Source organism: Dermacentor andersoni, chromosome 8 (assembly GCF_023375885.2).
Source record: "Dermacentor andersoni chromosome 8, qqDerAnde1_hic_scaffold, whole genome shotgun sequence".
Classification (NCBI taxonomy): domain Eukaryota; kingdom Metazoa; phylum Arthropoda; class Arachnida; order Ixodida; family Ixodidae; genus Dermacentor; species Dermacentor andersoni.
Window position 1 is genome coordinate 20,607,114 of NC_092821.1, and position 72,089 is coordinate 20,679,202.

At 46.6% G+C, this 72,089-nt stretch overlaps 1 protein-coding gene and 1 long non-coding RNA gene across 3 annotated transcripts; both read left to right on the plus strand.

Moving 5' to 3' along the window:
- The first annotated feature begins 2,062 nt into the window (after positions 1-2,062).
- LOC129383605 (uncharacterized) lies at positions 2,063-55,048 on the plus strand. Of its 2 annotated transcripts, none has more exons than XR_008611472.2 (4): positions 2,063-2,125; positions 3,060-3,187; positions 32,840-33,049; positions 54,588-55,048. It is a non-coding gene; the product is annotated as an uncharacterized lncRNA (long non-coding RNA). The 2 variants fall into 2 exon arrangements; XR_008611473.2 differs by having other exon boundaries at positions 2,080-2,143.
- LOC140219993 (uncharacterized) lies at positions 16,485-18,813 on the plus strand. Its single transcript, XM_072290147.1, has 2 exons — positions 16,485-17,299; positions 17,364-18,813. Exons 1-2 carry the CDS (start codon positions 17,007-17,009, stop codon positions 18,058-18,060), a joined length of 990 nt encoding a protein of 329 aa, XP_072146248.1. The 5' UTR covers positions 16,485-17,006; the 3' UTR covers positions 18,061-18,813.
- Positions 55,049-72,089: the final 17,041 nt, after the last annotated feature.

A 72,089-nucleotide genomic window follows, 5' to 3' on the forward strand; every position in this document is an offset into this window, starting at 1 on the left:
ATTGACGACCTAACGAGCAAAGGATTCAACATAAGGTTTCAGTGGATTCCATCACACGTAGGAATTGATGGAAACGAGGAAGCTGACGCCCTTGCACGCCTAGCGCTGACATGTGTCCCAAAAGTGAAAGCTCCAAAAGCTTTTCAAAACCCTAAGGATGCAATCCGCCTTCACTTTAGACAGATGCACAAGAATCCACACGAATCCTGTGTGACTCATGGATTTACACGCAAACAAGCGACGCTTTTATATCGCATCAGGACCGACTCCGCATACACCCCAGCTTGGTTATTCAAGACTGGGCTTCGCGCTTCCCCACTCTGTGTTTTCTGTGGTGACATTGGTGACATCGAACATTTCATTTGGCTATGCCCACAGTTTGACACAGAAAGAAAAGCGTTGGTCGACAACCTGCAAAAAAGCGGTCTCACGCACAGGACCTTTGAAGACGTTGTTTTCCCCGGAGGGCCCGCGGCATTCAGGAAGAGAGCGCAACGACTGCTGATAGCCTTCCTGCGAGACACGGGGCTCATCGACACCTGGTGACACACCCCTGATCTCAACTCGATGGAGGATCAGGCGGAACAATTGCCGGCTATGTATGCCAGGCTAACCCCGCCTGCTTCAACATCACCACCACCACCACCACCTAAATGTGGTAACGTCATTCTAAGGGAGTGTGTAATTTGGAAGGCTTGCTCAAGCAAAGGATATGACCATGTAAGATCCAGAAATCTTTTTAAGCTTCCTTGCCGTTCAACGCTGCAAATATATATATGTTGGCCATTCAACTGGTGGAATTGGCGTCACTTTGATGATAAAGGAGCGGCGGTGTATAGAATTTTTTCTTCAGCACCTTTTGCAATGCCGTGAGCTGACTTGCGGAGCGGGTGATGATGATGATGAAAAACGTTTATTTGCTCTATTTTGCAGTGATTTTTGCGGCTTCAGATGGAGTCTTCCATCTTCTCTCCAGGGTCGGTTCCCCTAGTCCAGGGCTCCGCTGAGGGTAGCTGCCCTGCGTGCACGCCTTACTAGTCCTTGTTGGACTTTCAGGATGTCGCTGGATAGCATCCTCTCCCACTGTTCCGCACTCGGGTTTTTTATTATGGCTAGCCCATCTATTTTCTGGCAAGCCCATGTGGTATGGTATAGGGTTGGTTTGTCTCCACACCATGGGCACTTGCTCTCGTACTGCGTGGGGTAGATCTTGCTTAGCATGTTTAGGCACGGGAAGGTTCCCGTTTCTAGCTGTCGCCATGCTACGGCGTCTTCTCTATTTAGTTGTTTGTGAGGACGGAGCGCCGTACCATGGAAGTGTGCAAAGTTTTCCTGAGAAAGCTCTTGCAACCGGTCCCATGCAAACTGGGCAGGAGATATTAACCTGTCAGTTGAGCGACTTGTACGCCTGGCGCAAAAGCCTCTCGCCAGGAAAGTACTGCACCTGTGACTACAACAAAGAGTATTATTTTTCCTACATGGACAATAAAGCAGTTATAACTTCTCCGTTGCTCTAGCTCGTCTTCTTTTTTCTATAGTGAAAAACACAATGATCTGGTAAATACAAGCGCACTTGTCAACAAGCGGCTGTGCTGTTGCAGAAATAACTGTTGCATAAACCAACTTCTTCGAGAGTGTACAGCGCAACGGCAAGGAAGGAGGAAACAGAGAGACGCGCACAATACGAATAGCCCAAGCAACCACTTTAGTTACAAACGAACAGTTGCTATATTTTGGTGGAAACATCGCCGACCTGGTGCATTCGATAGTCATGCTTACTAATATGATTAACACTATAAAAAATTCATTGTCGCCCTTTAAATAGCGGCGAGAGCAGGCGAGCTGCGCTGTCGCGTTGCGATCCGCCGCAAATATCTCCGGCTGCTCTCCCCTAATGGTGGCGCCGCTGCGGTGGCCCGGAACACTAGGCGAGATGCGCCGTCTCCGCCGCATACGGCTGGCCGCACCTGTGCGTTTTCATCGAGCGGCCGTGGTACTAGGTACTGTGGAGGAGAACGTTGTTTTCTCCATTCAAACCTGGCGATCTGGCGTCACAGTATCGGCCGAAGCTTCGCATAGGTGGTGTTTGTGGCTTCGCTGGCGCCGCGAAGAAACCGTGTCCGAGGTGCGTTTTGTCGCGACGGTAGGTTGTTAAATTCAAGGGGATACGTTTGGAAGTGAGATGTCTTCTCGGATGACTTTAAATAATACCAAAGCATTATCGTGCCGATGTACCGTCCATGAGCGTCGTTGAGCGTACCGCACACTTCAGATTCGCGCGGGAACGGAAAATACTTTGTATGTGAAAGTAAGAAAACTGAACGTCGCTAAGCACTTTAATAGTTCTAGATAATTCTGACAGCTGTGCAGCAACACTGGCAAAACATTAAGCCGCGCTGATCGACGCTTCGACGAATTGAAGCACATTTCGTGCCCTATGAAGTGTGAAAAATCGACGTCACCATGCAGTGTTTCATAGCTCTATATAGACCCTTGCCAAAGCTGTACAGCAACACTGACCAGCTACGCGGTACAAATTCGTAGTTACTCTGAGGCGCGTGCGTGCTTGTATATAATTAAGGAGCGCGTACAGAATTCCCGTTACGATCTTGAATACATAGAGAGCGTGCCAGGTTGGCGAAACAAGCGCTCAAATCACCACAGCTAGGTCCGAAATATCTCTCAAAGCCTGCCAGTACATTTATCAGGTGTGTCTGTGTTTGTACTGTGACAGAGGACGCGACGGCGAGCGCCGCGAGTATATCCAGCAACAATGGCCCCTTTACACTCTTGGTATGCTTCACCGCAATACATTGCGTATGCTTGACGGCGTAACACCGGTGCGTTACGGCGAAGCTAACAGTAGAGAACCGGCATGGTGCGGCGCTCGAGCCTGCTCGGTGACTGCGGATCGAAAACACATTCAATAGCTTTTCGTCGATATTTACACCTCTTTGTTGAATGAAAAGGATAACGTACGCCTGCGTCCGCGGGTAAAAGATTAATAAAAACTCTGGGCACATGCAGTGTGTAAAAAATGGGAAACTTTATTTATGCAGACATCCATGCTCCTGTAAGAAACTGCAGTCCAGTGGTTGCCCTGTGGAGCTGGATCCGGCCTTTTGGAAACACGGCCTGCTCATGAGTCACGAAGTAGGAGCTGAAGAGAACTCTAATGCTGGTACACGTACGTACCTCTTTATTATATAACTAAGTTAGCCAGTGACAAAGGCATATTGCCCTAAACATTGATACGATGTCTTAAAGGGAAGCTGAACAGTCTGTCGAATTCAATCACACGCTCATATACGGATGCGGGAACCTTATAAACCATGCACGTAAAATTCTGGGCGGGATTTTTCACTTAGGAACGACGTAATCGCCGGTTAAAATTGCGCTGTCGCTCCGCCCCCCGTTGAGCGCCGCGCGCTGCTGCTGACGATGCGAGCGGAGACCGGAAACCGCGGCGTAGTGACGTCAGCACTGATGTTCCGCACCTTCGCAGTCTCCGCGACCGTGCCTGACCGCGCTTGTTTCTGCGTGCGTGCCGTCATAATCTGCCTCGCTCGAGCCTGCATTCCTTTGTTTGTGTGTATGTAGAGTGGTAGTTGACGTGCGCAGCATCAATTGAAGTGGTGGGCCGATCATTTCGGCGTTATGTGTAGTCTACGGTTGCACGAACACCAGCGGCCGCGACGATGTTCCATTACTCCCCGCAAGACAAGAAGCTTGCAGCTAAGTGGGAGGCTGCTGTGAAACGAAAGAGTTTCAAGCGCTCAAGAACAACAGTGCTGTGCTCTAACCACTTCCGTGTCGATGATTACTACCAGAGTTTATCAATAAGGCGTGAATGAGTGAGAGTACGACTTTCTGCTGGCAGGTTTCCAAACACAGCTCGAAAAGGTCGAGGCAACGAACGCACAAAGGCGGGACGGGTGCCGGCGGACGGATCGTAACTGGTCTTGGAAGACCTTATGAATACACGAACTCGTCCAAGCCTGGATTTTGATTTATTGCTAACTCCTTCGTGTTAGCTCGCTGAACGGAAAGTACATGTTCATCTCCCACGCTTGACGCAGGTTTCGTCACAAACCGCCGTTAATTTTCTATTCGAAAGTATCTTGTGAAACAGCCAACATGCAGCTACCATAATGCAGTGCAAGTGTAAAGTTTTCATGTGTTTGAAAGCCGACGCACGCCAAGACGCTGCGCTCCCCCTCGCGCAGAGAGAAACTGGATGTCTCACGTAGCCCAAGGAATTCGCCACCTTTACGGCTCCGGTTATGATTAGCGTGCGGATGGCACGCTGATGAAGGCCACTACACGTGCTACAAGAGCCGAAAAACGTTTCCCGCGTGTAAACTGTCTGTGTAGATTGCCGACAGCCTTGGGGCAGCGCACAAATGCCGACGATCGCATCCCTCCTTACATTCCACGAGGAGGCATGCAGGAACATAACAGTACAGTTGTTTGCCCGGAAACGAACTCACTGGATCGCTGAATACAGCCTTGCAAAAAATATACTCACCAAAGAACATTTATAACACGAGGAGATGCTAACACTTCGCTTTGGTTCGCGCCGAATTACTGCTTGCTACCAGCATCTTTTGCTTCTTGGAGAGGCCGGCTACGCATACATGTAGGGAGAGACGCCGAACTTCTCAGAGAAATGCAAGCTCTCGAAATTTACCATTACCGTCTCGTCAATCTACAGCGCCAAACCACCTTGCACCGTGCTTCATGTGTGGTGGCAGCGGCCGGTCCGGACGAACACCAGTGTTGACGTCACGAGGCGCCCGACCAATCACAGGCGAAAACGAGGCGCACGAGCTGCCCGAGTCTGCTGCTGCACTTTTCATCGAAATAAAATCTGTTTGCGCTTTCTTCCGCTCAATTTCGATGCGATATTCGGATTCGGAGGGTTGAAAACCATTACGTACAGCTCATCACTCATTTTTTCTGGAAAACTCTTCAGCTTCCCTTTAATATGTAGCGCTTATGTGGCTAATAGGAGAGCAAAAGGTGAGAACAATGGTTGGAGATGAGGCAGCACTGCCTTCACCTGTGTAGTGAAATCGTGTTTATTATTTGTGTAACATCAGTGCACTCATTTTGTTTAATGTTTACTGCAGCTTTTGTCAGTGCAGGTGCTTCTTTACAAGAAACAACCTGTGATTTATCACATAAAGTTTCCATTTTGTAGTTTTACAAGCTTTCTTCTGGTCTTTTAGTCTTTTCTGAATCTGGAATATCTGGCAAAATGCATGTGTGTCAGAATTTGTCCTCCATCAGATTTAGTGGTACATTTCACCTCGAGGTTGCCAACATCCAGAATCACAGGATAATACATGTGGTTCAGTGCAGGTGAGCACTGCGAATTCAATAATTTTTATGAGACACTTAACTCCTCCTTCAGCTCACTCCTGCTACTAGTGCATTCTCCAGCAGCTACTGCACTTGTTTCTGTACATGTGTATCCCCTTGCACTGGCAAGTGCCAGAACAATTCATTTGAGGCTCACTGTTGGCACAAACACTTGGTGTGTCAAAGACTAGTGTGAGTGAAAGGACATGATAGCAATTGCTTCCTTTCATGCCACATAGCACTGTGCCAGGCAGGCATGACATATTTCCACTGTATAGATGCATTTAGACAAAGCAGTGAAGTTGGCATGCAAGTTCCTGGTTCTAGTCCCTCCTGACATCAAAGTCAGGCCTCCCCTTGCACACCAATAAATGTGCGAGCACAGCCTCTGTGCCTACTATACCAAGTGTAACCTTCTAGGTGATGTAACATCATTTAGTGATCTTCATTACTGTAGAAAAGCGAATTTCTCCATATTGTAGAATAATCCTATACCTTTATTTTGGCACTGTAGGTCACCATGCAAGGCAAAAGCCCTTGAGTCAAAAAAACATTTATCACACAAATGTTAGCATGCTTGTATAGGCAATGCAGTGCACTTTGTTTTTACAATGCTCAATCCCATTGGTGGTGTGCTTGTACTATAACATGCACAAACTGAACAGCATATTCAAACAAGGAAATGTCGAGTCTCACGCTATTTGAATTGGGACAGTTTATGTATGGGATGGATGATGGCATCCCGGCTCATCATATCACCCTTGTAGTGGGAGCAATGATGCCATTTGTGCATACAGGAAGAGCAGTTTTATTGGACTGTGGTGCTTTGCATGCACTTGTCTTCAAGCCCACGGATGTCTTTGCACGTCGCCTGTGTCGATATGAAGCCACTGCAGTTGGTGAGCAATGTGCATGCACATAGCACTGGCTTCGTCCCTTTGGGAAGTCTTCTTCATATTGAACAATGTAGTGAAGGAGAAGGCCTTTATAGCAATGTCTGTATATGGGTTTTTATTTACCTTTCACCTACTTTTGCTAACAGAAATGGTGTCTTCAGGTAAGTTAGACGCTTGTGAACATTGTAAGGCAGTGTCAGGCAACCTTAATCTTCAGCATAAAACTGTAGAAAGCTTTCTGGTTTGCATACATGTAATCAGCAGGAACGCAAACTGGACAGACTACAGGCTGGCTGATTTTACTGCTCTACATAGCCTGTACTGCTTAGAACAGGCAAGTCACATTGGTCATGGGACCTATAGTAGTGGCATGCATATTGATGTAGTTATTACCAGTGGTATATTGTGTGTGTATATAACCTTTCTTTGAAAAATATGTTTAGTCACTTTTTATTAACTTTACCTTGTCAGGACATGCATAATCACTTAAATTGCTTGGTCTTCAAGTAAAACAAGTGAACACTTTCTGCATAGTAACATTTATTCACATGGAATATGTAGTGGTGCTGACCTGTAGAAGGGTGCATAATACCGAAATTATTGAAGAATTTAAGCAGAATGTTCAAAAGATGATACATTAACGTAGACTGACAAACTGGGCTGTGCAACACAAATAATAATAGGGTATTTGCGAAAGACTTTCTTGATGGCCTAGTTCCTACAAGGTATTCTAGAATGAAAATAGTGCAAACTTATTGGAAAAAGAAACGAGACAGACGCGGCACTGACTTGTGACTTAATATTTATTTTGTGTGTGGCAAAATATACCGACGGAAACGATGGGGGGTTCAAGGCAGGGGCAACAAGAACACATAATGTGAGGTCGAATGTGGGGCAGGAATGAAATGTCTAAACCAAGGCAGCAAGCTAACTTTTAAACACTAAACAGAACAGGAATGCTAGGGAAGCTGCCCTGCCCATCATAAATGCGACAACCACTCTAATGTATCTTTTCAATGTCCCGTTAGTTTCCGCTGTTTTGATTCTACATGGGCAAATGCATCTCCAGTCATTTACCAGAAAACATGCATTTTCACCAATAACAAAGCCTACTAATCCTAGTTTGTTCTAGGTCACTGAAACAAAATAGCATTTGGTTCAGTCAGTATTGAAGTAAGCTTCCAATCACTGCCACCATGAAATAGTTCAGTTGTTCACCTTGAGCAAGGCAGTTATTAGCTGGCATAATGTCAGGACTTGTTTATCATTTACCGCTTATGACCTGCTGATCCTGGTGATAATATAGCTAGAATGCTGTTGCGACCACTCGCAAAGCTTGAAAACGAAAATATTTATTGCATTGTTTCAGGCACCATTTTCTCTGAGTCCGAGTCTTTATTCCAGACATGCATACATAGGTACATGGCTGAGCAGAAGGGAAAAAAGCCACCGATTGGCAGCTTCACGGTGTTCCCTTCCCCCATGTGTACATTGGTGCAGCAGTACACACAAAAACAGACAGCACAGGGCACATCTATTTATAAGGAAGACTCAAAAACAAAGAACACGCAGTGCAGCATAAAATGAACCATAAGACAGATACAATGTCATCTCATTGTAAACATTTAATCCAAATAAGAGAGAAATAGTGGCACGGCAATGCACAAGAGAAAAAAAATTTACGAAAGATGTTTAAAAGGGAATTATAAGAAATTTCATAGATCAAGGTGTAAGATAAGTCAAGCCTGTTTAGTAAAGAAGGCAAAGTATATTTTAGAGTTTGAAAATAACATTTCATACGTGGGTAAGACAGACCAGTATTCATGGTGTCGTGTAGGGTAGTACTGAATGTTGGTGTGGAGGTTAGCAACTTCGGATAAAATATGTCGTGTTCAATCTGTGATTTGTGTAATTGTAAAATATCATAACAGTACATGTTGGATAAGCGCACAATGTCATAGGTGGTAAACAGTGGTTCAGTGACATCAGCATTGCCACTAAAAAGTAACATCACCCTGGTCTGGTTATGATAAACAAAAAAATCTGGGGAACAGAAATTACAAATCCAACACTCTCTTGTCACCTACTTTTGGAATAAAGCAACGCTGACCGTCAAATGTATTGTCTCTTTCTATTTGTTCACTCTGCCACTAACTTTTGCACACACATGCTCAACGTCATGCTTCCATGAGCAGAGATGTCCTGAAAACCAGAAAGTTGGAAGGCTTTGTCCATTACTAAAGTTCTGGAAAATTGCTACTCCATTCTCAAAGGTATAGATAATGGGCCATTTAATATATGCTAATGTATAAAGGAACATTTTCACTGTAATTAGTGAAGTCTGCGTGATTGACGACTGAATATAATTTATCAGTTGTTGCATTCAACAGGTGCAATAAATCTTGGAAATTAAGGGACAAGCATTAAAGCAAGGGCTCCCAATCATTTAACTCCTACCGAAATATACAAAGCAAGATGTTCATGCAGCAGGGCTAATCAGTATTGCATTTTAATGCCTGAAACTGCAGAAAATGCAAAATTCCACAATAAGGTCGCAAGGAAAACAGCAAGTTGAATTGTTAGCAGGGCATAAAAGATAAATGTGCTGCCTTTTTAAGTTATTTTATATTCACTCTACCATATGTGCGTTAAAAAATATGACAATGTGGCAAGAGAAAGAAGATGGGTGGGGCAGGTTGAGCAGCTGTCCCGGGTGCCCGGAAACCAAATGACGGCACTGGGTGTGCATAAGGTTATAATTCCTCTGAAGAAACTCTGCTCAGAATTTGTCTTGCAATGTAAAGAAGGCTATTTCCTAATACAGGTTACAGTCTTGTGTTCTGAGAGGCTAGGCAATTTTCATGTTTGGCAATTTTCAACAGGCATTGTTTACAGCTGCTAATGTCTTGTAGACTTGTGTATGTTGACCAAATTGCTCATTGTGTTAATGCGCAATTAAAAAACACTTATCATCCTTGAATGCTTTTGGAGCAACTGCCAGGACATAAGAGGAAATGTGAATGCCATCTGAACAGAGAGATACTGCTTTTGATTAGTCTGCACAACCCAAACACAATGGAAATATTGGAGGCCTTATATTAAAAGGGAAGAGGGCAACAACACTAGCAAGCCACCAGCTGCATTTAGTGGAAAATAATTGTGGTTTATACAAAAGCATGCTTTTCTTTAGCTTGGATTCCTCTCAAGATATTTTTCTGTTTATTGGTTTTTTGCTTCAGTTCTGTGACTCTTTACAAGGCACCTTCCACGCCAAAAAACATGGACTATCTTGAGAAAAGTGATGGACTCCTCAAACACCAAAATGGTAGTGAACACCACCCTCCAACAGATAAGCAGCAAGTTAGAGGGAACAGATGCGGAGCTCGTAGAACACCTCAGGAAGACTTATCTTAACACAGAACAGACATCACAACTGGACGCCGCGTCATGGACATACTGGTGCATCAAAAATGACAAACTCAGTAGCCCCGTAATGGTGGCAGGTTTATGCAGCGGCAGTCATTCAAAAAGAACGTTGCCCCAGGTACTGATCAAATCACGATAGCTATCATTTGCAACTTAAATCACAACACATTAGCTCAACTAACAGACTTTTTTAACGAAAACGTATGGAACTCTGGTACAGTGCCACGGGAATTGAAGGAAACTAACATAATTCTCATACGAAAACCAGCAAAACCCAATACCAACCAAAATCAACGACCTATATCACTCACTTCATGCATAGGAATGCTTTTCGAGAAGGCAGTCCAAACGTGTTCTTGCAGGCAAATTAAAGATTGACGAGTCTTTCCACACTCCATGTTCGGCTTTTGACCACACATTTCAGAGCAAGACATCTTCCTACTCTTAAGAGAGAAAGCACTCAACCCATGAAACAGAGGTGAGGATAGTATAATCCTAGCACTAGACATCAAAAAAGCTTTCGATAACTGGATGCAGAGAACGAACTTACAATTACATAAGATCTTTGTTATTGAACACAACAGCAACAATTTGTATAGGGTCAACTAGATCTACACACATCACAAGGAACTCCACAAGGCACCATCCTATCCCCACTCCTCTTCAATATAGGGATGCAGAAATTGGTACTAGCTCTCGGGGAGGACCGAGAGCTAGGGCTCGTCACATACACAGATGGCATCACGCTATGGGCAACCACAGGCTCAAACAGGGAAAGAGAGGACACACTGCAGAAGACGATTGAGCAAGTGGAACACTTTTCTCGAGAGGCAGGCATGAAATACGCACCGGCACAATCGAAATATATACAAGTGAAAGCCAAATACTCAAGGAGGACTGAGCACCCGGACACAAGCTTAATAATGTATGGACAGACAATTGGAGAGGTACAAAAACTCGGAATACTAGGCATGTGGATACAAGACGACTTATCACACATGCTATAAACATTAAAACAAACTATTATGAATGTGGGGCGAATGATTCACAGGGTCACAAAACAACAAAGAGGCTTCAAAGAAGCATAGACGGTCATACTCATGGAAGCATTCATTATAGGCAGCGCGACCTATAGCCTCCTCTTTCAAAAACTAAATAAGGCTGGAATGACCAAAGTGAACTCCATAATTAAGTCAGCGTATAAGGCTGCCCTGGGGCTGCCAAAAAACACAAGCACCGAGAGGCTGGAGACTCTTGTTATTTACAACACAAATAAAGAACACGCCACGATGGTGGTTGTGGCGCAGATAGAATGTCTGAATTCGACAGTACAAGGAAGGGCCCTGCTGCAAAAGGTGGTAGATCTCCTGAGAGCACAGAACAGTGGGAAAAAACAGTTTTGCTATCCGGACAAACATGAGAGAAAATTCTAGCTTCACCAATCCCAAACAATATGAGCACGAAACATTACCCAGGCAGAAGAAAAGTGTGGTGAAAGGCCTTACGAAACAAATATGGAAGCAATCCGGACATATAGTACTACATGGGCGCGCATAGAGTGACAACAGACAAATTCACAATAGCAGCCCTCATTCAGTCCACAGCAATAATGGCCTCCATCCAGACCCCTTCGACCAGCACCACGGAGGCAGCAGCCATAGCACTGACCCTTCAAGATGCAGGCATAAAAGAACAATCTGCATTGGTCATGACGGACTCCCAGGCAGCATGCCGTTTGTTCATGACAGGCATCAGCCCACACAAAATTCACAGAACACTAGGCACTACCCTAGAATTGCACCATGCAATGATGTGGTGCCTGGTACACCCTGGACTCGAGGGAAATGGGAGGACGGACCGAACTGCTCGAGGAATAAGCATCCAAGTACCAGTCGATCCTTTCGAGGAGCACCCCATCCACCCGCACAACATCCTCGAAAACCAAAGAGAGGCAAAAATACAGCCGGCCATACCCCTACCTTACGGGAGATCAGGCGAGGGGCTGGCACCATATACAATCTAACACATATCCGTACCTCCAAATACTCATATCAAAAGACGCCAACAAACAAGGACACCAAGGACAACATAGGGGAAATTACTTGTACTGACCGAGTTAAAAAAATGATAATTGGAAATGAAAGTGTATGAAAGAACAACTGGCTGCAGGTGGGATACGAACCCACATCTTCGCATTATGCGTGCGATGCTTTTACCAATTGAGCTACCGTGGCGCCGTTTTCTTATCCACTTGTTAGGGTATTTATGTTTTACTACTGTGGAACATCCTTTTTGCCGCAGGTATCACAAGTACATGATCTTTTGAGTGAAGGCAACTGGTCAGTAAACCCACACATGCTACCTGACGACATCATTGTTACCAGATAAAGGACCTTCTTATTGTAACGAACAAGAAGAAAGGGAACCGAGCAGCCCGGTCCCTTTTTTCCTCGTTCCAAATACTCGGTAAGATACACCCTCCACTCTGTGAAGATACATGTTTTTGGTACAGGGAGTGGCCAACTCTTGCCGACGTAACATGGATGGCAAACTACGGCCTCCAAATTCGAATTCACCCCTTATGATGCAAGTGCCAAGTAACAGGCAGTGGGAGGTTTGGCTTGCTAGTGAAGATCTAGAGAGCCCTTCTCAATCAAGCCCAGTGAACCGCAGTGACCAGTGGAGGCCTGGACTGAGGGGCTCACCAACCACCCAAGACTACCCCGAAAAAATAAAGTTTGTACTACTACTAGTTTTTGGCACCATGTGTGGGCTTTCTACTTTTGAAGTGGCAAGGTTTTGTGTGTCTTCTTTGATGTACCTGGAAGTGGCCTTCACGTCGGTACGATTTTATTATCACCAGTTCCGTTTTTCAATTTGTTCCATGTCTATATACTTGTTCTTTCACTAATAGACAAGTATTTATTAGTGAGTGCTTGCATGTATACCTTACTTAATCCTTGTCTCACTTAGTGTGGCTTTGTCTGCAATGAAGATTCACCAACTAGCTCAAGTTTTCCTGCTGCAGCATTGCCTCGTTATGTAAAAAGCTGTTTTGCCAGTTCAAGTGAAAGCAACCGTGCCACCTCAAGTCCAGCTGTAGCATGATTGTGCAGACAATGTTTGGCAGATCTTTTAACAGGCTAGAGCCAGCTACTTTGAATAAAACAGCACAAACAAAAGGACGGGGAACAAGAAGGTGAAGCACCCACTTCAAACTATTTGCTGTTGCCAACTGGTACTTATTTCTCATGCCTGCATTGCTTTGTTAAATGGCAGCCAATCACAGTCGGTCTTCTCTCTCCAAGAGCATGTACACTTCTTTCTCTTGCAACTGCACCATCTTTGCAGCCTCATTAGTTTTGACAGCAAAGCTGTTAAGGTGGACTCACAGTGGTGAAGGGCGACAGTGTTATAGTGTGCCGGGTATTGAATGTCATTTAAAGAACCAGCAATGCAGCTTGCATCTGAATCCCTGAATTTGCTTCGAAATGTAATTCTGAAGAGTTATAGAATGAAAGTTACCTTGCATATGCCTCAGCCAAACGTACTATCTGAGCATTTATCTTGGCTTGTTTCTAACATCGTATTTAACCAGCTCCAATTTGGTGGTCAGCTAGGAGGGGTCCAAATCCACAAACATATTGCACATAAGTCTTCTGGCTAAAATTGCACAATTAGCGTCCACGCACAACTAGTGTCTCTTCAGAATTAGCTTCGGTGTCCATGGGCCTGAGGAGATCTCTCTTGCTGATAAACACCACATATCATATCTCTTACTGATAATCTAGAGGCTCTCAGCCTATCATTGCCAGCCCTCCAAAGGATCCTGTGAGAATGGTGTCGAGGCCTCTGCTGCTATTGCCCCCTAAGAGGCACCACTTTACATTCAATTTCCCAGAAGGCACCACATTTATTAATAAAATCATAGATAACATTGAAGAAATTATTGGTAAGGAAAGGGCTCAGGTGTCCATGATTTTAAAGGCAAAACACAGGTATCTGTGCAGAGCTAGAATATACTGAAGCATATGAAAAGGATCAGGTATAGCGAAGGAATTGCGCTACATAAAGTGAAGCATTTGCAAAGTCTTGGGTATATTTCAAACAGTTGCAAGAGCAGACCCCTAGGACTAAAGGGTGTAAGAACTCATTTATAAGCTTCAATGTCCTTGATGTACAAGCTGCTCAGATTGGCATACATCTACAATTCTCTTTTCTTTTATGCAAGGGTTGTAAAATTTTGAAGTATGGAGCTGTTCATTGTGCACCTTGAATTTACTTAGACATGTATGTTTATTTAGCCAGCTCAGTGCTAAGACCTCTTATCCTTCCAACAGCGCATTCAGGCACGCCTTGTCGCGGACTACACTAACCCTCGCAACAGTTTTTCGAGCTGTGTGCATTACAGGCATGATGGCGCCTACTCACCAACATAGCGCCCACCCCTTCTTTTTTTTTTATGCAGAGAGGGATAGAGGTGAGCTTTGAGGAGGGAGCATGTCCTGGATTCTTGACCATCATCACCTATTAATTTTATTGGAAGAAGGGCACCCTGATAAAGTATTATGTCCTTTGTTTGCATCGACACTTGTTTGTATGTGCCATGCCCACAGGATTAAAAGGATGTTTAAACAATTTTGAAGGTTGTCTACAAATGCATAGAGTTGGTAGGGTAGGTCCTTCTGATCATCAACAGACATATTTAAGTTTTCTGTGTCAAGTGGATAATTTATGATTGGGTTTTGAACATCTGCATTGTTAAGAGATCACAGCATCACCACTTCCTGTGTTTTCAGCTCCCTTCGCTCATTTTAAGCAGAACGGGCGAGTGATGTCACTCAAGTGAACAATCAGATTGCCTCCGCACACATCATCAGGAATGCTTTAAACAAGCAGCCCCATTAAGCTTATATTTAATAGCACACTCACACATACTAATTTGCTCGCTTGTAAAAATAAATGCAAAGAATAAATGTAGTAAAAATAAAGAACTTAGACATGTAGATATTTCTTGAAGCCAATGATACACTTCCGCCTGAGAATGCAAATCATCTGATTAAAGCTGTTGTCTGTATATGTGCATTTGTGCATGCATAAGAGGGAAGGAAGAGAATAACGAGCTTTTTTTAAAAAGGTTGGCTCTGTTAAAGTATGAAGCAGCAGGTGAGGGGCACAAAGAATGCAACAAAGGTTAACAGTATTACAGTGGTGATAGCAGCTTATGGAATGTGGAGGAGTTCTCACATGAAAAATAGGTGTAGTAATACATACCTTTTTTGGTAGCAGAAACATGAATGGTGCAAGCACTATGCTGTGCTCATCTTCTTGCATTGCAGACACGTGCAGGGAGTAAGCTGCAGCGGCTGCACGCTGTGGGAAATGTGAGTGTATCCATGTAAACTTGTTGAGGCTGCAATCATAACAGCAGTGAGATGAAATGTGTGAGAGAGATGCGGGGATACAAAGTTCAAATCAATCGCATGACGTGTCTAAGGAGGCGGGACATGGCCATGGCCTCAAGGTACAAAACTGTCAGGGGAATACCATGGCTTGAGATGAGGGCAATTTTTTTTGTAGCTGCTTTATTATAATGCACTGCTGCAAAATGTTTGTGAGAAAGCACTCCAGGCAATATACTCTCTATGTATAGGCCAAAAACCATTTCAGCGACCCTTTAAGTTTGACAAACCTTGTCTCTTTCAATAGGAGGTATGCACTGGGACTGATCCCCCAGAGGGCGCCAGCGTCGTTCCGGCTTGTCCGCCATGCTTGCGGTCCGTGCGGCCTTTCCCCTCGGGTAGGGCGTGTAAAGAAGCCATGTTTTCTGATTTGCGAGTTCACCTCGGCAGCGACTCGTCTTTGAAGTGTGCCAGCATCTGCCAACGGTCTCAGCAACGCGTTCGCAGTGCGGTCGTGTCTTTTGCAGTGAGTGTAAATACTAGCTATGCATATTTCCCGTTTCTGCGGCGTCGACCAGCTGCATACGCGAGAATGGTGAACTGCGTTGTGTTTGGTTGCAAGAACCACACAAAAAAGAAGCGAGGCGACGAAAATGTCGCGCAGGTCGGCTTTTTTTCACTACCCAAGGTTGTGAAAAACCAATGTAAGAAAACCGAAGAGACGACTGCTCGAAGGAGAGCGGAGTGGCTTCGTCGAATCAACCGCAAGGACTTGGACGACTCAGCAAACCATTACCGAGTGTGCGGCAAGCACTTCATTTCAGGTAAGCGCTGATATCTCAGAATGAGCGTTATTTCAATTTTAGTATACTTTTAATGACGCCCAGCGTAGCGGTGTCGTCGCGTTGGCGGTTCTAGGGTCAGCGAATGTCTCAACGTTCGCGCGACCGCCTCAACCCAGCACAGTCAGCCTTTACTGCAGTTTTCTGGGCTGAAATGATCGTTCTGTTTTGTACTTTGTTGCCAGAAGAAAATAAGCTCAAGCGAAGGTAGCGGGTACTACAAAATTATTCTTTGAACAGTGCTGTGCGTACATATGCAAGCTGGAAAAGAAAATGCGTTCCGTTTAAAAGCGTACGTCGTCCTGAATCAGCTGCTGTTGACGAGCCACTACAGCTCTGCTGGTGTTCTGTGTATCTCGCGTTCTATGCGGCTGTATTTCCGAAAATACGAGGCGCAAAACGAGTGTTCTGTGCCAAAAGTAAAACAAAAACCTCTATAAAGAATTTCTAGTGAAAGCCTAGAGCCCACTACTGTGCTGTGCATGTAAATCCACATCACACAAGAAACAGATTGACATTCATTTTTTTAAAGGTTGATAGTTTTATTTTTTGCAGGTCGACCAGCATATGCAATGGCTGAGGCAGACCCAGACTGGGCACCATCACTTCATTTAGGACATGGAAAAAGTGTGGACTCTGAAGGTTTGGCATCCCGGTAAATGCCCTTACTTTTTCAGGCGCTAGGTAAATAAGTGTGTAAGCTGAAGTTCGTTATGCCTTCAGCAGGAATGGGCCACGTTTATTTTCAGATACAGGAGAAAGCAAAGACGCTCAGAAAGAAGAGCCAGCCCTCTGAAAGAATGCCAAGTGAGCCCAAACACAACAGTTGAAGATGACATAGTGATTACAGAAGACGCACTTTCATCTGCTGATGGTCAAGAACCAGAACAGCCACAGGTTCCTGTCGAAGTCTGTAAAAATACAGGTACGTCCCAGAGTGCTTATCACCAGTAGTTGTGTGGGTTTAAGCAGTGGAAAGAAATGCATTTTGTCTAGAAGAAATTCCTGGTGCTAGGATCACACATATCTGCATCTTTTCAGGGAAGGCTGACTTCAGTCATGTGACTGAACTGACAATGGCTCACATCGGACATTTGGAGGAAGAAAACAGGCACCTTCTCTCAGAGCTTCGAGATGCAAAACAGGAGCTCAGCATGCACGTGTTGTCAGAAGACATTCTGAAAACAAGGGAGGATATGGTCCAATTTTACACTGGGCTGCCCAACTTTGCCCTCCTGTTTGTGCTGTTCAACTTACTAAAGGAAGGCGCAACGCATACAAGCCGTAACTCTCTGACAGCATTTCAAGAAATGGTTATATTTCTGATGCGCCTGCGGCTCAACACTCCTCTACAAGATTTGGCCTACAGGTACTACCTTGTGTTTAGCTTTTGTTTGATGAAAGTTGCTTATAGGTGTAATTGTTATCTGCAGGTTTCACGTGTCGCAGTCCACAGTGTCAAGGAATGTCAACAAGTGGCTGGACGTGGCCTATGTTCGGCTCTCTCGAGCTGTCCAGTGGCCTGACCGGGAGACTCTCCGGGCAACTATGCCCATGACTTTTCGCAAATCATTCGGTGTGGAGGTAGCAGTTGTTATAGACTGTTTTGAGGTTTTCATTGAGCGGCCTTCATCTATGCTGGCCCGGTCGCACACATGGTCCAACTATAAAAGTCACAACACTGTAAAACATTTGATGGGCATTGCACCGCAAGGTGTAGTCACGTTTGTTTCCAAAGGCTGGTGTGGGCGGACAAGTGATAAGGTTATTGCAGAAAAGTGTGGCATTTTGAACAACCTCTTGCCTGGGGATGTTGTTCTAGCCGACCGAGGCTTCACAATTGCCGACAGTGTTGGTATGCACTGTGCCAAGTTAGCCATGCCTGCCTTCACTAAGGGCAAGGAGCAACTTTCGCCCATGGATGTGGAGAAGACTCGCAAAATAGCGAATGTGAGGATTCATGTAGAGAGGGTAATTGGGCTCGTACGAAATAAGTACAGAATCCTCAAGCACACACTGCCTGTGGAAGTGCTCACTGGTGAAGAAAATGGACCAACAGTGCTCGACAAGATGGTTTTTGTTTGTGCAGCATTATGCAACATGAACAGCTCAACCGTCCCATTTGGCTGAACTCGCGCTCTTGTCGTGCATGCGCACATATCGGCATGCTTCTGCAGAAGAATCTGAGGTAGTATGTTCTTGGATTTGTCTGACTTGTTCACAACGACGGACGAAGGAAGACGACACGGGTAACCACATAGGCACAATAACAAATGAACATTTTATTTCTCGACACAGGAAAACTCTTGGCAGCAGCTATTTGTTCCTGTGTCAAGAACTAAAACGTTCAGTTATTAGTGCGCCTTTGTGGTTGCCCCATGTCGTCTTCTTTCGTCCTTCGTTGTAAACATAAAATCACTAACTCGCCCACCAGTACGTGCAGAGTTTGTCTCAGACGTCAAGTGCATAACTTCCTGGAGTTAGCTAGGATGGAATGGAACATTCTTGAACTCTGCGTGGATCTTGATTCAATTTCTGTCCGTTGAACGTAGAAACACGGAATTTGTTGTGACCTAGCTGTGTGTCAATGTTTGTTTCGTCTGATACCTGCGACTGCCTTTCTTGAGTTAAAGGTGCTACAAGTACACCCTGAATTGATGTAAATAAAAAAAATTTCAATTTGCTTTTGTTTTTTCATACAGGTATGCATACAGAGTAACATTTCACAGTGAAATTGTTACGCACAGTGCATACCAAACTTCCCTCCGCGTTTTCTATGTTCACGGTTTGCCGTTGCACTAAACTAGAAGGGGCAAGCTTGTCAGCCACTGCATACAAATTAGGCCTTCCTACTTTGCTCTGTGCACTCTGGGCAGTACCATGTTTTTTCTTCGGAGCGCTCTTTCGATGAACACACTTATAGTGAAACCAAACACGCTTGCATGTCTTGCTGTCGCACATGACCATTCTGCCCGATTCGGGACCGCCACATACACAGTACACCTCATCTGGTGGCACTGATTCTTGATCGCTAGCCTCTTGTGGTCCTTCTTTAAGGTTATCTGTCCAGTAACGGTAGCACAGTTCAGGCAGAATCGCAAGCTTGAAGTACAGGGTACAACGTTGCAGCATATTCTTGCAGAACTGAGAGTCTTCATAGATTCGAAGGACGATACAATCCTTCAATGTCCAAACTACGAAATCACAGTACTTTACCTTGCACACGTAAATCTGCATTTGGACCTGATAATAATAACTGTGATCTGTCCTCAACATCACTTTGTTGTCTGCAATCTGAAGACATGCTGAATCGGCCTCTGCATAACTTCTGACAGGCTGTTCTCTGCTGTTGTATGGGCACTTCACCTCCACCACCCCCCGACCGCAACAATCGCAGCTGACCACACCATCGGGGGTTGCAGCCAGAAATGGATTTTCGGTAGAGATGTGAAGTCCAGCCTGATTATATTGAAAATTAATGTGCACATTTTTCGATGCAGCTGCGTAAGTTTTGGTGGCTTTCTGCTCATTATCCTTTCCCCACGAAGTCTGTGGACTGGAGAACTGCACATCTTCAGGGTAGCATAACCTTTTCAGCAGGGACAGCGAGGGGTTTGTGGTGGATGTTCTACACACAGCCTTTGCGTTTGATGCTGTGATGCGGCCAGCTCTGAAGGCGAACCACTTCGTACTTCTTGCCTGCTCTCTGGTCTCCTTTTCTATCAACTCAGTGACCTGCAACGAGACAGTGAAGATATGCGGTGATATAGTTCACAGACAAGTCTGAAGACTGCAAAGTGCTCAAAACGTCAAGGTCATTTAAAAATAGCAAAATCAGTCAACAGTTTCAACTGGCATTTGCAGGGCAGTACTGCTGCAGAAAACCAACTACAGTAAGAACAGGAAACATGCCAATTGTAGGTGATGTACCTCATGCTCAATTGACAGGCCTCCAGCAAGGGCAGAGCATTTCTCTATGATCTCGTTCCATGTGCCCGGAATATCCTCCTCTTGCAAATTCGTGAGAATGGCACTGGGGAACTTCATCGCCACGGGAACAAAGTGGTCAGCAAAATCAGGCTGCAAAGACAGGAGTGCTGGCCGGCTTCCGCTGTTGTGGCAAGCAGCCAGAAATGCTGCCCACTCTTCTTCTGTTGCCTCCTTAACAGCCCTTCTTTGTTTCTTCTTACGAAGAGGCTGTTCCCCATCCATGAGCCTTTTTTTCATTGTTGAAGAGGCGAAATTCACATTGGAAACCCTCTTCGGCTCGACGGATCGCACTGTTGGAGGCAGCCACGCATTTACTTTGTCCGTACATGCTTGCCCATCCCTACTCTTCACAACTGCATCTATGTAAAAAAGCACTGCTGCAATGTGAGAGCAGGCTTCCCCGAGGCCTGCCTTGCAAGTACAGTGCGCAGCTTGCACTTCACCGTCCTCCTTGATGACAAGCCAAGGTGTCAGCGGCTTGTCATTGACTGACTGGGAATGCCGGACCTGCATAAATAACAAAGCTGCTTAATGCCAAAAACATTGCATAATGCTTCACAAGGTTGGGAGAGGCTTCAGAAGTGTAAAGCAAGACAATGAAATATGCCACAGCAAGACATACAAAACCCTTTAGGAACAAAAGAAAACGAAAACATTCTCTTTTACATAAGTTTACCTTTTTCTTTAAGATGCCATTTTAATGCCATCGCTGATTTTTTTTTTTTTTCAATGACTGAGTTTTTTGGATCCACTCTGCGTCCGACAATGAGGCAGTCAAGTAAAGGGGACCAGGAATGAGATCTGAACTCGTTGAACACTTTCAGCATTTCTGTCATTAAAGTATGTAATGTAAAAATGGCCAAAAGCAAGGTATCGCACGATGAAGACAGGATTAAAATTAGGCGGATTACTGCCTTGCACCACACTTGAACCCAATTGCACTCGAACATCTGAAGCATTTTGGTCGAGTGTGGAAACAGTAATCTGAGCCTAAACTTTACTGATAAATGTCGTGCTCTACATTTGCTGCATTAGCGAACCATATGAAATGAAACAGCATGCCTCAGCGGCACTTTTTCACAAGCTTCAAACACTCGCAGCCGCGCGTAATCTGCACCAAGAACAAACACTACCGAACTACTGTCAACCCCTGTGTACACGGTCGTTCCCTCTTAACTAGAACCCGAGAGCTCGTTGCCGTAATTTTCAGAAGCTCAGTGCGTCCTACACGGCTGCTCATCACAGCAATGCGGTACAGGCATACAGAGACCCGAAGCTCGTGCTTCTCTTCGTCTTCCACTTAGCTTAGTTGTGCGTCTCCGATGGACGCACTGGCCCTCTGAAGAACACGGCCAAATGCTCGCGTGTTCTAGCTAAGAGTGGATGACCATGTACGTTCCTTTCTGCGCATCATTCAAGCATTTCGCAAGCGTACACAAGCACGTCTGCGAATCGCACTAACTTACCTGGCAAACGATGACGACGCGGCCGTCGGATAGCACCTTCAGGCACGGCTGCTGGACCCAACCGCTCGTTAGATAATTATGGGCCTCCATTGCCTTGTATGCCTTGAACTGCTCCCTTGTTACGAAGCTTGTTGCATGAACAAGGTAGTCTTTTATATCCGTGAAGTCGACGCGCGGGTAGAGATCGGCATCGCATCGAACTTCTTCACCTCGGAGATCAAGCGGGTCGACGCCGTCACAAAGGCGCAGCTTTTGCAGGTAGCGCGACCTGTCTTCCTCGGACAGCTCGCGTGCTTAGGCACCTAAACGCATTTTAGCAGAATTCACGGCGCCGCTCACATGGATTACGCTGAAAGCGTGGAAAGAAGGCACAGGCACCGCGACTCCGCGTCTCACAGCGAGCAACACAACACCACACCGACGCAGCCAGACGGAGCTGGCGAGACCGCAGCAATGGCGGACGGCTCGACCGACGCTAGCGCCCCTTGCGTCTGACGTCATGTGCATACCTCCTATAGGGATATGTAGGGCCTGCGCAACTTTTACAAGCATGGTCAAATAGAAAGCTAGCCTTTCAATGCATAAGTATCTAAAAAAAGAATAATGTAGTTTTTAGTACATGAGAAAATCTACACAATGCTCATGTTCAGTGGGAGTAAATCTGATTTTGAAGAATCGGGAACATATCATTGTTGTACACTGCTGTGAAGTCGGGAGGTCTGAGTGGCCACAAAGTTGCCATGGTTGGTGCCGTGCCACATGCCAGGCAAAAGAAAGGTCCAGAACGGTGTCCCAGAGATGATAAAGAAGGGTTTAGTATATACAAATTTACATAATCAAAGAAGGGCTCTATGGCCTACTACATGTCAGTCTTTTCATACCCGACCCTCTCCCACAATACTTCAGCTCAGCTTTTTATCCAGTTCATTTCCCCCTTGCATTCGTCGACGGCATCCACTGTTGTTTTTCTTGGTCAATCACAACTGTTGAACCATTTGTAAAATCCCGGCCATGACGTCGCACTATTCCGTCAATTGCCGCTTCGTACGAGGCAACCGTATGGCAATTTGGGAACCTCAAGTCTATGCAGTTCCCACAGAAGTCCTCAACACTGGCCCCTTTCATCAACTAATGGGCTCTGCATGACGGCCAGCTTATCAAGTCTGGGTGGTCGAACAGCTGAAGGTACAAACATACTTGCTTGACCATTAATCTCGGGTAATGCTGATTTAGTTGCCAGCGTCCTCGCCTTGAGAAAACAACAAAGTGTGAATAGCACTCCACAGCTGCACATCTGCCGGTGAAGCATCCTTTGTTTCGAGCGACCACCAGACACAACGCATAGATCTTGTATGTTTAGTCAACATCATTTAATCTATTGCATCTGTTCATGTGGCCATGTTTGTAACATTAGAAACACCCTACCCATACCTTATCAAAGAGACGGGCATTGAAAGTTTTTTTGCGGATGATCTGGAAGGGTGTGCACATGTGTAGAAGCTTGTACTCTCAAGTAATTCATGAAAGGGAGGAATCGCCATGCACTTGATTAAAATCTAGCAAAAAGGAAAACTCGTACAGGTTTCTCTAAAAAGAATGCTTCATAGTTGAAGAAAAATACATTCTGATCCTGGGTTTGTACTTGGAACCAACGCTTTTCTAGAGTGGTCGCTCTGCCATCTGAGCTAACCAGGAGGCTAGCAAATTACGGAGCAAGGCCTAATTAATCGACAACTTGAGTACAGGCACGTACAGTATGGCAAATCAGTTCTGCAGGAGGCCACACGGCAACAGCAGATTCATGTAAGGGAAGATTGTCAACACATCAATGGAATAGAAACAGAAGGGCGCTTACAGAACTGCAGGACAGAGCAAGCGACTACACGAGTTTCCAGGTTTCCCGCTACATGCAATGTAATAATTATTGGTTTGTATCTTGACAGCATTGTCCACAGATCAGGTGCCTTACCATGTTCTAAGAGGCCCTGAAACGCTTTTCTAACAAATCATAGAATGACACTATTATTAAATTACGTGACCTCATGAATCTCCTGCCGCAAAAGCTTTTCGTATCCTTCAAGCACAACTGAATTTAGACATGGTTATCTGATCGATGAGCGGCTTGCTCTATCCTTTCATTTACGCTAGCATGCTGGAAGCTACACGAGGGAGACAGCAAGGAGGTGCAAGAGAGCAATGCCCCGCCCGAAGGTTGAATGTCGCGGTGGCGAGACGGCTCATGGCGACTGCAGTATCCATGCTACGCTTTTCATCTCACATGCCACATGCAGCAGACACAGAAAGATTCAACTGTCATTTGTAGATTGACTGTGCAAAGACAAACTGGCTTTTCTGTCTTTTTGAGATTGCAGACATATATATTTTTTATTTATTTAACTCATTGTATTACTGAGAATGTTCTGAGAATGTTACTGAGAATGTTCTCGCTATAACGAAATCAGCCAATAGCTGTTGTGGGTGCAGCTGCTTGCGATGACAGTGCACGACAACGTTGCGGAAGCAAGAGCAAGCGATTTTTTACTATTTTTGACACGAGATTGCAACTTCCCTTCTGCATGCAATGTAATATTTGGCTCATGTGTAACTCCGGAGCCTCGCTACAAGATACAAGTTTTCTTATTATCTTGAAAAAGTGTTTCAGTATGTCTTTAAGTCACAGGCTTGTGTACAGACTTGTACACGTTACAGAAAAAAATGTAACCAATTACAAATAATTTAATTCTGGGGTTTCATGTGCCGAAACCATGAGCTGATTATGAGGCATGCTGTAGTGGGGGACTCCGGATTAACTTTTACCTCCTGGGGATTTTTTAACATGCTCCAATGCACAGGACACGGGCATTTTTGCATTTTGCCCCATCAAAATGCAGCCGCCGCAACCGGGATTCGGTCCCGCGACCTCGTGCTTAGCAGTGCAACACCATAGCCGCTAAGCCGCCACGGCGGGTACCAATTTCAGTTACCTCACACAACAATGTATGTAGTTGATTACAGTTGCCAATTACTGCCTTATGAAAGTAATTGAGGAATTACTCAAAATTAACCAACTATTTGGAGGCTACTTTCCTGAACTTTGATAACATTGCACAGATACCGTATTCAGAACAAGCTGGCCTGGCACATTTAATATGTTCTCTGCAGCCCTTCACACATTGATTACCTTTACTAACAACCATTAAAAAAAATTTCACCAGTCATATTCCCTAGTTTTTGTTATTAAGACATCAGCAGTGATACTGAAAACTTGCTCCATGTGTGCTCTGGGAAATAAGGCGGCATATATAGTAACATACGGACATCTAGCACACAAGAGTGTCACTGCTTGGCATCTGGGTCCTCTGAGAAGCTCTGTGCTTTACTGTTGCTAGGTCTTGAAGACACTCTGTGTTGGATCTCCTCGTATACGATGTCAGCAATTGAAGCCACTTGAGGCTGTTATGAAGGGAACAACATCTGAAGCTCCTCTCGCACGACCGCTTTGATGGTTTTGTGCAGGTTGTAGGTGCCTAATGATTGAACTTCAGCGTAGTTCGTTGAGATCATGCGGTGGTTGAATTGTCGTTTCCACATTTCCAGGGTTGTCCCGATGTTGGTGGCTTCGTGAAGGAACTTTCCGATAGCCTTCAGTGGGTTTTGTATCATTCCAGCCATAGGTTCTTGCTTCACACCACACATCAGTAGGCAAACCTTATTCTCCTCGGGCATTCCCGGGTCGGCATGGCGGAATAGATTAGAATAGAATTCGTGTAAGTTCTAAATCATGCAGGCGTGTCTTGCACTGTGCAATAGCGTTAAGTTGTTAGTGGGTGAAATGCAGTCCCCAAGAAAAGGATAAATAAGTACATGTGTCAGTATTGAGAGCTACCATCCACCGTTCTCAGCTCTGGACCATATTTCTTTGGGGCCGTTGTTGTTCACCAGCCTCTTTTGCATGGGTCCCCTATTATTTGCCAATTGTATCCTCAGTGTCTGACCTATAGTCGTAAGACTGTCAGTCTGTACGATGTTGTGCAGGTGAATCAGAAATGCTATCCCGTACATTGTTTTGGCAGCACTATGAGTGATGCATGTGAATGGGTGAAGAATTGTGTTGAGAGCTTGTGGGGTCATAGGGTCTCACAGGAGTACAGACCACCGCGAGTTAGAGCTTAGCGAGCCACAGGGCCGCGTCAGCCTTCGCCTCTAGCACACCGCTGCATGCTCACTCAGGCCACAAAGGGGCTACCGAGCGATATGCACACAAGAGAACACGTAGTGCCCTGAGTTGGTGGAAACTGCTTGTTGTCTCCCACGGCACCCAACACTGCACAAAAGCCTGGTCCCATGGCACGGCAACGATGGGGCTCCCTTGCCAAGGGTGAAAATACAGAGAGGAACACCTATAGAACATGGCTGTGAGAGCAAAGGCTCCCACTGGGACATGCCGCTAAGAAAAGTTCTGGTGGCTATGCTACTTGCTTTCACGATAACCACTGGGCCAACTCACAGGAGCTCTGTCAATCTCCTTTGGTTTAGGCTTTCAATGAGTGCAGCTCGGTGAGGTACGACCTTGCACTAGCACTAGGCACCACTCTTCAGCTTAGCATCATGAAAGGATCTGCACAAAGTACGTGCCCACCTAACAGGCAAAGACACCGTGCACGAGCTCAGGTCCTAGACATAAAGGTGTGAGCAGACGAGAGGAAAGCATGTACGTGCCCGGTGCTGTTCTGGAGGTAAGTGACCCGTGCTCCCGACAGCAGCCGCGACGAGAGCACCCCCACTGCAAACCATCACGAATGGGGTGCCACCGCCAATGACCGTCGTGAGTGGAGGACACAACAGGTGAATGGCCGCGCAATGGTGCCGTAGCATACCTCAATCCCCACATGCTACCAACAAATGTTCTCAGCTATGGCCCATATTTCTATGGGGCTGCTGTTGTTCACCAGTGTCTGTTGCATAAGGGCCCCTATTATTGCGTTAGCATACTTGGTGTATTTCACACAGTTTTCAGGGGCTAGGTGTTTATGTATGTACGTTTGTATGTAACCGTTTTCCCACCTACCTCGGTCACTGGTTAGGCCATGGTCGAATGGGTAGTGCATTGGGCTGCTGTGCTGTGTAAATGTTTAGGAGCCAACTGTCTGACCCACTTGGATCAGTGAGTGTGTGCCAATGTTTACATGTTTGCCGCTCTTCAACGAACCTCTTTCATGGTGACATGGCTCACTGTAGATGCAGGACTGGGTGGGTACCGCTGCTCAGTGAACCTCTTTGATGCCAACTTGGGTCACTGGGTATGTGCCACTCTACAATTACAAAAACATCTCTTAAATTTCTGTGATGCTCAAGGGAACCGAACCTGCATCACAAGGGTTCCTCAAGGACAGCAACCTGACTCTTTATCAGGCTGCACCACAAATGCACTGGGTATGTGCCACTTTTCATGGCGTGTCTTTCACGCCAACGCTCTAGCGAGCAAGCCACAATCGGAGTTGCTACGTGCCGCTCTTCTTGCCAACTTTGGTCACTGAGTACGAGCTGCTGGGTCGGCGGCATGCAAAGGAAAAATTCTCAATGTTCGCAGATACTGGCGCGCCACACTTTTTTTGACGGAGGCCACATGTGGACTTCGGCAGTGCCACTAAATGGCACATCGTGTCCAGAAAGAAGCACGAGAGAAGATCCTGGTTGCCGCATTACGCGTTTCTCGGCATTCGTAGGCAATGCCATGCCACGCATTTCGGAGGCCATGCACAAGGTTCACGGCAGCGATGCCAGGTAGTGCCGAGTGTTCTTAGGGAAACTTAAAAGACACTTAGAGATTCTTAAGAGCTTTTAGATATTTACAAACACAGCAAGAAAGAAATCAGGAGGGAAAGTATGTATGATAATGCAAAAGGGAGTGCCTTGCTTTTTGAGGCAGGAGCTGGCTGCCTGAGGACTAGAACATACCGGAGCAAATATGCACCACAGGGTGAGGCATGTGTGGGGTGCTAAAAAAGTCCCAGAAATGACCCGGCCCATCATAATGCAATAATAACATGTTCACCCAGTGTTGACCCCTTAGGTCTTCCAGACACCTTCCAGAAGTGTTGCTATTGGAAGAAGGTGGAAGAATTACTGGTCAACAGTTGAGATAAGCAAGGGGCAATTAGACTATTAGTGAAAAAAAAGCAGGGAAGATATTGATAGAACCGGAATCTATCGAAGGCTGATTATTAGCCTTCGATTACCTTACATAAGGAAGAGATTAAGTGCCTTAACAGTTATCTCTCACGTAGACCGGCACATGTACCCGACTAACACGTAGTGATACCATTCCTGAGCTTGCGCAGATAAGTTTTGTTTCTTCTTTCTTTTTTCGCCTCAGTGCTCCCTTCAGTTGGTAGTCGACATTCGTGTTGTCCACTTCTCTACTCTTGTGTCCTGTCTGCAGGCCTCACGTCTTTTTTGCATAATGAATCCTTACCAGCTAGCTCAGCTTTCTGTCGTTCGAAGGATTAAGTCGTTTTTTAAATTTTTTTCATATGCTTACTAGAGAGTGACAGCATTGGGCGATATTTCAACCCGTCTTGACATAAAACATAGTTCTGCATCACTCAGGGAATTTCGCAAAGGCACTCAGGGAAAACCTGGAAAACTCGGAGTTTGGAATTATCAACTTGGTAGACACGCTGTTAGGGGCTTCAGCACGTCGGCGTTTTGGTGCTTGCTTGTGGGGCGGTACACGTCGTCGTAGTCTATGCCGACATCTTAATGCACCGTCAAGTCAAACGGGGTGACTGTGTCTGCGGAATCTGCTTTTGTGACCCCAGGATGCCCAAAAGCGACCTGTGATCAGTTAGTCACATGTCTGCCCGCAATATACATACTGATAAAAATGCGTGGCACCATAGACGATGGCCAGTCCTCCATGATCGAGCTGAGAATAATTGCGCTCTGCAGGTCATAGCGTGCGAGAAGCTATTGCAATCGCTGCTTCTCTGCCTTGATCATCCCTTCGTGAGAAAACTCCACCTATGCTGTAGGGCGATGCGTCACATGCCAAAAGTAAGGGCAACGTCTCGTCGTAGTGCCTGAGCACTACAATGTCACGAAGCGGCGTCCAATTTCAGGGAACGTCATTTTTCAGCAAATTGTAAAGGTTGTTGGCCACCGTTGCTCGGTGCTCTAGGAACCTGTCATAGAACATTCGGAGCCCAAGAAAGGATTGCAGCTCCTGCTTGTTGGTTGGAATGCGTGCCTCCATGATGGCCCATACCTTGTTGCTGGTGGGGTGAATGCCTTTGGCATCGATCAGGTGACCTAAACATTTTACTTCGGGCACTGCAAAACAATACATATTCATGCTCAAGAAGAGGTTTGCACTGGCAAGCCTTTCCAGAACAAGCTCTAGGCGAGCTGCATGTTCCTCACTGGTTGTGCTACTGATGATTACATTGTTCAAGTAGGCGCACACACCAGGGATTCCTTGAAGCTGGGATTCCATGTACTTTTGGGAAATTTCTGGAGCTGCCGCAACTCCAAATGGTAGTCGCTTAGCCCTGTACAGTCTTCTAGTGGTATTAGGAGTCAGCACTTCTGAAGTTTTCTTGCTCACCTTCAGCTACTGGTATGCTTGGTTTAGGTGCAGGGTGCTGAAGATCATTCCTCCACGTAGTGTACTGAAGACTTCCTGCAGTGTTGGCAGTGGATATAAGGACGATTTTGTCGCCGAGATTACGGTGAACCTGTAGTCCCCGCAAATATGTAGGCTTTCGTTTTTATTCCTCACTGCAAGCCGTGGTGTGGCCCAGTCTGAATGCTGCGTGGGCTCAACGATACCCTGCTGTTCCAGTTTGTCGAGCTCCCTCTCATAGGCAGGTTGCTGGGCAAACGGTATAGGTCTGGCCTTCAGGAACTTCGGATTGGCGTCCGGGTGAAAGTCAAGGTCTGCGGGTGGCCCATTGTGTCCAGGAATTTTCCCAGAGAAGACCTCCTTGTACTTCTTCTGCAGCCGCTCGACAAGCTTTTGTCACTCAATTGGGCCTTCTTCTACTGCCTGGTTGGTGCTGCAGATCGTGATCTTGAGAGTGTCGAACCAGTTTCTGCCCAAGCGGCTGGATCCATTGCCCTTCACAATCACGAGAGGCAGTTCTGCAATAGTGCCTTTGTACGCAACTTCTAAGTTGGCACTACCTAGAGGAAGAAGGTCTTGTCCTGACCATGTTCTCAGGTGTGTGTCCTCATCGAAAGGTGCTGGTGCATTCTGTGGCCACGCATTGCAGCATGTGTCCTTGCTGATGAGTGTTGTATGCTGCTCCCGAATCAACTTCAAATTGTATGAGCTGGTGATGGACGGTAGGTTGACCATGATATGTAAGTTGTACAGCACTGTTGATGCTGGTGGACTGTGCTGAATTTCGACTTGTGTTATTGTCTTTGGGGAGTTCACATTTTTGTGTTGCTGTGGTGGCCCCTTCGCCTGTTTTTTCTTCGTGATGCAGGCCTTCTCAACGTGGCTGCACTTGTGGCAGAAATCGCAGGTAGCAGCTTGGTGCTTGCATGACTTGGGGCTGTGCTGCCCATCGCAATGCCAGCATCGTTGTGGCTTAGATCTGTCTGAACTTGCCTGGTGAACCAGCTCTATGTTTGTGCGGATGTCTCGTTGCTGTTGGCCAGCACTTTCTACTCGAACAGTGATGTTGTAGGCCTTTGTGAACATCAGGCCACTCTCAGAAAAGAGTCTCCATTGCAGGAGACTATCCTATAGTCTGCACACGAATTGGTCATGCCACATAATGTCCAAAGGAAGTATTTCTTGGCAGGTGATGCTGTTGACGCCGTCTGCTATCCGGTAGTTGCCCGTGTAGTAATAACCATTGTGCTTAGCGTCCCGAAGTTGCAGTCGGCGGCCAGGATCTTTAGCGCCGCGACGTAGGCACTCACTCCAACTGGTCACGTTGTTAGAAGCAACATGACCAGTTGACCTCAGATGGCCTCGGGTCGTAGTGTTTCTGAAGTGATTAATAAAGGGAAATCAGACATCCACGTGTTCGTAGCAACTGCTACAAAGGAAACCCATGCGGGTTCCTCGAAAGAAAAGCCTCAGAGTTGAAGAAAAATTCGTCCTGGTCCGGGACTGGAACCCGGGACCACCGCCTTTCCGAGGCAGCCGCTCTACCATCTGAGCTAACCAGGCGGCTAGCAGATGGCAGGGCGAAGTCGAATTTGCCGACAACACACGAAGCAAAGGCAAGTGTTTGACGTAGTAGTTCTGCGGAAACCCGCAAGTGCCACAACAGTGTCGTTGTTGGCCACTTCAGTTGGGCTGCTTGGCTGCACCAAGGTGCAGACGGTGCCACATGTCTGGCCACCGCACAGTGTCAGTAGGTGTGCCCTCTTGTTGAGGTCTGTGCTGCTGTTAGCCTCAAAGTAAAAATGGAGGCGTCTAAACCACAATGTCCATGATGCGCCATTAAACTCCGGTAGTTGGCCTGATGCATGCATTACCATTGCATTGCACAGGTGCAGGTCAACGTGACCTTTAAATCCACTGTCTCGTTGCCACTGTTACGTCTGGGTAGCCGTAATAAAAGGCATTCGGAACATGGAACGGAGTTTATTTCAGAGGGACTTGTGCGCAGCGTGGTCTGAAGTCATCTCCGGTTGCTCTTTGTCTTGCACCAGCTCTTTGTATCTCTTGGGAGCCGCCTATGGGGAGAGAGTCAGGAGACGGGAAAATTGGCGGCTGGTGCCAGTGGAAGAAGCGTATCTCGTAGACATGGTACTTATGATGACAATGATCTGGCATCTTGCAACTAGTTTGCATTAGTCGGACTGCACCTCATCTTCTTCTTCATCTCATGCTTTAAAATGCATTAGATGAAGAACTTAGGTCTTAGAAATGTTTCTGCTGCCATAAATATTGTGCAGACAAAGGTTGTCTTGCTTTCAAATATTCAGTGTGGATTGTCCCTTGTAGCTTTTTAGAGCTACTGAACTGACGTGAATATTTTGCGTTCCATGGCTACACTATTCTGCTCCAGCATCTTTTTAATGCGATAGTGTTAAGGCCCCATGTAGCAGAAAATGTGTCGGCGTCCCGTGTCCAGTGTCGACCGTCTTGTGAGCAAGAAATCATTCCAAACAATGCATACCCAACCACGTAGGCCCTCCGTGTAGTGCAAAGACATTACTGAACTAATTGAATTCGTCAAAGTAAAATGCATCAGAAAAACGTAAAGTACGACTTCCAACGTACAGACATGATAGCACAGAATTGTAATTTGAATATACAAGAAAACATAATTCTGTTATGTGGAAACTCAAACACAAACTACTTTTCCAGTCTTTCTATCATTCATTGAGCGACGCATCTGATTCCTTGCAACACCATCCAGATAATGGTCACCTCCACACATCTACGGACCACGCAAGAGACTATTTCTACCAGAGAGCTTGCCTTCGTGCATAGCGTTCGCCACCAGCGTTTCCCAGTAAATATTACGGTTACATAAGCTGCAGTTGCCAGGAAGCGTGAGAATCAATCCGGAATCTTTGAATGCTGCCACATTCTAGTCTTAAAAGTGAAGCTTAAGCATCCCTCCAAATTTTTAAATGCATAAGCATTTCTATCCCTACCCAACGAGGAAACCTGTCCGTCACATCTAATGAATCGCTATAAAGAAAATAATGTATAAAACAGTTTCTGTGAAGGCTTTGTTGAACAATTTGGTGATGGTGGAATAAAAGCCATGTCTAAAACCACATGTAGAGCTGACTTGGTCCATTGTAGACTTCTAGAAAATTCCAATTTTGTGAAAATTTAATGCCATACATGCCACATTCCCGTTGCGTTTCGGTGGTTGCGGTATCCGCCTTCTGTTGGGGCGTTCCTTCACCAACCAAAATGCCACCAACCTATGAGGGCTCATGCACTTCACATTCGCAACACAGACAGATAAGCAGACAAATACTTGATAAGGATGGTAAGGACTGATCAGGGTTTATATGGTTCTCGTCACGATTGATAATGGTTTGACGCAGACGGATAAGGTGCTTAAGAGCAATAAGGGACTATAATCGTCAGATCAATTGTGATAATGTTAATAAGCACTGATAACAGTTGGTAAGGGTCAGATCAAGTTCGATAAGGTTGATAAGGACTGATAAGAGCTGATAAGGATCAGATCATGTCCAATAAGGTTGATAAAAACAGAAGGGTTGATAAGGATTGGATTGACTCTGATAAGATTACTAAGGTTTGATAAGCTTTATACTGATCGGAGCAAATTTCATAACATTGATAATGACACTGGGCAGCATGGATATGAGCAAGTGGCACTTTGCTTAAGCATACTTAGCAAACTCCCAGAGGAGTTTCTGTGCATATTTTTCATCGTTTTATATGCCACTTGTTCTCAATGCTGCAACAGGACTGCAATTGCACCAATTATTTTTTGCAGGCCTCACGAATACAAAGAACCTTGGTGAATGCATTACTGTCGTCATATTGTCATGCCGGGCCCTTTCCAAGGTCGTCGGACAGGTCAAGGTTAGCACGCAGTACAGCGTGCCTTTGGCTGACAAGTCCGTCGGATGCTCCTTCAAAGCAGAGAGCGTGTCAAGGAGTACGCAGACTACAGAGACTGTGGATGAGTCGAGCTGTACTTCAGGTAAACATTTTTAGCACTTCTCGTACTTTAACTTGCGTGTGCAAGTTTGTAGTAATGGTCAAGTCTGCCTACCTTGGTATGGCCTGCGCAAGTGTGTATGACATTCTACTGCTGAGGACAAGTTAGCAGTTGTGCGATTCTTGTCTGCATTCTCATTGAGATAAAATTCAAAGATAGGTTTAAATCGGTTTAAAGGCCAACTGCAACTAAATTTCACTCGGGCTAAATTGACTATAAGTGCCTAGCATATACTCTCAAAGTAATCTTGGCAAAGACGTAGGACTGGTAATTGCCTAATTTTGTTATTAGCAGCTATTAAATAGCGCCTATACAGATAAGGCGTGCACCTGGTGGCAAAGCGGTAGCAATGTGGATATGGCACATACTGAAGAGCCCAGGCACCTCTTGATCTCTCAGTTGTGCCTAGGCAGCCAGGCACATTGCTCACTCATCATTTGCAAGTTGATGGGCATATATCTTAGCATGCGTTCTGCCTGTTGCGCTCATGATGTTAGCTGTTGCAAAAATGCCGATGCGTTGCATGGCCATCCTTCTAGTGCTCGAATACACACTCAGACATGAACAATTTGCCTGATCAGACATGAAAAGCATTTGCCTCATCGTCTCGGATTTCCATGACTTCCGTGACAATTCTAAACATTTCTTGCCATTGCACCCGTTAGATTGCACGATATGAAGTAGCCTTGCTGCTGCAAGGAAAAGTAACAGATTCCCTTATTTTGTGCAAGTCATGTCCTTATTACCATTAGGCAGAAGCTAGGATGCAGCAACAGTAGAAACTCCAGATAAGCAGGCAGATCTTCGAATGCTGTCCTCCTAACAAGTGCACAGCTTGCTGCTTCCAAAGTGAGCGCTCAAGTGATTGAAATTCGCATCAGCCAATAGGAGCATTTCCTGCGTGCCGTGTGACTTTTGTAAATCATCGCGATGCTAGTTTTCCTTTCTCGCACTCACTTTTGTTGCTTTTATTTATGCATGGAGAAATACAACACTGCAGCTATCTAAATCTCCTACCTCTCGGCAATACCAAGATAAGCAGGGCTGCGTCAATAGAAAGGTGCCCTCGCGTGATCAGTGGTGTGGTAGCATGTCCCGTAGCCAGATTTCGAAACCACACTAAAAAGTGCAATTTTCTGAGATTCCATGTCCATATATTCCATATATTTCACCAAAAGGTAAAAAAAGGTCTTAGGATTGAGGGCAAATTAAGAAAATAGGAAATTTTAGCAAGTCTGCTATTTCATTGCTGCGTACCCCCTTCCTTAATATTAAATTATTTTGGTGATACAAATTTTTGCTCCATCCTGAGAGATTGATATAATTGAGATTGTGCTGTATTCAGTGTTTGCACTATGTTCAGTAGCGACCCATCGTGCAAGACTGTAGCCAGGAGCCAGCAGAGATGGAATGACCCAAATGGAGGACCACAGGAATGACCATAATGACGATATCATGTGTTGTCGTGACAGAGTCACGACAACACATTGACGAGACGACAATGGAATGATGGACAGTGTGTGTGTTGCAACTCTGTCTACGCTTACGCGCATCACCTGCTGCAATTGGAAACATTCAGAAAACGAAGAAATGCACCCTTCGGAGGTAGTGCTGCATTGCCTACTACTGCAGCAAATCCTCTGTCTGTGCCCACAAAGAGAAGTGTAATTGACATTAATATAGACGCCGTACCTGTCCAAGCAATCGTCGACACTGGAGCCCACGTATCTGTGGTGAGTGCTAGCTTACGTAGACTTTTAAAGAAGGTCCTCACCCCGGCAGCTGCCCAAGTGCTTCGTGTGGCCGATGGCGGTGTGCTGGTTGTTCTTGGAATGTGTACTGCGCGTTTAAGTATAGCCAACCGCCCTACTTCTGTTCTCTTTGCTGTGATCGACAACTGCCCTCATGACACTATCCTTGGATTGGACTTTTTGTCCAATCATTCCGCTCTCATGGACTGCGCAACCGGCGTTCTTCAGTTGGAACTGCCTCAAGTCGCCGATGCTCCGAGCACCACCTCACTGCACTTGCGCTCGCTTCAAGATTTGCGTGTGTCACCAGAGGCAGTCACTTATGTCGCTTTGATCACACAGCCACAGATTCCTGACGGTGAATATGTCCTTCGCCCCATCATCGACGTGCTTTTGAGCCGGAACATTGCTCTTCCGTATACGCCCAGGATGATTACTAATCACGGCATCGTTCTTCCACTTCTGAATTTCAGCCTGTGCCCTCAAGTGCTTCCAGCCAGCATATTCTTGACCGGCGTTTCTAATACTTCCGAATTCGACATTGAAAGTCTGAATGCAGAGAGTGGTTTCACAGTGCCAATTGCAGCTCACAGCTCTGGCTCACTAACGGATGACTTCGCGAAGATGATTTCACCTGACCTCACCTCTGCACAGGCCACGGACATACGTCTCCTTCTCGAATTGTACCGTGACATCATTGATTTCGGCGACAGGCCTTTAGGCCAAACATCTGTTGTTCACGACCATATAAACACTGCAGACACTAATCCTATTTGTGTCTGCTCCTGCGACATTTGCTCCTGCAACATTTGAACGTATGATGGACTCTCTTCTATGAGGCTGCAAATGGGCCACCTGTCTGTGTTACCTTGACGACGTTATTATTTTTTCTCCCACGTTCGACAGCCACCTTACCCTACTCGCTGCCATGCTTGCGGTCTTCCGAAAAGCCGGTTTCCAACTGAACTTCATGAAGTGTCAATTCAGCCGCCGTCAGATTACCATGTTGGCACACTTCGTTAACACATCCGGTGTCCAACCAGATCCGGAAAAAGTTCGCACCATATGCAGTTACCCGGTGCCACGTTCTGCTTCTGCTCTGCACTGCTTCATCAGCCTGTGTTCTTACTTTCGCTGTTTCGCCTAAAATTTTGCCAACGTTGCTCAGCCTTTGACAGATCTTCTAAAGAAGAACACGCCATTCCTATGGAGCCCTGAGCAGGCTCACGCGTTCGCCGCTCTCATCTGGTTTCTGACCACCTCTACCATACTTGCCCACTTTGATCCATCTGCAACGACCAAAGCCCACACTCACGCAAGCGGCCAAGACATCGGCTCCGTTCTCGCCCAACAACAGAATGGTACGCCAGCCGCCTGCTGTCACCTGTAGAGAGAAATTACTCCATCACCGTGTGGTAGTGCTTGGCTTTAGTTTGGGCTGTCGCCAAGTTCCGGCCACATTTGTACGGCCGCACATTCTCAGTGGTTACAGACCACCATGCACTCTTCTGACTGTCTTCCCTCCGGGACCTGACAGGACAGCTTGGTTGCTGGGCTTTGCGGCTCCAGAAATTCTCATTTATTCTCAACTTTAAATCTGGTTTTGGCAGCACACGTGGTTTTCTGCCAACGCAGTGGCAGCGTAGAGTTAGAGCATCCTCCTCGCATTCAAGAGGACCGTGGTTCAAATCTCTGTGGCGCGCAATTTTCCACCAGATTTAAAAAAAATCTGCGTGTTGATAAAAATTGCATAAACAGGCCTGGAGTGCAGCCTGATCCCGGTGGCCAGAGCCAGTAATGCACTCCCTCACCAGAGCAGGATTGGCCACCCTGGTGCAGTACTTGGCCACAACCTCCTATATGAATACAACAATCAAACCCCCAAGTCCCCTCAGTCCCCAGCAGCTGTGAAGCAACTGACCACGGCGGTGGTCAGACCTGTGACGCAGAAGAGGGTGCTAAGAATCTCTGGGTCCGGACAGGCTGCCGTTGGAACCTGAACCTGGCAACGTTTAACGGTAGAACGTTATCTAGTGAGACGAGTCCAGCAGTGCTACTGGAGGAAGTAGCGGGCAGTAAATGGCATATAATAGGGCTCAGTGAGGATAGGAGGACAAAAGAAGCGTACACAATGCTAAAAAGCAGGCAGGTCCTGTGCTACCGGGGCTCAGCGGAGAGACGAGAACTAGGAGCCGGATTCCTGATTAATAAAGATGTTGTTGGTAACATACAGGAATTCTATAGAATTAACGAGAGGGTGGCAGGTCTTATTGTGAAACTTATTAAGAGGTACAAATTGAAGGTCGTGCAGGCCTACGCCCCTATATCCAGTCATGATGACCAGGAAGTCGAAAGCTTCTATGAAGACGTGGAATCGGCGATGGGTAAAGTCAAAACAAAATACACTATACTGATGGGCGACTTCAATGCCAGGGTAAGCAAGAAGCAGGCTGGAGACAAGTCAGTGGGGGAATATGGCATATGTTCTAGGAATAGCAGGGGAGAGTTATTAGTAGAGTTTGCAGAACGGAATAATATGCGGAAAATGAATACCTTCTTCCGCAAGCGGGATAGCCAAAAGTGGATGTGGAGGAGCCCGAATGGCGAGACTAGAAACGAAATAGACTTCATGCTCTGCGCTAACCCTGGCATCATACAAGATGTGGGTGTGCTCGGCAAGGTGCGCTGCAGTGACCATAGGATGGTAAGAACTCGAATTAGCCTAGAGGGAAGTGAAGAAACTGGTTCATAAGAAGCCGATCAATGAGTTAGCAGTAAGAGGGAAAAAAGAGGAATTCCAGATCAGGCTACAAAACAGGTATTCGGCTTTAACTGAGGAAGAGGACCTTAAAGTTGACGCAATGAACGACAATCTTATGGGCATCATTAAGGAGTGTGCAATAGAAGTCGGTGGTAACTTCATTAGACAGGATACCAGTAAGCTATCACAGGAGACGAAAGATCTGATTAAGAAACGCCAACGTAAGAAAGCCTCTAACCCTACAGCTAGAGTAGGACTGGCAGAAGTTTCCAAGTTAATCAACAAGCGTAAGACAGCTGATATAAGGAAGTATAATATGGATAGAATTGAACATGCTCTCAGGAACAGAGGAAGCCTAAAAGCAATGAAGAAGAAACTAGAAATAGGCAAGAATCAGATGTATGCGTTAAGAGACAAAGCCGGCAATATCATTACTAATATGGATGAGATAGTTGAAGTGGCTGAGGAGTTCTATAGAGATTTATACTGTACCAGTGGCACCCACGACCATAATGGAAGAGAGAATAGTCTAGAGGAATTCGAAATCCCACAGGTAACGCCGGAAGAAGTAAAGAAAGCCTTGGGAGCTATGCAAAGGGGGAAGGCAGCAGGGGAGGATCAGATTGTTGAAGTGTGGTGGGCAGATTGTTCTAGAGAAACTGGCCACCCTGTATACGCAATGCCTCATGACTTCGAGCGTACCGGAATCTTGGAAAAACGCTAACATAATCCTAATCCATAAGAAAGGGGACGCCAAAGACTTGAAAAATTATAGACCGATCAGCTTACTGTCCGTTGCCTACAAAGTATTTACTAAGGTAATTGCAAATAGAATCAGGAACACCTTAGACTTCCATCAACCAAAGGACCAGGCAGGATTCCGTAAAGGCTACTCAACAATAGACCATATTCACACTATAAACCAGGTGATAGAAATATGTGCGGAATACAACCAACCTTTATATATAGCTTTCATTGATTACGAGAAAGCGTTTGATTCAGTCGAAACCTCAGCAGTTATCGAGGCATTGCAGAATCAGGGTGTAGACGAGCCGTATGTAAAAATACTGAAAGATATCTATAGCGGCTCCACAGCCACCGTAGTCCTCCATAAAGAAAGCAACAAAATCCCAATAAATAAAGGCGTCAGGCAGGGAGATACAATCTCTCCAATGCTATTCACAGCGTGTTTACAGGAGGTGTTCAGAGACCTGGATTGGGAAGAATTGGGGATAAGAGTTAATGGAGAATACCTTAGTAACTTGCGATCCGCTGATGATATTGCCTTGCATAGTAACTCAGGGGACCAACTGCAATGCATACTCACTGACCTGGCGAGGCAAAGCCGAAGGGTGGGTCTAAAAATTAATCTGCAGAAAACTAAAGTAATGCTTAACAGTCTCGGAAGAGAACAGCAGTTTACGATAGGTAGTGAGGCACTGGAGTGGTAAGGGAATACATCTACTTAGCACAGGTAGTGACTGCGGATCCGGATCATGAGACTGAAATAATCAGAAGAATAAGAATGGGCTGGGGTGGGTTTGGCAGGCATTCTCAGATCATGAACAGCAGGTTGCCATTATCCCTCAACAGAAAAGTTTATAACAGCTGTGTCTTACCAGTACTCACATACAGGGCAGAAACCTGGAGGCTTACGAAAAGGGTTCTACTTAAATTGAGGACGACGCAATGAGCAGTGGAAAGAAGAATGATGAGTGTAACATTAAGGTTAAGAAAAGAGCAGATTGGGTGCGGGAACAAACGCGAGCTAATGACATCTTAGTTGAAATCAAGAAAAAGTAATAAGGCATGGGCAGGACATTTAATGAGGAGGGAAGATAACCGATGGTCATTAAGTGTTACACACTGGATTCCAAGGGAAGGGAAGCGTAGCAGGGGGCGGCAGAAAGTTAGGTGTGTGGATGAGATTAAGAAGTTTGCTGGGACAACATGGCCACAATCAGTACATGACCGGGATAGTTGGAGAAGTATGGGAGAGGCCTTTGCCCTGCAGTGGGCCTAACCAGGCTGATGATGATGATGATAAGTCTGGACGTCTGCACAAGGACGCTGACTGCCTCTCTCGCCACCGCGTGGATCCTCCCGATCCTGCTGTGCATAATGCGGTGACCTGCGTGATGGCTTTTACTGACATGACCAACATGCGTGCTGCACAACAATGCGACGCATCCTTACAGTTCATCATCTCCAGAGTGCAATCTGGCAGCGCCGACGGCACATGCTGCATCTTCGTGCTACACGACGGCATCCTCTACCGCCACAATATCAACCCCGACAGCCCTGAATTGCCCATTGTCCTCCCTCGTCATCTGTAATCCGTCGTTCTCGAACAACTTCACGATGCACCAACGGGGGGACACCTTGGAGTTTGGCTTACACATGACCGTGTACAACGCTGGCTGTTCTGGCCGGGTCTCTGCCGCTCTGTGCGTCGTTCGTTACAACTTGTGAATTGTGTCAGCGCCGGAAGAAACCAATTGAAGTTCCCTATGAACCATTATTTCACGAAGGCCTTGATCTGCTTGGCCCTTTTCCAACGACAACTAAAGGGAAGAAGTGGATCGCCGTCGCTACTGATTATGCGATACGCTACGGAATAACGAAGGCGTTGCGGACTAGTTGCGCAACAGACGTCGCTGATTTTCTCCATCACAACGTAATTCTCCACCACGGTGCACCTTGACAGTTACTTACAAATCGGGGCCGCTCGTTCTTGTCTTGAGTTGTCGACGACCTCCTCCGCTTTTGTGCCACTGAGCACAAGCTGTCCACCACCTACCACCCACAAACGAATGGTCTTACGAAACGTCTCAACCGAACAATCACAGAGATGCTGTCGATGTATGTCTCCAACGCCACGCTGGCCTACGTGACATTCGCATATAACTCGTCCCGACATGATGCCGCAGGATATTCACCATTTTATCTTTTGTATGGTCGCGACCACACATTGCCATTTGACACCATCCTTCTGGGGCACGTGTTGCAACTGAGTGCGCTCGTGAAGTCATCGACAGCGCTTACATGGCACGTCATCGCCCTATCTTGGTTATTAGCCTGACAGCATATACAAAAAGAGCGTTATGACCGGTGCCATCGCAATGGTAAGTTCGCACCAGGTGCTTGGGTGCTGCTTTGGTCATCATGTCGTCGGGTTGACCTCTCCTATAAGCTTTCCTCTCACTACACAGGGCCTTATGAAGTCCTACGTCAAGTTAACGACGTAAATTACGAGATTTAGCACTACAGTTTGATGCATCCTCAAGTCTGACACCTGTCGACGTTGTGCACGTTTCGCGGCTGAAGCCATACTTCGCTCGCAATTCTTCGCCTACCATGCACCGAGATGGCGCTTCACCAACCGGGGATCTTGGTACGGAAGGATGAAAGAAGAGAGAGGAAGAAGAAGATAGAGAGACGCTGGCCGCTGCGTGTTGTTGGTGGTCAGCCATCTTAACTACTCTGCCTCATCTTGTATATATATATTGTAAATTCAGTCTTTCTACACTCCCAACATCCCCGTAACAATATTTTCTAATGGAAAAGTATATTGCTCACAGCATGGATTAATTAACCCTTTGAGGGTCAATGACGTAAATATACAGCGCCACGAACAAGTCCAAAAATGATCGATGCCGTATATTTACGGCACCGTCTGTACATTTAAAAAGCGAGCCAATTTCCTAACTTTTTCTTCTCTGTCATGTGCTGCCACTATGTATGTGGGAATACAGAGAATTTCTTTCGTGCGCCTCCCTCTCTCGTTGTATGATTTGTTTTGGAGCTAGTTTGCTCCCGCGCATCTATATACTAGCGCTCGCGCATTGGCGTGCGTGCGGGCGGGCGGCGGTTTGGTTTTTGTTCCATGGGCGGTTTCGGCTTCTTGCATTTGCAAAACTGATGGCTATCTCGTTACTAATTGCTCAAAGGGCGACCGCTTGTTTCTCGCTCGTTTAGTGCTCACAGGGGTGCGCATAGGAAGGATGCTGCCGTGCATGCGTTTCTGTTGCCTTTTCTTTGTGAATATAAATTTTACGTACGGTTTTGTCATTTTTCTGATTGCCATAATCGGAAGCATGCTACGTTTTTCCTTCTAAAATATTGGTTGCACATTTGATCTTACTTTGTTTGGGAGCTTTAATGCCCTATCTACACTCGTTTTCTACTTTCAACCTTTAAAAGTAGGCACATCTTTGATCAATCAGTGGTGTGTTTGGGTCTTTGTTCTGCCTCATGTTTAATTTGGTCTCAGATATTTCAGTCAATGTCGTCAGTCCCATTGGGAATCAAATTAATGCCATTCGCCTACTAATTTTCCATAGAAAGTCGCATAGTCCATAGTGCACATGCTGTTATCACAACAAAAAGGTTAGAGATTTTTCCTGCAGGACCAACGCATTTAAAAATTCTTTTTTCCCACGCACGATTTCCGAATGGAACACATTACCTGCCACAACTGTCGACTGTCCAACAGTTTCATCCTTTATTTCTGCACTGTGTGAATAAACCATAGCGTTCATCCCTCGTTTTTACCAGTCAAATCATGATTGCGAAAAGGTTTCTCTTATGTTGTTTATTATGCAGATTCTTGTTCAGTGTCTGCTATCTTGTTTGATCTTATTTCATACTTGTTCTTTTTTTGGGGGTCCATATGCCTACTACTGCCTAAGGCCTGGTAACAAGGCTGGCAGTACTTGTGAAATAAATAAATAAATAAGAAGTAGGCCATGCATCTCATACAAAGGGTGGTGATGGTGATGATGCATTTCCTTTCGCAAGGCCCAGATATTGCCAAAGAGTGCAAGGCAAGTGATAATGAGTTCTTGAAAGAAAAATGAATTGCAAATGGTTGTTACAAAAGTACAAATTATACACCAGAAAAAACGGTATAAAAAAGGAAGCCTGCAGAATTTGAATTCATAGAATATAAACTTATTCGGAAGTAATGTCGATTGTCGTCACTGACACACACTTCTTTATCGTTGTTCGTGAACTACCACATTTTTCAGGCCATAAGTCACACCTTTGTATAAGTCGCACGACCCACTTTTCTCAAGTCATGAAGAAAAAAATGGTGTAAAATTTGGGCTGGTGTATAAGGTGCACATATAATATCTCGGTCGGCATGACGCGTGATTATACACGCTTGCACACATCGCAATATGCCTTACTTTCCCATTGCAGGTCACCAAATTTTATGACCTGCAAATTCTAGCAGAGTAAAACTTCAGCCAACACTCTTCCCTAGCACACAAAATCAAAATTTATTGTACTTCTGTCGAAACCATTAAAAGTCTCTTGTTCCAAAGCAGTCAAAATGTTCAGCTACTTCAGCAGGCAGGATCACTGGGTCGCCGTCGTCAGCTTCTCAATAACCCTTAGAAGACATTGTAGGCATGCCGTGCTCACATTGGTTCGGCAGTGGGACATGCCAAGGAAAGAAAATACACTCATATTGGTTACTCAAGTATTATTGCGCAACAAAAAGGACACTGATGCAAGAGAAGAGACACGAAGCGCAAACTTTCAACTAAATTTATTGTGCCACTGAATCGGTCTATACATGTGAAGCAGTATAGACTGCGCATGCGCTTACGTGAAAACGAACTGCGCATTCGTATAACATAGTTATCATTCATGTGATGCCGCCTCCAAGAAACTTAGTTATTTTCCTGTGAGAGCCAGTCAAGGAAAACTAACACACTTATCACCCAATTTTGCAATCATCTGCGCTTCAGTTATTTCATGGATGAGCTGCGTCCTGCCACGGGACACAATCGTGCATTTGTCCTCGATAGGTTGCAGCCATGATCGCGACAATGAATCGCCAAGAACCCACCGGTGCCATTTTTCACGTTATTGCAGTGTTCGCGAAGCCGATCATTGAGGCAATGCCCAGTTTGCCCGATATATTGCTTCCCACACAAAGGTCTCCATGTATAACGCACTGTTTTTCTCAAAACTGTCATATTGTAATCTTGTATGGGGTACGACTACATCGTCAAATTACCATAAATTACTACTGTTACAAGAAAGAGCCTTGCGTGCTATTGAGGGATATTGCGGCGCACCACATAAATTACGTACACAAACCTTGTTTGTTGAACATAGCATACTACAAGCTGACCAAGTGTATTATCTACGGCTGTTGCAATACATTCATAGGAACAGTTTGTACTCTATTACTGACAGTACTATAAATTAAAACCTTCGTGAGGTAAAACTACGAGTACTGCGAACGCACGCGAATTATGGTAAACAAAAGCTAAATTTTCAAGTACCCAACGCCCTCAACAAATTTCCCTTTACACATGATTTCTCGCTGCACTTTACCCCAACCTTTCCTCCCCATCATCAAGAATCTCCTTCTCTCTTTATCTAAAAATGTGTTCAAGAAAAACACGAAATGACGTTTGATTGAAGGCGAAATTCAAATGTAAGAATATGTATCTACCATTTGTTTATACATATTGTTACGGTGAGTTGCGAAGAAATGGTTTTATTTACAGGAGATGGACGATGGTCATAGCGTGATCGCAGCGCAGCCCGGCCTCTCAAACTCCTCGTTCTCTTCGTCTTCTCTTTCTTCTCTTCTTGTCCGTGCCTTTCGTATCTGTTACATTTCCCCGCAAGCAGACGAAGCCCGTGGGGCGAGTCAGGATGGACAAGCAGGGTAGAAAGGCTTCAGGCGAGCAATATGGGTCAGCTGAGTTCTGCTTGATCGCCGACCATTGCACAGTAGGCGAGCTATGACGTAAGTGAGTTCGCTCAGGCGGTCCACAACTACAAATGGGCCTGAATATTGTGACAAGAACTTTGGCACAATCCACGCTTGCGTTGCGGTGTCCAAAGGAGGACTCAGTCACCTTTTTGCAGCGATACTTGTACGTGACGGTCGTCGTATCGCTCTTTCGAACGACTTTGCAAGGCCAGAGTACGAAGACGAGCTATTCGACGCGCTTCTTCGGCGAGATACAAAGTCTTCGATACAGAATCATCACTGTGCAGAACGAAGGGTAAGAAAGTGTCCAGAGGGCTTCGCGGTAACTTTGCATACAGGAGATAAAATGGGTTATAGTTCGTGGTTTCGTGCTTCGCCGTGTTGTATGCATAAGTCATGAAGGGCAGCACGTTGTCCCAGTTCTTATGATTGGAGGAGACGTACATGGCAAGCATGTTAGTCAGCATTCTGTTTGTCCTTTCAACGAGGCCATTGGTCTGTGGATGATACGGCGTGGAATGACGGAACTGTGAAGTGCACAAACGAAGTAGCTCTTCAATGGCATCAGCCGTGAACTGGCGACCACAGTCGCTGATGATGACACGTGGTGGGCCATGACGAAGGACCACGGAACGGAGCAGGAAGACCACCACGCAAGCAGCGGTGGAAGACGCGGTATGGCTGCAGTTTCTGCATACCGTGTAAGATGGTCTATGCAGACAATTATCCAGCGGTTCTTGTTGTTAGATAACGGGAATGGACCCAAAAGGTCAATGCCTACTTGCTCGAACGGCGTACTGGGCGGTGTCAATGGCCGAAGGGGACCCGGGGCTGCGGTGGTCGGTCGCTTGTGACGTTGGCACGTTTCACAACTAGCGACATAGCGCTTGGTTGTTTCGTACATCTTCGGCCAGTAAAAGCGCTCCTGCGTGCGGTGCAGCGTTCGTACGAAGCCGAAATGGCCGGATGTCACATCGTCATGCATGGCGCGTAGAACGTCAGAGTGGAGACTCTCAGGGACAACAAGCAGAAAACGCGCTCCATGCCCGCAGTAATTAGTTTTGTACAGCAATTTATCACGGACAGTAAAGCGACCGCTGCCTTTAGAAGTACGGGTGGCGACAAAAAGCGGATCAAGGGTAACATCATCCCGTTGTTCTCGCTGAAAGTCTGCCGCGTCAGGGAACGTAGCAGTAACAGCAGCGAGACAGTCGTCAAAATTCTCAGCATCGCAGTCGGTAGTCGCAAGAGGAATCCGAGAGAGGCAGTCTGCGTCAGCGTGACGACGGCCACTCTTGTACGATACCACAAAGTCGTATTCCTGGAGGCGTAGCGCCCAACGTACGAGGCGACCAGAGGGATCACGCAAACCGACCAGCCAGCATAAAGAATGATGGTCGGTGATAATCTTGAATGGTCTACCGTAAAGATAATATCGATACTTTTGTACGGCGAAAACGGCTGCCAGGCATTCTTGTTCCGTAACCGTATAATTGCGTTCAGATTTGCTCAGACAACGGCTGGCATATGCGACATGTTCTGCGCCACTGTGACGTTGTACAAGCACCGCTTCTATCCCGATTCCACTCGCATCAGTGTGAACTTCAGTCGGGCAAGATGGATCAAAGTGACGCAAGAGGGGTGCTGACGTTAGTATAAACTTCAGTTGAGAGAATGATGCGTCACACTCTGGTGTCCAATTGAAGGATGCATTTTGTCGCAAAATACTTGTCAACGGGTAAACGATGTCAGCAAACCGGGGGACAAAACGACGAAAATACGAACATAGGCCAATGAATGAGCGGAGTTCTCGTGCTGACTGCGGTGGCTTGAAGGAGCTCACTGCTTCAATCTTACGAGGATCGGGTCTGACGCCATCCTTGTCGACTAAGTGTCCCAGGACCAGTGTTTGACATTCGCCGAACCAACACTTTTTTGAGTTTAGGACCAGTCCAGCTTTCTCAATGCAGTCGAGAACGAGGCTGAGGCGTTCGTTAAGTTCTTCAAACGTGCGGCCAAAGATTACAACACATGCATATCTCCCACTTTAGACCACGGAGTACAGTGTCCATGAATCTTTCAAAGGTGGCAGGAGCATTGCAAAGGCCAAAAGGCATAACATTAAATTCGAATAGGCCATCTGGAGTCACGAAAGCGGTCTTTTCCTTGTCGGCAGGGTCCATAGGTATTTACCAATACCCCGATCGCAAATCAAGTGTTGAGAAGTAAGAAGCAGCGTGTAAGCAATCAATGATGTCATCGATTCGCGGTAGTGGATAGACATCCTTCTTCGTCACTGCGTTTAGATGTCTGTAATCCACGCAGAATCTCCAGGAGCCATCTTTTTTTCGGACCAGGATTACTGGGGCTGCCCATGGACTAGATGACTCTTGAACGACACCTTTGTTCATCTCCTTGACTTGCTCGGCAATAACTTTGCGCTCGGACGATGACACTCGGTAGGGCTTCTGGCGGATGGTGTGTGCTGAGCCGGTATCTATTCAGTGACGAGCGCGGGACGACGGTAAATGAAGGGGTGCATCTCCATGCGTGAAGTCGAATGCAGCCTCATGCCTGGCAAGGACTTGTGCCAGTGCTTGCCGTTCCGATGTACCGAGAGCCTTGCTGATCATGCCAAGCATTAGCTCTTCAGAATGGCGATTATCGCAAGGAGAGCAAGCTGTAGAGACGTCCGTAGTTAGTGCCGCCATTGAGCTACATGCGGCTTCATCGAAAAGAGCGATTTTCATACCACGAGGAAGGACAACCGGCGTGGCGGAACAGTTCAGCGCCCACAATGTGGCGACTCCTTTCGTCATGCACACGACAGAGCAGGGCACAAGTATATTTTTTTAGCACAGTTTATGCGGAGAGGCCTAACTACAAGATCAACACAATCAGCATCAACAGTAGTTGTAGAAACACGAACGGGCGCCAGGCACCACGATGGTGCAATCACTTCATCAAGAACACTGAGTGTGTCTGTGTCCCCGTCTTCAACACCCAAGCTTTGTTCGGAATGTGCTGATATAAATAACTTGTTCAATGAGATTTCGCCGCAACCACAGTCCACGGAGGCGCCGCACTGTTCAAGAAAATCGATACCAAGAATAACGTCGTGCGAACAACGAGAAAGAACAAGGAATTCTGACACAAACACTTTTCCAGCCAACAAAACACTCACAGCACAAACACCAAGGGGATGAAGCCACTCGCCGCCTACTCCACGAAAGGTAATACCGTCGTTCCAAGAAAACATAACTTTGTGGCCTAGCCGGTTTTTGAAAGCGAGGCTCATCACAGACACAGTTGCCCCAGTATCAACTAACGCCATGGTAGGTATTCCGTCAATCGAGACATTCACTTTGTTTTTGAACATCACAACAGGCAGAGGTATTTCTTGCAAAGACCGTCCGGCGACCACACCTCCGCTGGCCGCGGATGCTAGTTTCCCGGCGGTGGTGAGGAAGAACGGCGCCGAGGGGACGGAGAGCGACGGGGACGGTTATTTGGTGGCGTCAAACTCCGCTCAGATGCTGGCGAATCGCTGCGCCTGGTCTCGTGTGAGAAGTGGTCCATTGGGAGCAAATCGGTCGTCTGCAAGTCATGTGAAGTACGGGTTCTGGGTGGCGAGAACATCGGTGGTGTCCTACGTGATTGACGGCCTTGGCGACAATACCGAGCTATATGGCCTGTGGAACCGCAGTTGTAGCACACGGGAGGGTCGCGGTTCACAGCGTCTTCCTCGAAACGAATGGTAGGCGGCTGCGGTCGGCGAGAAAGTTCGTTGTCATGTGGATAACGTGTCTCTGCTGCTTGCTGAAATCCGTTATATCGTGCATAAGTCGAGTCGTGGTAGTAGGGTCGGTGCTGTTCTTGTCGCGGCCTGACAGAAGTCACAGGGCCTCGGGGGTGAAAACCCGGCTGCTCTCGTTGTGGCCGAGCGTCATAGGTAGGGCCTCTGTCGTAGAGACGTGGCTGCTGTCGGGGCGCGAGTTCATAATCCTCAGTGCCTCTCGCCGCAGGATACGGGGAGAAGGATGCCACGTTTGGCTCGAAATCTGGTGATAGGCGGAAGCTATGAGTGTCTGGATGTGTCACTTGCGCGTGCAGGCTTAGCTCTTCCCGAACTATTTGTCGGATCGTTGATGCCAGATCGAGGGGCTGGTTGGTGTCCACGCTTGCAACTGTCGTCACATTGGCTAGCCTGCCAAGCTTCGGCGTGATGCGCCTTGTATTCAGTTGCTCGAAAGTACGACAGTGCCGAATGATGTCAGAGACGGAAGCCAGGTTGTCTTTTGCGATGAGGAAGTTATAAACATCCTCGGCAATTCATTTGAGGATGTGCCCGACTTTGTCTTCCTCGGACATTCCAGAGTCCACCATCCTACACAGTTTCATTACTGCCTCCATGTAGGTCGTGCAGGTTTCGCCTGGCACTTGCGCACGTTGCAGTAGCGTCTGTCCGGCCCTTTTCTTTTTCGTCGCGGAGTCGCCGAATCATTCTTTGATTTCCGAAACAAACCTTCCCCATGTTGTGAACGTTTCCTCGTGATTGTCGAACCACAACAACGCAGTATCTGTTAGAAAGAACACGACGTTCGAAAGCTGAGAAGCGCTGTTCCACTTGTTAGCGGCACTAACCCGGTTATAATGGATGAGCCATTCCTCGACGTCTTCGTCCGATCTTCCGGCGAAGGGACGCGCATCTCTCAGTTGTAGAACGGAACTGGTCGGCGCAGCAGTTGGAATGGGCCGTTGTTCGTCTGCGTCGTGGGACACATTCAACTCCGGTGGTTTCGGTGGGAGTCCAGCAAGGCGACCGCTCCGTCGAAGAACTTGTGATTCAGCCTCCGTCTTCGGGTGTCGATTACCCAGCACCTTCCACCACAACTGTTACGGTGAGTTGCGAAGAAATGGTTTTATTTACAGGAGATGGACGATGGTCGTAGCGTGATCGCAGCGCAGCCTGGCCTCTCAAACTCCTCGTTCTCTTCGTCTTCTCTTCTCTTCTTGTCCGTGCCTTTCGTATCTGTTACAATATGTTTCTCTCTATCTTAATCTTTGTTGCGGACAAGTGCTGTAGTTGCATTTTTTCGTGTTTTAATTCACCAGTCATGCAAGCATTGTATTTGTACATGTATAGCTTTGAGTACTTGCATATTACCTTGCACATGTTTGTATTTTTCCCGAATTAAGTTTCACCGTGCGCACTGTGGCGTTGTTTTGACATATTTGTCGCGCCTTCTATGTACATTTTTTCTTGCCTTTATATTGTTACTGCCAACTGTATGGGTACCGGGGCCTTTCAGGCCTTACCGCCTTTTGTCCCGGTCCCCTATTTTCCTTGAAAAGAAAAATAAACTTCACTTCACAAAGTGAGAGTTTGTAAACCACCCGGTGAACACACTCAACAGACTTATTGCGGTGATGATTTGTGCACTTGGAGGAGGAAGTTTCTTGGAGGCGGCATCACATGACTTATAACTATGTTACACAAATACACAGTTCGTTTTCATGTAAGCGCATGCACAGTCTATACTGCTTCACATGTATAAACCGATTCAGTGGTACAATAAATTTAGTTGAAGGTTTGCGCTTGGGTGTGTCTTCTCTTACGTCCGCGTCTATTTTGTTGTGCAATAATACTTGAGTGATGGATTACCAACTTGCCCGGAATGCTGCTCTCATTAAACTCATATTGGTCATGCAAGCGTGCATGTTTTGATGCATATATAAGTTGTTCCGTCGTATAAGATGCACCAATAAAAATTTAAAATAAGCAAGAAAATGCAATCTATCGTCCGTAAATGTACAGTAATCCCTCGTTATAACGAAATCGCTTTACTCAAAATATCGCTTTGTTAGAAATTTCTTTCAGTCCAGACCTAAATGCGTGCATATTAAGTCACATTACTCAAAGTGCACGAAGAGTTTGACCCCCTTAAAGCGAACTGGCGAGCAGAGGCATAGCCGCCGCCGATTGGCAGTGACCCTTTTGCGTATGTAGTGTCAAATTAATACCACCAACGAATTAGTCTCATGCAGGCACAGAATAGACTGCAAAAGTATCAAACCCACGACCGATGACTGCCTAGTAATGGGTACCAAGCGAGTGCCGAGTGCTCCCAGCTGTTTACTGTGGAGCGAACGGAAGCTGTCAAATTCCACGGTGCAGCGCGCCCGAACTGTTAATCTCTCGCAATCACATTGCTGGTGTTCCCCGTGATAGAATTCATACAAAAATAAAGTTTCCTTGAAGCTTTGCGATGACAGAAAACTACGGTCTCTTGGATGCTGAAAAGTGGCCAAAAGAGCGCAGGCAGACTTGTGCCATAGCATTCCATGGGGTGCGCTCGATGAGCCAAGTTTTACCGCTCTGAAGAGTGCTTTTGGCACTGAAACATGCTGAAAATGCAAAAGAGGTGTCCCTCCGAATATAAGTGCCATGTTGGACGTGAGGAGCTACGTTAACAAATTGGGAAGACGACTTTGGGAAAGGCAGTTTCGAAATTTGCTAGCCACTCGTCGCAATTGACTTGCATCACAATAAAACACTGCCCCTAGCTTCATTGCACTTTTGACGGCACAAATTGACCAATAACTTGCTGAATACATGAAAAATTCGAGCGTCGCCAGTGGCGAGTCAGGCTGTCAACATGGTATGGCAACACAAGCTGGTGTTTCCCTGGCGATTTGCTCAAGCTGGTCATGCTCAATTCGCGCCATCCCACTTTAGACAGATGGTCTAAATCCGTGGTAGGGTCATTGAATTTTGTTCCTAGAAATTTGTCAATGGTGCGGACACGACGGTGCACGAACACCGACACTCGAACAATAGAATTAGCACAGTGTTGTTGACAACGGTACGCTGAAAAACTTGTTTTGCAAACTTCATGGCTGCACACCTCGGGAAAAAATTGCCCAGTGATCATGCAAAGCCCCTACTGCACAACCGTTCAATTTTCACTATAGCACTGTGTACCCACAACGAGCGGCCAATAATTTTTTTTGAGGACAACAAGCACAACCTCAGACTCGAGCCATGGCATTTGCAGCACTCTCCTGTGCGATACTGTTGTAGTCGTCTGTGATCTCCACAGCACCGCTATAAAAGCGGCCACTGCCTTCCCCTCCTCATTCGCTCTCCAATCTGCAAGTCATTTGGACGCAAGTCACTCCTCTCACTTGCCTTCATGTCAACTTCTTGCTTCCTCGCTGCCAGTTTTGATGCCGCTGCTCCTCCAAAGCTGCTATTCCAACCTGCCCTCCCAAGCACAATCTTCCACCAACGGGTGCCGTTCCGCAGTTCCTGCTTCTTGGTCTCCACAACTCCAATAGCCTTTCTTCCGCTACACGTGAATCGATGCCAAGCCCGCCATTGCTGCAACCATCGCCATCACAAGCGCGCACTGACGAGGAAAGCCAGATGCCCTGATGACATCTTGAAGTTTCTGCCTTCTGCGTCGCCCACTTCGTTCAGTAAGTTTGGCACCAACGGTGCGTGCGTTTGGATCCCTGCTGCAGGCCATGTGATTGTGTGTTATTCGGAGTGCTTCGTTAGACGTGCCTTGCTGTGCTCTTGTGGTCTACAGTGATAAATGGCTCTGTCAGTCTCCAGGCAAAAGTGTCTTTCTTTGGAACAGAAAGTTCTGCTGATAAAAAGAACGAAATAAGGCGGCCGGCAGAAAGCTGACATTGTGAGAGAATTCGGCATACTGTCGTCTACTTTATCAACTGTATTGAAAAGAAGGAAGCTGTGCTGGATGGCTTTGAAAAGAGCTTCTCGGCGAATAGAAAGAGGAATCGTGATTCAAAATACCCTGAAGTGGGAGGTGCACTTCTACAGTGGCTGAAGAATGCGAGGAGTGCAAATCTCCCTGTACATGGACCTGCACTTACTGTCGCGCCTCGTCACTGTATGCCTCATGGCTTCCTCCTGGCTTTTTCGGTTTCGCAGTGCCAGCTGCACTGCATCCTGCGTCGGGCATCCTCGCCGAACCACCAGACACTCCTGTGGGCGTTGACCCCACTTTGCCTGGCCAGCGCGCGTCTTGCGCACGATGCACCCCGTCGCCGGCTGTGCCGGATCGTTTTTGCCTTGTGACAGGTTGTGCCATGTCCACATGCAATGCATGCGTCGTGGCCCATCCAGCGCCTATACTGGATCGCTCGTGCGCGCATCCTACACACCATGCAATGGCGCGGTCTGTGATGCGCCGCTGGCAACGTTCGCGGGCCACCGTCGATGCACCATTTGCCTCGGCATTCCTCCGTGCTCGGGACGAATGTACCGACCATCATCTCGCCAAGTTGGCGCATTCGTCCCGCCAACGTCTGTTCGTCGGGTCCCTCGCCTTTACGTAACACCCAGTGCCACCCATCGGAGCTCTGCGGCAGTGACCCGGTTGATGCCCTTCACGCTGATTACTTCGACAGACCGCGGACCCTTTTGAAATGCGGTTTCACTGGCTCGCCAGTTGGTTCTTTATACTATGGGCTCGCCTTGTGGCCGTTCCGTCTGGGCGAGGTGCCCTGCAGCGCCTGCCTTCGCCGCAACGCGGGGACACTGTTGTTGGCGCTCTTAGCCAGTGCCTTGGTGCCGGCTGCCGAAAGAAGAGCAAAATAAAGTTGGGCGGCGTGAGCACAGCATGCGCTAGTCCGTGCTAGAAGCCTACAATGCCGGCCGCGGCAGCTCGCTGCCTTCGCCCTTCTGCTGAAACAAGTGCAGGAACGACGGCACGGCTCGTGTGCCGCCATCACGACCTTCTGCACTACCATTACTGCCCTTAGGGCTTTTCACATAAGAGCAGCTTAAAGTCCGAGCAGTGCAGGCTACTCCTGTATATTGTTCCATGAGAACATGTAATCACAATGCCCCAACAAGGTAAAAAAATATTTTTTTTTGTACACCTGATAGATTAAATGGAACTGGAGCTAGTACTCTAAACATATGTGCAGTAAGCTGCATGGAATTTTTGGGCATCAGGGAGCACTAGTGTGACTATATTTTGTTATAGACTGAACTGTTATAGACTCATCATAGGATATCCATCACAGTTTAACAAGGTGTTAGAGGATGTTGAGATCTGACCGGCTATATTGGAAGAATGCGAAGTCATTTGTTGTAATGAGATTGCAGTGCATTCCAGTGTCCATGTTCATGTGGTAAAACTTCATGTGATGCTGCAACAAGATTACCAAGTCCAAAAGAACTCGTTCTTGGCCAAATGGCTGTTAAGGCTTGCTAACATATTCGACGGGGCGCAAAGTGTAAGAGCGTGAAGCAAAAGCGTTGCTTTCCCTTCTCCCATTATCTTGCTGCTCTTCTATTTTGCGCAAAGGATAACATGTATAAAAAGTTCTAAGTGCTCATCAGTCAACTATGCCTTAAAGAAGATCACATATTAGACTGGACCCAATAGTAACAAGAATCTAACATAGTCTGCACTTGCCTTTCTTGTTATGCGTACAGCTGTTTAGGTTGTGTTAGCTTACACCTCTACACCCATAATTCGCACTGCTCTTGGCATGTGGAGGCATTTGTTTTCACCATTATTCGATAGTTGCAAAGTGTGTTTCAAATTCTTTTCTTTTGGCGAAAACTGCAATTGAAGGTGTCATACTTTGTTAAGCCTATAAGTACGAGTGAGTAAAGTATAAGTATAAAGTATAAGTGAGTAAAGCCTCAGTCTGCGAGTGGTTTTCATGGATGAAGCATGGCGCGATGTCGGTCAAGGACAAGCCATTTCCTAGCTGGCTCTTCACGACTTGAACTTATCAAAACATCATAAAAATTCTGCATGCGATCAACAAGGAGAAGCTCACTGATGAGTTTTAATCTAAGAACTCGTGATGCCAGTGAATAATAACTGATGTTTTGTATGTCTCCAATATTGCCACTAAACCTCTAGTGCTCGTTGAGAATAAGATAGCAAGCTGAGCCAAAGCTTTTTCACTCGGTTTTTCATGGGTTGTAGAAAAATCCTCAAACACTCCACATTTTCTTACTTTGTAATTTTTCACCATTCAGAAAAGTATATTTCATGGTGAAAATACAGTCGGACTTTACAAACTGGGTCATTAAGCATCTGAATACAAAATTTTTGAGCAAATCTGTAAGGTCCACCAGCCATGCTTTCTTACAATTCTAAAATAACCGTAAATAATTATTGAATAAAGAAATGAAACCTCATCATTAGCTTAATATCTATGTTGTTTTTTTGCCATTTCATAATAACTTCCACTTTTGTTTTATTTGTGCAGCATCAAGGCCTTCTATTTCTCCATCAATAGCCGAGGGGGACAAATCGCATCAGGGATGCCTCTACCGCTGTGACCTCTGCAACCACCAAACTAAATATCTGCATGACTTTAAAAATCACACCAGGGTTCATACTGGTGAGCATTAGTTTAAATGCCATTTGTGCCCTAAGGGCTTCTCACGCATGTTCACCCTGAAAAGACACCTGCGCACCCACACAGGCAAGAAGACATATCAGTGCCCTTCGTGCCCTCAGAGTTTCTCACATAAAATGAATTTGAATGTACACAAGAAAATCCAAACAGATAAAAAGCCATTTCGGTGTCCCTCGTGCCCTAAGACTTTTCGGAATAGTGTAGATTTTGACAAGCACCTACACATCCACATGGGTGAGAAGCCATTGCAGTGCCCTGCGTGCCTTCAGAGTTTCGCACATAAAAGCCGTTTGACCATACACCTCCGCACCCACACAGGTGAGAAGCCATTTCGGTGCCCTTCATGCACTCTGAAGTTCTCGCAGAAGGGTACCATGAAGCGACACCTGCGGCTTCATATAGGTGACTAACCACACCACTGCCTTGTCTGCTCTATGTCTTTTGTGCAGTCTGATTACTTGAGTGAACATAAAAAAAAAGCACCCTGACACTTTAGATTAGGTCAACAGCCACGTTGAACTAGCCTGAATCTATAGAATAGTAGCGATAGTGAAATCCTAGATCATCTGCCTTCGGTGAGGTAGGTTTTTGTTTGGTTTGAATTTCAGTGTAGCCGGAAACCAACTGGTTTTTCTAATTTGTAGAGATGTACAACGACCTGGCGCTACGTTGTTTGTGTATTCTCATCTCGGGTTGGTGGCATGGGACTACCAGACTCCTTTTTGAGATTTGTTTGCCTCGGTTCTTGCACCGCAAGCACTGGGATTTACAATTCTCTACCGAGCAATGCATCCCTGAAAAGTTAGAGTGATGGCTGGAGGGGGGAGGGCTTTTACATTATTTTACAAACCAATGGGTGTCTGGTGGGGAGGGTCGAACCACGCATCTCCCTTAGCTGAGCCGGACCTCCTGCTTACCAATCCACTGCTTCAATTCTGGCCTCTGACCGATTTCGCAGGCAGATGTGCTACCTATATTTTGATTGCAATCAAACCTTAATTTGAACCTCATTAGTTCGGGAAATAGGATAATTCGGACTCATCCTTTGGCCCTAGCAGGCTATATGCACTATTTTATGGAATCAAACTCGTTATTTTGGGCATAGTTGGCCATTCGTTAATTTAGATGACTCTCGGAGCACCACAAAGGTGCGATGCAAGAGAGCAAAAATGGAGCTAGCATCCAACCGAAACGGAGCGATGAAGTCCACATCGCCATAGTCAGCAGTGTAAATCATGCATGAAAGATAGGAATGCCTCAACACTTCATGCCTATTAGTGCCTTTATAGCCTTTGTTCCTGTGTTTACTGTAGCTTTTAGCACTGCATTAGTTGCATACCTTCATGACTGCATTGTCGCCATTGATCATTACATCTATAGCGAGCATGGTTTCGTCCGCAGCGGTTGCAGCAAGCAGTAGTTTTGTTTTGATACAGTGCGCGTGTCGGCCACATGCCTTCCGCACTGCATGGTTGCCGTCTTTGACAACGCCAGTAGCGACTCCTTGCGGTAAACAGTAGTTTGGTTTTGACTCGGTGCAAATGTCCGCTGCCTGCCATCGGAACTCCATGGTTGACTGCAGCTTTGCCCACAACAGTTGCAGCAAACAGTAGTTCCATTTTGACTCAGTAACAATAGCTGTGCACGCGATGTCACAAACAAAGCGGCATCTGTCGAGAATGAAGAGTGCTGGCTACATGGCGATGGACGAATGATCTGTTGACGGCCAATTCACTGGCAAAAAAATAATTTCAATGTATGCGCGGCAGTAAAATGTGTGTCTTAGATGAAAACATGGCTGCACTACGAAGGAAGTCACGAGGCCTTAGCCGCTGCGAGCACTGATCAGTCATGAGATGATGAGAATTGCAGCTTTCACACTGCATTTATGCGAAAGAGAAATGGGATTTCCTGATACATTCAGTAAATAAAAGTGTGTTGACGTTGTAAGCATGTGTTTATTGTTTTGTTGATAACCTCGATAATTCTACATTCGGTTAATTCAGGCATTTTTTTTTAGTTCCATGAAATCCAAACTAGTGAGGTTTTACTGTACATTAGTACAAATTAACTACAGCCTTCCAAAAATAGTTAAAGGTAAGTGGCAGATTCTTGAGCAACCTTGCCAGGCTTCAGCACTATATCACATAAAAAAAAATTGGGAAGTGGTTATTGTGAAAAGAAAGTACTCAAAAGGTGTATTGTCAAATACATTCCCTCTACTTCTGAATGAATTTGATCGAACTGGAATGAATATTTCAACAATTATACAACGAAACAGGAATTTCTTTTTCTCAGTGTGAATAAGGTATTTCAATTTAAGTAGTAACAAATCGCCACATTAGTTTTACTTCCTTTGGTGCACGTAAGTTCTTGTGTTAATGTATGCATTTTGTCGTATTCTTTCTGTTTGCAATCTGGTTAATATATGTTTCGACAGCAGCGTCTTGCGTTAGCTGCTCTCACGGATTTCATTGTACTAAGGGGCTGTGGGCTTTTGCGAAGCTCTTAAAGGGAAGCTGAAGAGTCTGTCGAATTCGATAAGACGCTCATATACGGATGCGGGAACCTTATAAACCATGAAGGTAAAATTTTGGGGGGGATTTTTTACTTAGGAGCGACGCAATCGTCGGTTAAAATTGCGCTGTAGCTCCGCCCCCCGTCGAGCGCCGCGCGCCGCGCGCTGCTGCTGACGCTGACGATGCGAGCGGAGACCGGGGAACGGCGGCGTAGTGACGTCAACACTGGTGTTCCGCTCCTTCGCAGCCTCCGCGACCGTGCCTGACCGGGCTTATTTCTGCGTGCGTGCCGTCCTAATCTGCTTCGCTCGACCCTACATTCCTTTGTGTGTATATAGGAGTGGTAGTTGACGTGCGCAGCATCAATTGAACTTGTAGGCCGATCATGCCAGCGTTCTGTGCAGCCTACGCTTGCACGAACACCAGCGGCCGCGACGATGTTCCGATGTTCAATTAGTTCCTGAAAGACAAGAAGCTTTCAGCTAAGTGGGAGGCTGCTGTGAAGCGAAACAACTTCAAGCGCTCAAGAACAAGTGTTGTGCTCTAACCACTTCCGTGACGATTACTACTGGAGTTTATCAATAATGCGTGCTTTGGGTCCTCCTAAAAAAATAGTTAGCACGCTGAACGGAAGGTGCATGTTTATCGCCCACCCTTGACGCAGGTTTCATCGCCAAGCGCCGCGAATTTTCTATTCGCACGTGTGTTGTGAAACAGCCTGCATGCAGCTACCATAACGCAGTGCAAGCGTAAAGTTTGCATGTGTTGGAGAACCTGCTCACGCCAAGACGCTGCGCTCCCCCTTCTCTCGCACACATAAGAAACCGACCATCTCACGTAGCCGACAGAATTCGCCGGTTACGAGTAGCGTGCGGATGGCGCGCTGATGAAGGTTCTATACTACACGTGCTACAACAGCCGGTAAACTTTTCCCGCGTTTAAACCGTCTGTGTAGATTGCCGACAGCTTTGGGGCAGCGCACAAATGCTGAAGATCGCATCACCGCTTACGTTCTACGAGGAGGTATGCAGGAACATAACACTACAGTTGTTTGCCCGGAAACGTACTCACTGGAACGCTGAATGCAGCTTTGCAAAAAACATACTCGCCAAAGAACATTTCCAACACAAGGAGATGCTAACACTTCGCCTTCGTTCGCGTGGAAAGCAGTGCTTGCACCAGCATTTTTTGCTTCTTGGAGAGGCCGGCTCTTCGCAATCGGCTCGTACATGTAGTGTGTACAAGTATGTACGCACGCGTAGTATGTACAAGTATAAACCCCTTACAAGTGAGCTTGCACGCGACAGCGACAGCGCTACAAGCGAGGCGATGGCTGTCGCGTTCACTCGTCGTCTGCAAGCCGAACTCCACGCGAGCGACGGCTTTGAGCGACGACTTCCCGGAATGAGGGCAGCAATATACGCGCCGAAACTAGCGTAACGCATGCTTTATCAATTTAAGTTGATGTATTTTACTGAAGAAGGAGCATAAAATATTTCTGAAGGTCTTGCACTAGGTTCTTACTCTTTCACGTGTAAAATTCAATAGTCTGCTCGTTCCGTGCGACAAACAGCAGTATTTGAGTTATGTACATCCAGTTTCGGCTTCGCACAATTGGCTAGTCGCTCATAGCATTTCCGGGCGACGAGCGACGAGTTCTAGATTTCTAGAAACGAGCGATCGAGCGACAGCACCGAGCGATTTGTTCAACCGACGGCCCGTTCTGTCGCTCGAATCCGTCGCCCGTCACCGTCGCGCGCAAAATCGCTCTCGTAGAGTTTGGACTTAACGCCGAACTCCTCAGGGAAACGCAAGTTCTTGAAAATTTCCATGACCGTCTCAGCAAAACACCATCAAACCACTTTGCACCGTGCTTCGTGTGTAGCGGCAGCAGTCGGTCCGGACGAACACCATTGTTGACGTCACGAGGCGCCCGACCAATCACAGGCGGAAACGAGGCGCGCGAGCTGGGCGTGTCTGCTGCTGCACTTTTCGTCGAAATAAAATATGTTTGCGCTTTCTTTCACTCAATTTCGGTGCGATATTCGAATTCAGAGGGTTGAAAACCACGGCGTGCTGCTCTTCACTCATTTTTTCTGGAAAACCTTTCAGCTTCCCTTTAAGGGCATCTTTATGCCCAGCCTGCTTCATCTTTTTGGTGAAAATAAAATTGTAGTGTACATATGTAGCATCCTGCCTAGTGTTCTACTTCATTGTTAGCTCAAGTGTTACCATATACTCTTAAATGTTGAGCTGACTTGACAGGACGTTCCTGCTTAATTCTACGAAGTTGCAGTTACATATGTAGTAATATGATTGCATTGCATCATAATACGTGTTCACATGATGTTCCTTCACGCGAAGGCCTTACAAATAAATGTTCAGATATGCCTCCAAAAGACTAGGTAAGTGCAATAATATTGTTACGGTGCATTTGGACAGGACCGTGCGTGCAAGAGGGAGATGAAGAGGAAATGGTAGGCTATCTCCTGAAGCTGTGACCTTTGTCACTGCAGTGCGAGTCAGAAAATATTGTCACGTGGTAGTGACGCTGAAGAAAGCAGCCAAACAGGGAAAGACGAAACTAGCGTTTTATTTCGCGAACTTGTGCCCTCAAAAACAGGCTACACTCAAAGAACGGCGACAGCGGCGAACACAGTCGGTGATCGTCGAAAATCTGATCAACGGGTCAAGCGCGTCGGCTTTTATACATCAATCGTCGAATGTTCCAGACTAATCGCTGGGACCCGCGTGTCTTCCACAAAGTTCTACGCTATTCGCGTTGCGCATACATGCAATCAGATTACACAAGGTTCGGTGACAGACAGCGGATGGAACCATCGATAACATCCCAGAAACTTCTTATACAGGCAGGCGCGTCCTACGCTGCGTGATAACATTTGTTAAGCGGTAAAACTGGTCACCCGAGAAAGATAAGCATGTACACGTGTCAATACCCCCCTCTTAAAAAGCATCGACCCGATTGCTGCAAACAAACGAAATTAATAAACAAAACCACCCGTAGGAAAGAAACAACAAATTAAGGAAGTTCGTCAGCATGCGTAAAAGGGCTTAAGACGCACCACGTGGACCACTTCAGATTGTGCGCGGCGCCGCTGTGAATGCGGAATGCAGTGGCACGACCTCATAGACTAGTGCGCCAATACGTCGGATGACCTCGTTGAGTCCGAAATAGCGTCGCAGTAGTTTCTCACTGTGTCCTCGTCGGCGTATCGGGGTCCGAACTCAAACACGGTCACCGGGCTGGTACTCGACGTGGCGTCGGAGGTTGTAGTGTCGGCTGTCGATATGCTGCTGGTTCTTGACCCGTAGGTGGGCGAGTTGTCGGGCTCCTTCGGCGCACCGGAGATAGGTAGCAACGTTAAGATTCTCTTCGTCAGTGACGTGCGGCAGCATGGCGTCGTGCGTGGTCGTCGGGTTCCTGCCGTAAACCAACTTGAATGGCGTGATCTGTGTTGTTTCTTGCACCGCTGTGTTGTAAGCGAAGGTTACATATGGCAGGACCGCGTCCCACATCTTGTGCTCGACGTCGACGTACATTGCTAGCATGTCGGCGAGGGTCTTGTTCAGGCGCTTCGTGAGACCATTCGTTTGCGGATGGTAGCCAGTTGTCCTCCTGTGGCTTGTCTGGCTGTATTGCAGAATGGCTTGGGTGAGCTCTGCTGTAAAAGCCGTTCCTCTGTGAGGACATCTGGGGCACCATGTCCCAGCAGGATGTTCTCGACGAAAAATTTCGCCACTTCGGCTGCGCTGCCTTTTGTTAGTGCTTTAGTTTCAGCGAAGCGGGTGAGATAGTCCGTCGCCACGACGATGCACTTATTCCCGGATGTTGACGTCGGAAGCGGTCCCAACAAATCTATCCCAATCTGCTGGAATGGTCCCCGAACAGCCTTCGTCCAGACGACGGTTCTCGCCATATCCAGCCGCAAGCCGAGCCCAATCTACTCGCCACTGACAGTACGACCACATTGTGCCGTCGATCACTCACCGAGCAGCCACCAGTCCCGTTCGTCGCCGGTCGTCCAGGTCACCCCACTCCCGTCGCTTGTCGGCGTCATTCCGGCCTGCACGCATACCTTCGGCAAACTAAAAGATAAAGCTACTGGAGGTGACGCTTCATTGTCGACGTCTCCGCCAAAGTCTCTCACCCTGCCCACCAGATGCAATATAGTCGTGATGGTGTCTTTGTCTCAGCTCTTGTTGATACTGGTGCCCCCCGCAGGGGCGTCTGCGCAAGCAGGCGTTTGGTGTGTTGCGACACCACGTACCCGAGCACACGAGGGTTGGACCCTCCCGCGTGCAGCCGTGCGCGGCTTAGCCGTGTCCGGGGAAAAGAGGGTCCTGGGGGTTGAGCCCATGCCGGGTGTTCGGACCTTTAGGGCCCCCCGGCGGAGGCAACACACCTCTTTGGCCTCTGCTTCACGTAGACGGCACCCCCGGACTGACCCACCCGGGGGAAATCGGTACTTGCATTTTCCTGTCTCTCGCTCTCCCTCCAACCTTCGTCTTTCTCTCACTTTCCATCTCTCCTGTCTTCTCGTAGCTTCCGCTCACTTCCAATTTTCCAGGCAGCAAGGGTTAACCTTGTGTGAATAACCAACCTTGGTAATCTCATATTTAGTTATAGTGATAACGTACAGCTGGCGTTTGCAGGACCTGTTTTTACAGTCCCTGTAATGTCCCCTTGTAGGGCTCCACGGTGGGTGGCTGGCGTTATTGCCGAAAATTCAATCCCTTTATGGCAACCTCCTTCCCTCCGCTTCCTGATCGCCCTCAGAAAAAAGGGCGCACCGATGAAGTTTTCCAGTTCCTTGAACGTCAAAGACCGAACTTTCCACGGTACCATGTGGTCCACTCCGAAAAATCTGATAAACAAGTACGAAACATTTCCCCTTTTCTAGTTTCCAAGTCCCTAACTGATGTCCTTGGTCCAGGCTACAAGGTATCAAGGCTGGCAAGTGGTGATCTCCTGTTAGAGCTGCATGATCAGAAACAATACGAAAAGTTGCCCAGTCTAGTATCATTTGGGGATGTTCCATTGACAGTAACTCCACACCGCACTCTGAATACCACCCGCGGCGTTGTCTCGGATGATGATTTGCTCCAGCTGACGGAGGCTGAGCTCTTGGAGGGCTTCAGTGAGCAGAATGTTGTCAATGTCAGAAGAATTAAAATGAGAAGGGGTGGTAAAGAAATTCAAACGAAGCACCTGATACTCACATTCGGTTCAAGTATTCTGCCCGAGTCTGTAGAGGCCGGGTACATCAAGCTCCGTGTCAGACCATATGTGCCAAATCCCCTAAGATGTTCCAAATGCCAGCGTTTCGGCCACAGTTCGCAGAGCTGCCGGGGCCGCCAAACATGTGCGAAATGCAGTGCCTTTGAACACGCCACTGAAGCTTGTAAGAACTCTCTCTACTGTGTAAACTGTGACGGGGACCACGCCGCGTACTCGCGGTCGTGCCCCTCCTGGAAGAAGGAAAAAGAAATTGTAACGATAAAAGTGAAAGAGAATATATCGTTCAAAGAGGCACGAAGGTGGGTAGCATACCTGCCAAAGAAAACCTTTGCCGAAGTGGCGCGTCAGGGGGCAGCGTCACAACGGCCTCCGGCGGCTGTCCGACCCACAAGCAGTGAGTCGGCAGTTACGCCGTCTGCCCCCACGGTGGTTGCAGCTAGCGCTGCTCCGCCAACCGAGCAGAAGGGACCTTCGACCCCGGAGGTGGGCGCAGCCAAGCCTGCCCCAACCTCCCCGGCCTCTTCCAGCGCTGGCAACAGCCGGCGCAGCCAAATCCCTCAGGGAGCCCCATCGACCTCCGGGCTGGTGGGCGCAGGGGTCTTGCCCTCCAAGGCGGGACTCCCTCTGAAAACTTCTCGCTCGCAAGAGCACGTGTCCGGAGCCTCACTAGAGGCAATGGACACTACACATGTCCTCATGGCGCGCCAAGCGCCTAAAGAGCGGCGAGACTCTCTCGAACGCTCCAAAAAGGGCAAGACCCCGATTACAGGGCCTCGAAAGAGCTCTGTAATCTAAGCACCTCCGTTTCCGTACACACAGCACCTATTTACTTCCAATATAGATACACAAATCATTCAATGGAACGTCAGAGGTCTTCGTATGAACCTTGATGACGTGCAAGAGCTTATCCAAAAACACAATCCAAAAGTGCTGTGTCTACAGGAAACACACCTAAAACCGCAACACACAGACCTTCTCCGACCGTATGTCAAGTTTCGCAAAGATCGCGATAATGCTGTCGTATCATCAGGCGGTGTTGCCATTTTTATTCATAAAAGTATTTCGTGTCAGCGTTTACAGCTACAAACGCCCCTTGAAGCAGTGGCGGTTCGAGCTGTTCTTCTAAATAAACTCGTCACCATTTGCTCGCTTTACGTGCCCCCACACTACAAATTAAACAAACATGAATTTCAGTCATTTATAGACGAATTGCCAGAACCTTATGTTGTTCTTAGCGATTTCAATGCGCACAGCTTCCTGTGGGGCGACTGTCGTATAGACGCGCGAAGTCGTCTTGTTGAACAGTTCCTTTTTTCTTTAGGTGCGTGCTTGCTGAATAAGAAGGAACCCACATATTACGCTCTAGCAAACAGAACCTTTCCAGAACCCGTCCATACTGCCCGAATTCGAATGGGAAGTTACGAACAATCCTTACGGGAGCGACCACTTCCCCATACTGATAAGAACATCTAAAGAAAACGAATACCCTCCACAAGCTCCTAGGTGGAAGGTTGATACAGCCGACTGGGAAAAATTTCGAAACCACTAGTATCTCATAGGATGAAATGTCTTCTTTAGAAATTGATGCTGCTGTGGAGTATCTCACAGCATTCATAATAGATGCCGCATCAAAATGCATATCCGAAGTAAGTGGTTTGGCATGCAAACGACGTGTACCGTGGTGGAACAGCGAATGTAGGATCGCTCGTAAGAATCAGAACAAGGCGTGGGGGTTGCTACGCGCTTCTCCCACTGCAGAGAATCTTATCAACTTCAAAAAAGTAAAGTCCCAAGGCAGGCGAATCCTCCGACAGGCCAGAAGAGAAAATTGGCACAAGTTTTTATCGAGTATTAACTCGTTCAGAGATTAGGCCAAAGCCTGGGACAGGGTTAATAGGATTAGAGGGCGGCAAGCACATTCGCTCCCTATAGTAAACACACAGGGCGATGCACTGCAAAACCACGCAGACTCCCTTGGGGAGTATTTTGAGAGCGTGTCGAGCTCAACCCATTATTCTCAGTCCTTTCTCAAATATAAACAAACAGAAGAATGTAAGCCACTAATTAGAAAATCCAGACAGAATGAACCCTATAACCGGCCTTTCAGTATTGCCGAGTTGAGAGCTGCCTTGAACACATGCAAAAACACTGCACCGGGCCCTGACAGAGTCATGTATGACATGATCAGAAACTTGCATACTGACAGACAAGTTACACTACTCACACTTTTCAACACTCTGTGGGCTGCGGGATACCTCCCATCTACATGGAAAGAGGCGATTGTGGTTCCTGTCCTGAAGCAGGGAAAAGACCCCTCCTTGGCAGCAAGTTATCGTCCGATAGCTCTTACAAATTGTCTGTGTAAGCTCTTTGAAGAAAAATATTAATCACAGACTCATACACTTCCTTGAACTCAACAATATACTCGATGCCTATCAGTGTGGCTTCAGACAAGGGCGGTCAACAACCGATCATCTTGTGCGCATTGAAGGATACGTTCGCGATGCCTTTGTACACAAACAGTATTTCCTCTCGATATTCCTCGATATGGAGAAGGCATATGATACAGCATGACGTTACGGGATCTTGCGAGACTTGTCGGGAATGGGCATCTGTGGAAATATGTTGAAAATAATTGAAAGCTATTTGTCCAATCGTACCTTCCGTGTAAAAGTCGGCAATGCACTATCACGTCCTTTCACGCAGGAAACTGGTGTACCCCAAGGAGGCGTGCTTAGCTGCACTCTCTTTATCGTTAAGATGAACACACTACGTGCTTCACTACCACCTGCCATTTTTTATTCCGTATACGTAGACGATATACAAATAGGCTTCAAATCCTGCAACCTCACAGTATGCGAAAGACAGGTTCAGCAGGGCTTAAACAAGGTGTCCAAATGGGCAGATTAAAATGGATTTGAAGTCAACCCCCACAAAAGTTCTTGTGTTCTCTTCACAAGAAAGAGAGGCCTGGTTCCAGATCCTTGCATAGAACTGGGCGGACAACAAATTCCTGTAAACAAAGATCACAAATTTCTTGGTGTTATACTTGACTCCAGGCTTACTTTCATTCCTCACCTAAAACATCTTAAAGAAAAATGTCTTAGAACAATGAACTTACTTAAAATCCTATCCCACACAACGTGGGGTAGCGACAGACAGTGTTTATTGAATATTTACAAGAGCCTAGTTCGATCACGGTTAGATTATGGTGCCGTAGTATACCACTCTGCCGCACCGAGCGCGCTTAAGATGTTAGACCCCGTTCGCCATCTGGGTATCCGTCTGGCCACTGGCGCATTTAGGACAAGCCCTGTTGAAAGTCTATATGTAGAGTCGGATGAGTGGCCACTCCATCTTCAGAGAACAAACATCAGCTTAACGTATTTTCTCAAGGTTCGCTCTAAAAGGAACATCCGTGTTTCACGACAGTAAACGACTTGACATGTGAAACACTTTTCCGTAACAGACCCTCCATGAGACTTCCTTTGTCACTGCGTGTAAGAGAACTTAGTGAAGAAATGGATGTCCCGATACTCGAACATCGCCTAATGGCTCCTGTTAAACTATTACCGCCCTGGGAGTGGCAGGTGATAGACTGTGATGTATCCTTTGTGGAGGTCACAAAGCATGCTCCTGACCTCGAAATCGCTATGCATTTCCGTGAACTTCAATCGAAATACTGCTGTTCCGAATTCTACACAGATGCATCTAAATCACATTCTGGTGTATCTTATGCTGCTGTTGGTCCCTCTTTTTCTAAATCTGATGTATTGAACCCCTTAACGAGTATCTTCACTGCAGAAACCTATGCCGTACTGTCTGCAGTAAAACATATAAATAAATTAAAACTCGACAGAGCAATAGTATTTACAGACTCGTTAAGCCTTGTAAAAGCGCTGAACTCTTTACAAAAGCATACAAATCCTGTTTTCATTGAACTTTACTCGCTCTTATGCAATATTTATTTATCACACATACACGTAGTAATATGCTGGGTGCCTGGCCATAGGAGCATCGAGGGTAATGTGTTAGCTGACAAAATGGCCACATCACTCACATCACTAGCCACTTTTCCTACGGCTGCTGTCCCTGTCACAGATCTGAGGCCTTTGTTAAGAAGGAAACTGCGACAACACTGGCAGCGCATGTGGAACGCAGAAACACATAATAAACTGCACGTTATAAAGCCACAGTTAGGTTTTTGGCCCTCTTCAACAAAATCTCGGCGAACAGATGTCTCATTCTGTCGCCTTAGAATAGGGCACACATTTGGTACCCACAATTTTCTGCTTACTGGAAATGATCCGCCAATCTGTGGTCGATGTGGTGAGAGACTGACCGTCCTCCACGTCCTCTTGGAGTGTCGGAAAGCCGAATCTGAAAGAAAGAAACATTTTCCACTAGCATACCGTTATTATATCCCTCTACACCCGGCTATGTTTCTCGGTAAGGAACCGCTTTTTAACACCAAGGCAGTCCTCAACTTCTTAAATGATGTCGTTCTGCACGTTATAAGCCCATTAAATTCGTACAGCATCCTCGCTCCAGAGGATGCCGCTGCGATAATTGTTTTCCATAGCACATGCCTCCAGGCCCTTGTGTTTCAAGGACTCTAAGGAGGCAGTAGTGCTCTAGCATATCTTATAACCTGATATATTTTTACCTGTCGTATCATTCTTTTTAAATGCAGCTTGATCTTCATAGTACATGTCATACCTCATCGCCATAATCTTATTATACAAACTTTACGCACATTAGAGCGACCATTTTTAAGGCCCCTTTACAGCCACGTCACACCATCTTCATAGAACTCATAATTACACTGCGAACTCATTACCACGGACATGGCGCACTTTGGCCATACTGGCCCTTGCGCCATAAAACATCAAATATCATCATCATACTGGTGCCCATATCTCGGTGATGAGCAAGCGTCTTCGTTTCCGCTTGAAGAAAGTCCTTACAGCTGCCGCATCTCGCGCTGTCCGTGTCGCTGATGGAGCAACGGCCATTATCCTTGGCATTGGCTCTACCCCAATAACTGTTGCTGGTTTCAACACTTCCATTTTATTTGCTGTTTTGGAACGGTGCTCCCATGACTTGATCTTCGGCCTCGACTTTTTATCGAAATTTTCAGCACTGATTGACTGCGCTGCCGGCCTCCTCCAGCTCGAGCTGCCTATTCACTGCTGTGCTCCAAAATCAGCGAAGCCTCGTTTATGTTCTGCAGATTTCGTATGGCTGCCACCTCAAGCCTCTATGTAGATGCCTTTGACGTGCTTCCCATCTGTTTCTGGCGGGAACGATGTGCTGACTCTTAATGTCAATGTTCTCCTGCTACGCACAGTTGCTGTTCCTCATACCATTGTGACTATCGCCGATATCTGAGTATTTCTTCTTGTTTTAAATTTTGGTTTAAGTACGCAAGTTATCCCAAAAAGACATGTCGCTCGGCAACGCTTCTCCCATCGACCATTTCGCCATCTCTCTATTAGATGGTCCGTGCTCGTCTACAGCCACCTGCTGTCCGATCAGTTCCGCAACGTCTGATCTCGGCATTTTCTCAAAGGTGGTCGCTCAAAACCTGCTTCCCGACAGGCTGCGGATCTTTGTCGCGTCTCGGTGCCTTAATGCGACATCTTTCACTTTGAGGATCGCCCACTAATAAAGACTTCCATTGTGACACATAAAATTGACACCGGTTATATATATTCCTATCTGCCGACGACCTTATCGCGTGTATCATGCAGAACGCCACATTATTCAAGCTGAAGTAGAAGTATGCTAACCAAAAGTGTAATTGAGCCCTCTTCGAGTCCTTGGGCGTCACCGGTTATCTTGGTCAAAAAGAAGGATGGCAGCTGGTAATTTTATGTCGACTACCGTGAAAAGGAACCAGGTCACGAAAAAGGATGTGTACCCCTCTCCCGCAGATTGATGACTCGACTGACTTCACAGATCGAAATACTTCTCTTCAATGGACCTCCGATGCGGTTATTGGCACATTTCGGTTGATGAACACGACTGTAAAAAGACCGCCTTTGTTACACCGGACGGCCTTTACCATTTTAAGAGTATGCCTTTCGCACTTTGTAATGTCCCAACAACTTTCGAAAGAGTGATGGACTCTCTTTCGGGGCTATAAGTGGTCCACCTGCTCATGTTATCTGGACGATGTCATCATATTTTCCCCTACATTTGACGGCAACTTCAGTCGCTTGGACACTATTCTTGAAGTCTTTAAGGAGGCTGGCCTTTAACTTGACTCTTCTATGTGCCATTTTGGACACCGCGAAGTCAAAGTTCTTGCCACCTTGTCAGTGCTGCCGGTATTCATCCTGATTCTGATAGTATTCATGCAGTCAAGAACTTTCTTGCACCCTACTCAGCAAGAGATGTGCACAGCTTCGTGGGCTTGTGCTCCTATTTTTGTCGGTTTGTTAAACATTTTTCGTATATAGCCCGGCCACTGACTGACCTTCTCAAGAAGGACACGACGTTCTTTTGGGGCCGCGAACAAGCCGATGCCTTCGACACCCGCATCCACTTGTTAACAACGCCTTTGTTATTAGACCACCTTGATCCATCTGCACAGACTCAAGTTCGCGCAGACGTCAGTGGCCGTGGCATATGTGCTGTCCTCACCCAACAGCAAAATGGAGTCGAGCACGTCATTGCCTACGACAGTCGCCTCTGGTCCCCTGTAGAGCGCAATTTTTCTATCACCGAGTGCGAGTGCCTCGCTCTGGTGTGGGCAGTGGCTAAATTTTGCGCTTGTTTGGCTGCCCATTTTCTGTCATCATGGACCACTATGCCCTGTGCTGGCTATCGTCACTGAAAGACCCGACTGGCCACTCAGGCTTCAGGAGTATTCTTTCTTTGTGATGTACAAGCCCGGCCGCTTACACCTGGGTGCTGACTGCTTCTCTCATCATCCCGTTTATCCTCCTGACAATACGACGAACAGGATGCCGACAATTGCCTTCTGGCCATATCCGACTTTCGCGAAATTGTTACTGAGCAGGGAAAGGACGACTCTCTTCAGTAGGTCATTGAACGCTTCACTTCAGGACAATCAGATCGCTCAACCAGAATGTTTGTGTTTCATGACAACGTTCTTTATGGACGCAACATCAGCTCTGATGGGTCAGATTTACTGCTAGTTGTCCCTCGTCACCTCCGTTCTATTGTTCCTGCTGAGCTTCACAGTGCACCCACTGCCGGACACCTTGGCACTTCCCGCACTTACGACGGAGTTCAACGTCATTTCTTCTGGCCAGGCCAGCGGTAATTACCGCTCTGTGCGACGTTACGTCGCGGCTTGCGACCCCTGCCAGCTTCGAAAGAGGCCATGTGCGCAACCCGCTGGCCACCTTCATCCAATCTATGTTCCCACGGAGCCTTTCTTCCATGTCGGCATGGACCTTCTTGGCCCTTTCCCCACATCCATAAAAGGAAACAACTGGATAGCCGTTGCCACAGACTATGCAACATACTATGCCATTACATGTCCCCTGCCCACTAGCTGTGCTACAAATGTAGCAGACGTCAAGACGTGATTATTCACCATGGCGCGCCAAGGCAGATGCTGATAGATCGCGGCCGCTACTTCCCTTCCCAAGTTGTCAAAGACATACTTACTTCTGCTCCACTGAACAAAAGCTCTCAACCGCATATCACCCACAAACGAACGGACTGACTGAACAACTGAATTGCACCCTCACAGAGATGTTGTCTATGTAAGTTTCAGAAAACCATCGCGATTGCAACAGCACTTTGCCCTACGAGACATTTGCGTACAATTTGTCATATCATGATACCACGGGTTTCTCGCCTTTCTACCTCTTGTTTGATCGTCATCCCACTATGCCTTTTGACACCTTGATACATTCGGTGTCGTAACATACCACGGAATACGCCCATAGCGCCATTGGTCGGGCTCGTGTGGCTCGCCAGATTGCCTGTGATCGACTTACAGCAAGTCAGGCTTCACAAAAGACTCGCTATGACAGTCGCCACCGGAACCTTCAGTTCTCTCCTGCAAATCACGTTCTGGCGTGGACTAAAGTGGCCATGTCGGCCTGTTCGAAAAACTGCTGTCACGCTATACCGGGCCCTACCGGGCATTGCGTCGATAAGGTCAATTACGAAGTCGCCTTTGTTGAAGACAAGCCGTCCTCGTCCCAGCTATGAACTGACGTCCACGTGTCCCGTTTAAAAGGGTATTGTTCATCTAGTTCACTATCATTCTAAGAAGTGCCGGAACAGCGCTCCAGCCCCCGGGGGTTATGTTACGGTGCATTTGGACGGGACCGTGCGCACAAGAGGGCGACGAAGAGGAAGTGGTAGACTGTCTCTTGGAGCTGTGACCTTTGTACCAGCCTGCGCGATTAAGACTAACTTTTCCCCATGTAAATAGTTGTAAATACATTTGTGCATCGGGCTACCTCTTCGTAACAATATGCTCAGTTAGGGTAAAGTCCGATGATTACATGTCTCACTCAAATATATTGGTGTTCTCGAAATTGCCTATTTCAAGTTATGAATGACAGGAAATTGACTGTTAAGTCGGAGAAAGCATAGAGCAAACTGCATATGTTTATTTGAAATAATGATCAAAAGAGAAACGAAAAGATAATTTCTGCATGTGGGACTATATCTTCCAAGATATATATATATATATATATATATATATATATATATATATATATATATATGTGTGTGTGTGTGTGTGTGTGTGTGTGTGTGTGTATGTTTGAAGTATTTGCCAGTCGAGGCTTTTAGAAAATTAATTGGTTAGCCTTTTTGGGATATAAGCGATCCTGACCTGACGGCGGATGTGGAACATCCTTACAGCCTATTGTAAGGTTATAAGGATGTTGCATCATTATTCTACTATAACTATCAAAGTAACCTATGTTAACATTATCGTGAGTGAAGAGTTCGACCCAAATAAGGCATGGTGCAATCAGGCCGCATTCGCTGTACATTTTGGTGACATTTCCATCAGCATGGGCATTCGTCTACTTTGTATTAGCTGTAGCAAATGCATATCCAAACTCTCTGCTTATCAGTATAACACTAAAGCTGTGGAAAACAGCATTGTAAGACCAACGAAACAAAACAGCCGGGTATGATGATTGATAATGAATCACCAAATATATAAAAACAAAATATTAGAATTTTATGCCTACCATCATGAAATTTTTCTCATGAACTGCATAAGGTGGGTCGATATCAGGTTGCGAAATTGATACGAATGCATTTTCTTACAACTGCCTGATGAACATCTTGTAATGCATGAACACCTTTTTGAAAAGTCCGTTGAGCAATGAATGGTAGCATTTCTTGAGAAATATAACATATATGAAATCTAAAGCAATATGACATTAGAAACAGCGTTAAAAAGATCCTAAAGCGGTCAAAATTAATCCAGAGTCCTCCTCTACGGCGTGCCTCGTAATCTGATGGTAGGTCTGGCAAGGGGGAAATGCCAAAATTAAATTAAATTAATTTAGAAACATGGGAACTTCAGTAGTGTAGCAGGCAGCGCCGCTCGTACAGTAA

What these genes read in the sequence shown, in the direction of transcription:
- LOC140219993 (XM_072290147.1), top strand. Translation starts at nt 17,007, where the DNA reads ATGGCTCACATCGGACATTTGGAGGAAGAAAACAGGCACCTTCTCTCA. An exon ending in CTACAAGATTTGGCCTACAG is followed by an intron (nt 17,300 to 17,363) that starts GTACTACCTTGT and finishes TGTTATCTGCAG; the next exon opens with GTTTCACGTGTCGCAGTCCA.